The following is a 57,874-nucleotide window of genomic DNA, read 5'->3' as shown; positions in this document are numbered from 1 at the left end:
GGACCGGTGGGGGATGGTGAGTGGAGTCCACTGTGGACCAGGCTCGGGTGGACTTGGCTCAGGGGTGTGAACCAGAGGGTGGGCTCGGGTGGACGGTCCACCATGGATAGCGTTCGGTGGACCGAAGGGCGATGGGACCCACCTGGTAGAGAGAGAGGGAGGAGATAAGCCAAGGGGATATGGTCGGATGGCTGCTTGGATGTGTGAGCCTCTCGGAGAGAGGGAGTTCGGTGGGAGGGAGGAGCTAGAGGGGAGGAGAGGCGACCGAGAGAGCAGAGGGGTCCAGCCGGAGAGAGGAGACCGGCCGAGGTGAGAGGGCGCGTGTGGCGGTCGGCGACGTGACATGCACTACGGTGGCGGCATAGGCCAGCTGCGCGGCAATCAAAGGCCAGCAACGCGCGTGCCAGCGGCAATGTGGCACGCACAGTTGCGAAGGGCACGGCTACACGTGCACAGTGGCGACGCAGAGGGCGGCGCGTGCTACGGCGGCTTGAGCCAACGGCGCAGCAAAAAGACGTGGTGCAGCGCGTCGCGGTGTCGTTGCCGAGCGGCAGCGCGAACCAACAGCGCAAGGGGCGGTGTGGGCCAGCTGCGGCACACGAAGAAGAAGAGAGGGAAAAGGGGTGCTCACCGTGGATGGCCGGAGGTGGCGATGTGGTGGTTCACAGCGACAGCAAAATGGCTTGGGTGAGCAGTGGCCATGTGTGCGCGATGGTGTGGCACACGCGGTCTGGCCAGCAGCAGTGCACACGCGAGCGACGGCGCGGTGGCGGCTGCACGGGTCAAGCAGCGACTTGACATCGTGGCGGCTCTCGGGACAGCGTGCACACGCGGGAGACAGAGCGGCGACGCAGTGCTGCTGCCTGTGCTGAAGAGAGGAGCAGAGAGGGGAGCTGCCGCTGCTGTGCTGTGCTTTGTGTGCTCGTGTGTATGTATGCATGTATGTGTGTGGAGGCTTGCAGGTGAGGCATGAGAAAGGAGGAGGAGAAGTTGGTGTTGCCAACCAGTGAAAAGATCAGTGAGGCATGGGGAGGAGGAAGGAGAGTAGGGCATGGGCTGCTGCTCTGGTCGGTGATCATAGTGAGAGAGAGAGAGCAGGGAGAGAGCAGGGAGAGAGATTAGAGAGATGAGAGAACAGAGAGAGATCTTTTAGAGAAGATCTGAGATAGGGTATAAATGAGAGTTCAAATAAATGGAGTGAATTTGAACTGGATTTGTAAATGCATTTGTAAAGATTTAATTTGAATAAATTTAATTTAATTGGATTGGTGTAATTCAAAATGAGTTTGAATTAGAAAAGGATTCATGATAATTCGAATAATGGTATTCGAATTTGAAATTGGATTGCATGATGATTCAAATGAATAACTTGAGATTGAATCGATCGGTAGGCAATTCAATTTGGATTTGAATTGAAAGTTATCTTGACATTTGGAATGAGGATTCGAATATGAAATTCAAACTTGAACTTGATTCGAATCGAATGAATTTGCGAAGTGGTTGAACTGGAGATCATTCGAGTATGGAATCGACGAAGATTTGATTGAAACTGGATTTCAATTATTTGGGATTAAATTCAATTAAGAGTGTTTGAATTTGGATCTGAATTAGAGATTGAATTTGACATTAATTCAAATAAGGGTGTTTGAATTAGGAAAAAGGTTTCAACTAGAAACCTCAGTAGTTAAGAGAGGTTTGAATTCAAATTGAATTTCAGTTGAAAAGAATCTAAGAAATAGATTTGAATTCGAGAGACATTCAAATTCGTGTCGATCAAAATTAATTAGGGATTATTCAATTGAGTTATTGAATTATAGATTTGAGTTGGATTGGAAGATCGATTTTCATGGATTGATTTGGATTAGGAAATTACCGAATGGAATCGAAACGAATTCGAATTTGAGAGATGTTCAAATTTGAATCGCCACACAAAGAACCATAAGAACAACTAAACCAACAATGCATATGACTCAATTTAATGCATCGATTAAGTTAGAAATTACTTTAGTGCTCTTTGGAATACTTAGCCAAAATAATATATTTGAATATATACATATGAGTATATACATATTCAAATACATATTTCCTCAATTTTATACTGGTTTAATAATTAGAAAAAAGTTTTAATTTGTAGTGAATTTTGCCATATTTTTATATGCTAAAACTCAGGGTGTTACACCCTTCTTCCTGGTTTTCGGTGTTGAGACAATGCTCCCCTCTGAAATCGCCCTCCAATCTCCTTGACCGACCAACTACTCAGACGACGACCAGGTGGGGCAATGGGTGTATGACATAGACCTGATCAAAGAGTTTTGTGATCGTGCTCTAATTCTGCCGGACCCGACCAAATTACACCTGGCTTAATCAATAATTAAGTTGATTAAAATGGAAGTAATTCCAGTTGTCCCAATATATGCTCAACAAAGTTCAAGATCACAGCATATAACGTTTAGAACATAGTTTTATCACAAGATATGAATAGAGTACAAAAGTTTTAACTTTTACTACATACCTTGTTCCAAGTTCTATTTTCTTCTTATATCGGAGTTTTCAAACGCAGTAGAAAGATATTTAGTAAAACAAAAGACCAGTGGAACCATTGCCCATAAGGCACTACCAGGACTAGCTCAGACATTCGATCTCTACTCTTGGCCATCTCTGGCATCGGCAAGATAAAAGTACCTGTAAACTAGCTCATCACTACCTGCATCAACTTAAGGGCAACACCCTGAGTACGAAGATACTCACAAGACTTATACAATATGGGTATATACTATCTCGACTCCAAAGATAATGCATTGAGTGAATAGCAAAAAATAGCCACAAAGTTAAATTGACTTAGTGGAAAGACACTTTAACCAATGTAATGACATAAACTGACAAGACACATAATCTTCAATAAAGTAAAACTTGCCTAACTCAATTTAGTACCAGCACACGCTTCTCCCAAAAGCCCACGTGCTTTCCAATTCCCAAACTGAACGAAACTCTACGATGTTGCCCAATGGACATAAGCATGCTCATAACTGAGGCACAGCAATTCGAATTATTTTTACACCCTGCAGGGGTACATCTTTACCCACATGACTCGGGTTCATCCTCTTGGCCCCCGAGGCAATGTTTCTCATACCCGAACTACCCGCTTGCACATGCCCCTATGGCTCCAGGGTTACCGCGAGCGTGTCCCGAACACCTTCGGCTCCCCGCCACCTTGTATCTCCTCATACTTTTTCTTCACATCATAGGGTCGCAAGTTAAGGGTCAACACGGCATACAATAATCGGGTTATCTTACCATTAGACCGACATGTGGAAGGCGGAAAGGGTTTAAGCCAAATGACACCACGGACTGTGCTTAAATGATTCAAGCAATCTATGACACCCGGGTCTCCTCTCTCGAACTGCCCCTAGCACCCGCTCACATCTCGTCTCAATTTTTCCAACTCAACCTCCACACACACTTCAATAAAGTAAAACTTGCCTAAATCAATTTAGTACCAGCACACGCTTCTCCCAGAAGCCCACATATTTTCCAACTCTCAAACTGAATGAAACTTTATGATGTTGCCCAATGGACATAAGCATGCTCATAACCGAGAGAACTGTAATTCAAATTGTTCCTACACCCTGCGGGAGAAACATCTTTATCCACATGACTCAGGTCCATCCTCTTGACCCCCGAGACAACCTTTTTCATACTCGAAACTACCCGCTTGCACATACCCCTGTCAGGACCCATCCAAATTAAATCCGAATTAATCACCAGGATGATCATTTAACAAGATGAGAGCTAGCCCACGTATGTCTTTCGATGTGCCGCGTGCTAACCCTCATCTCACCATTACAATCATAGCCACCGATGATTAAAGCGAATCTAATTCTGGCAGTCCCGGTATGTGTGCATTGGTAACTCCCAGAAAAGCTATTACCCACATATACCTCAATAACATGAATAACACAACACGATCAAGAAATAGGATTACAAGAAAAACAAGTTGATATAAAAGACAAATGACAAGGCTCAACTAGCGTTAACTTACAACAAACATCACAGCAGAAAAACAAAACTAAAGAAATAAAACCAGTGACGCCATGTGCCCACAAGGCAACCAACATGGGGCTAGAGTAGCCAGCACCTAACTTCACCTGAAAAGAAAATCAGCAGTGTGAGTATGAAGGTACTCACAAGACTTAATCCATAGTGGGTACATATAAATAACCTGACTCTAAGGATTATGCAATTGGTTGTTAGCAAGGAAACAGCCACAATGTTAGGTAAATTCATTATACAAAAGCATAACTTGACACAACTGTGTGAGCATCTACACTAGAACACCTATACCAATCTATCCTGTAGACATCCACTTAAAACATAAACGTAACTGGAACCAAAATAAATATAACTGTAAAAGGAACCATCGTATCTCACCATAACCAACATACATTCCTAACATACCATCCATCCTAAACATCCCACAATTGTGACTCTACGACCGATGCAAATGGATAGAAGCATGCTCGATAACTAAGAGCGAGGCAATTCGAATTGATTTTACACCCTGCAGTGGGGTACTCCTGTACACACATGACTCAAGAAAAATTCGGCTTGCGTGACCCGCTAAAGTCCATGCAATGGGGTACTCGTGTCAACCTTTCCCAATAAGCGTCAACCGTTTGATCATGCACCGATAGGTGCGGGGGTCATCCAGAACTACTCAAGGAGCAAAATGGTTACCCCAACCGGCCTCTCATGCCTGACACCATTGACTCACACACCAAAAAGCCACATCTAAAAAGATATTTGGCTCACCCGTCCCATATCTGGGTATGTGGCAAGTTCGAAAAAATGCTAAAGCCAACTGCACTGATGGACGATGCTTAAACGATGCAAGTGGTCTATGGCATTGAGTTCCTCTCCTAACCTACCCCGGGGAACTCCACATCGGGGCAAAAGACATCCCTAACACCGTCCACATCTCGCCTCAACGTCACCACTCATCCAACCAACATCATCAACTCAATATTGTGATCATTGTGAAAGTAATTAACGCCTATGCTCACAAACAACAAAACACTTCACCGCTCGACTTCTACCGGTAACATGTGCATTGCTAAGCATCACGAGCAACTTTTAAGTTAGACAACGTCATATTAAACCCAGGGTATAATAATACAGATAATCAACAATTCAAGGGGGGTAATGCATCAATATAGGCTCTACCCATGGACCCTACATCGACTCACTAACATGCAAATATACGTAAAGAATAATTTATCAATTGAGATGACACATGATCTAAAATAATAGGTGCATTATGCTAGATGCTTGCCTTGCTGCTTTTCTTCAATTCGGGATCAAACATGAAACTCCTTTTTTGAAAACCTGCCACACTCTGGATCGACAACCACTAAAAGAAAAGGCATCACAATAAGCATGATGATATGCTACAAAAGAATTTATATGATGCATGCTTATGAAAACACTAGTAAAAGAATGCTCGGACGATTAGCTAGAAAAGGTTCCAAATATCGGCCAAGACGACCTAAGGTGTCAAGGTTCTGTGAAGCTGGCAGTCAGACCGGGGAATAAGTGGCGGTCAGACCGGTAGATTTTCTACACGGTCGGGCGGTTAGACCGCCGGGTTGTAGAGAGGTTTGGCGCCTGGCGATCAAACAGAACCCTGGGGCGGTCAGACCGCGGGGCATGGCGGTCGGACTGTTGGGGAGACACCTTTGACTACGAAGGGTACCAAAACATCCTATGAGACTAGTAGGGTACTTCTAGGGTAGTTTGGACAACATCCAGTAGATTGCTTTGGAAAATTCCACGGATAGGATCCAAGCTAGGGTTAATTTTGGGCCTAAATGAGATGACAGCTGATTTGAGCCCGGAAATGATGGGAAAAGGGTAGGGAATGTCTCACTCGGCATAAGGGAAGTTCCTAGCAGAACAGTCCACTCCAAAAAATCTCCAACATGGAGATTGGGCTCCAGGGTGGCATATGGACTCGAGGGCAATGAACGCTCCTACGGTGAAAGGATGAAGGGTATGAGCTTTGGGAAGTCCTAGGGAATCTTGTGAAACTCATCTCCATTGATCTCTAGACGTTGTGGTGGTCGAGGTGGAGCTCTCCTCTCTCCCCTGGCTTGGGGCTTGCTCCAACGACGAAGAAGCTTGAGGACGACGTAGGGAACTTGTGGATGACCTCCTCCTTTGATCTCCGGCCTCCGGTGAGCTCAAGGTGGGGGGATCTCCTCTCTTCTCCTCCTATCTCTATTCTCTCTCTCTTTCGCAGTGGGGAAGAACGGATGGAGGGTGGTTGAGTGTATAAGATTTTGGCGATGGCTTTAAGTGGCGGTTCTAAGCAGTAGCGATCAGACTGCGAGCTCGGGCAGTCAGACTGCCCCAGGATAGAGGCTCTGAGAGTTATGCACACCTGTCAAACCGTAGGCTACCTTGGTCATACCACAAGGGCAGTCTTTTTGCTGAATTTTTTTTCTAAGTTCCCATCTTTACTTTCTTCTTTTCCACAAAGGCATTTGGGTTTTCCTAAGGAGTTTCAAAGATGATTAGGAAACCTCGAACACATACATGATGGAAAACACACATAAACTAAAGACATCCATTTTCGAAACATTTTAAAATACTCAAAACATGATTTAAAAGATGCCCTAATGCTAATGCATGCCTAATGCCTAATTTTGGATCTTTGGGCCGTGACAGCCCCTATGGCACCGGGGTTACTGCGAGCGTGTCCCGGACACTCCGGCTCCCCGCCACCTTGCATCTCCTCGTACTTTTTCTTCGCATCATAGGGTCGCAAGTCAAGCATCAACACAACATACGATAATCGGTTTATCTTACCATTAGATCGACATGTGGAAGTACGGAAAGTGTTTAAGCCAAATGACACCACGAATGGTGCTTAAATGATGCAAGCAGTCTATGGCACTAGTCACACTTTGTCTCAATTTTTCCAACTCATCATCCTCACATATCATTTCTTTATAACTCCAGTTGAAATTTCTGCAGCTTGCGAATGACGATGACATCTATCGCTTGACTTTTATCGATGACCTATGCAAGGATAAGCAATTACTACATCACTTTTAAGTTGAACCATGTCATGAAAATACCCAGGTTACAAGAATCCGGATTAACAACTTCATCAAGGTAGGTGCTATGCAACAAATAGGATCTGCCTGATTCCTGACATCGACTCATCATCACATGCATATAGGACATATAGCAAAATCTAACAAACTGACTAGTAATTCACCAAAATATAGGAGAAATATGATATATGCTTTCCTGGTGCTTCCCTGATGCTTCCTACGCAACACTCACAGAACTTCGCTTGTTCGTTTGTGGTTTCAACCACACGACACTCCGAAGCGTCGGTTTCTAAATAAAGATGACAGTGCATTGCTATGAGTATGATAACATGCAATGAAAGAGACTCAATATTGTATGACAACAGTGAAGATGCAATGCTTCCCGACGTGAGTTTAAATCATTAAGGATTTCCTTAATTTTAATTATTATTAAACATTTAATAATTTATGGATTACTTAAGCGTAAACCAATCTCAATTCAATTTAGAAAGTTAACAACATTTAACATGAGGGCAGGTATTTTTAACGAATAGGGAAAATTAAAACAAGTTTAACAAAATTGGCTTTACCAATTTTAGACTTACCAACAATTAATATGAATTATTAAAGCTTAAATACTTTTTATTAACCAATGAAATTGAAATACATATTTCATAGCTCCTAGTATTTTTAACAGGTAGATCATGAATAAACAAAACTAACAAAATTGGTTTCACAATTTTCAGAGTAATATTCAATTTTCTATGCATTGTACAAGTTTCAGCCGATTTACTAGTGTAACAATAATTCTATTTTGCATTTTCTGATTTAACCAAATATTTTAAACCGAAATTCTTTTTACACCCAGGTCGAGCTAGGCTCAGCAGCTGACTGCGGGCCTGGGCATTTGACCCTGGGTCAAAATCGACCCACGGCTGGGCGGCACAGTGACATGGCTAGCTGACGGCACTAGTCTAGCTCACCAGCGGCGAATGAGGGTGAATATCAGCCAATGGAGGGAAGAAACGGCATCAACGCACACACACAAACTTGGTGGGGGCACATGTGGATGATGACGATGACCAGAGGGTGGCCAGCGACGACGTATGGCAGCGGCCTCACGTCGGCAGCTCGGTCTAACAAGTCAGCGCAATCGACCAGACTGAAAGTTCCTACAGAACCTACGCAAGCATGCAATCTCAATGGCATGCCTATTTGCCAATGGGCCCAACTGTGGCTCAGTCGGTGACATGCACAGGCGGATGGCGGTGCAGGGGCACATGAGGGAAGGCGCACCGGCGACGTGCCAAATGAAAACAAACGTGCGCGTAAGGAACAAGTGAGCAAGGTGAAGGTCACCGCGCAGTTGGCTAGGCCAAAGGAGCTTCAGACCAGAGTCGCACGATGAGGGGCGGAGTGGCGGCATCGGAGATGAGGAAGACGATGGTGCGAGCTCTAATCCGGTGGGGGAACTCGCCAAATCAGCCAGGGAAGATGCACACAACACTTCACTTCGCTCCCCTTAGCTAGGGTCTGGTCGAATCACGCTTGGTCTCACCGGATTTTGTGTCGGCACGGTGGCAGTAGGCTATGCTTGGCTGCTCTATGCGCTTGGTCGAGTGAGAGAAGTGAGCAGAGAGAGAGAAAGAGAATGGCCGAGGGATAAGGACATGGGTGTTCTCTCAGGAAGGGGCTCGGTGGCCGAAGACGTGGCTCGTAGGTGTGGTGCATTGGCCGACTTTGCCAGTCAATGAAAACGGCAGTCGACCAGAGAGCAAAGTGGCTGAGAGGCAGTGTGAGCAAAAAGGGTGACGAGTGGGAACTCGGTGAACAGTAGACAATCAGTGAAAAAACTCCCCTCCTCTGATTTGATCCAAACCAGTCTTCCCAAGGTCAAAATTTTATGGGATAATTTTTTTGTGAAACTATAATTCATGTGCAACCCATTTTATCTTGTTTGACCCAAAAATCCTGAGCCAAATTTGAATTAAAAATCTCCAAAAATACAACCTTTTCTAACTTGCACAGATTTTTAAGGCTTCAAAATAATTCCAAAAAAAGTTGGGAAAATTCACTAATATTCTCCACTTGCCATGGACTAATTTCTAAAATTATTTTTAACATTATGTTTCATACTAATTTGATGATTTTCTTCACAAGGCATCAATTATTACTAAACTCAACCATTTTTGTTTAATATTTGATTGCATTAATTACCTGCTCAAAACTTTTATTATGATGCTCATGAATGCTTAATGACATGTTTAAGCATTTAGTACTGTCTCAAATTCGAGCAGCCCAATACCAACAGAGTCTCAGGCGCTGCCACAACCGCAAGGTGCGGGAGCGAACACTGGTTGTAGACGACCTCGTCCTTAGATAGATTTAGAATAAGGTAGGCCAAAACAAGCTCTCCCCAAGTGGGAGGTGCCCTACAAGGTGGTCAAAGTTACCTGACCTAATATGGTCAAATTAGCCATGGAGGATGGCTGTGAATTGCATAACTCCTTGAAGATAGCCCAGTTGCGCAAGTTCTATGTCTAAGGCTATTCGAAAATGAGTTGTTTCTTCTGTTTTGCAGGATCTTTGGACGAGCGTGGAGTATGTCTTATAAGTTTTTCTAATTCGAAGACAAAATTCTTTGTTTTGTAGGATCTCCCAGACAAGAACGGTCTTCTGTGGCGTGTAAGTTTTTCAATTCAAGGGTCAGACCACCTGGTCGGTAGCCTTCCTGCCGATCAAACAGTCGAGGGAGAGAGTGGTTTAGGTTTTCCTTGTTAAGGGTTCCAATTACCTGAGGGACTAAATTTGGAAGTCACCGTAGAGAGTTTCCTTTTATCAGAGGATTCTCTTCACGAGTAAGATTCTCATGTTAGATCATATCCGAAAACCCAAGTGGTATTCTAGCTCAAATTAGACCGGAATCCCAGGGTTTTTGCCTCCAAGGTAGAAACCTACGCTGCCTATCCAGAACTTGAGGCATAGGTCGTACTAGAAGGCTAACTTCTCTACAAGAAATTACATGAGAATGCATGTTTGCACCCAACTATTTAAAATGACAAGGAAGGTCAAGGTCTGGCAATATTGAAATGAAATGAGGCATTTAGCAAGGTTCAAACGGCCAGAGTTGACCTTTTTTAATCATTTATTAAAAAACCAATACCCAAAGCTGGTAAATCAAACAATGTAGGCACACGTTGGCACAGCTCTGTAAATAAGAGATGTCTCATCTGGTTGAGCTGTCGCAATCAGTCTTTCTCTTCCTTTCTTAGTAGCAGATCCAACATGACATGACTGTATTAAACCTTAAGCAATTAGGGTTAAGCTAGCTCATTGCCTGAAAGTGGAGCTCGTATTATACACCTTGACCCCTAGCTTCTTTTAATCCTTCCTCCATATATATTTTATGTTATATAAGATAAGTCCCATAACAGCCTCATTCAAATTGATTCCAATTGCTACTACAGTCACATCAACCCATTATGGCTCGGACCCTCTTAGCAGCTGGATCCTTCAGGAAGCCATAGTAGGGTTTACGCATTTAAAACATTTGGAATTTTCTCTTTGCTTAGTGACCAACTAGTCGCCTTCTAATCAGGACAAGTAGTACGCTCTGCTTGTTACAACCTTTGGATGGATTGAGAAGTGTACTGGCCCCAGAAGCAGTGCGTTCAGGATCGACTGTTTCTTTTTCTATTTTTTGATCTCCCAAATTTCTCTTTTTTATGATGATCGAGAAAGCCCGCCCGCCATCCTTAGAGTAAATACTGGTGAACTAGCACAATCTAAGTAAGCAGTTGTCGGAGGGTTAACTCCTGTCGCAGGGATCCTGATGGACCCCTTTTTAGAGATTCGGCCGGGGGGATGATCCTGAATATGTTCACCGGAGAAATAAATGGGTATGAACGCGATGGCCGGTGGGGTGGAATGATCTAATGCGGAAAGGAGTAAATGCGCTGGTGTTTAGACAGGTTCGGGCCGCACGGAGGCGTAACACCCTACTCCTGTATGGATACTATAAATGCCTTGAGAATGTCCCTCAAGTATGTTGCTGGTTACAAGAATGTCTATCTATCTTAGAGCCTGGGGCTCCTTGTTCTTTGGTCTGCGTGTATCTGCTGGCTTTTCGATGCTCTCGATCTTCCCTTCTCTTCTTTACCTCGGAGAGCTTTCTCAAGGATTTCCAAACCTCCGGAAAAAAAAACTCTCTCTTTGCTACCTCAAAAACTTCTTCAGAAAAAAAAACTTCTCCTCTTGTCTGTGCTGCCGGCGACTTTAAATACCCGCCGGCAGTAGCGTGCCCCGAACGGGAAGGGGCACGAGTTCCGAGACACCATAAATGGAAAGGGCGTCATCATAGCCTCTGTGCGAAGTGACCGGGGGTGAAAAATGCGTCCCACGCCCGGTCATCCGTCACCATAAATGCACTGGCAACGGACGTCGTGGAGAGGGCCCACCGGGCAGCCGCGGAGCGGCCCGGCGTGCCCGCCCTGTCTTGTTCTCCTGCCACAGCAGCGCGGTAGACGGAACTCCTCGGCCCTTACGACGTTATCCCGAGACGGGCCGGATGGCACGGGATGGGACCCGTGCATTCAATGACCCCACACCCTTCTGCCAGAATGTGGCAGGAACTGACACCGAGTGTGGCGGGAGCAGTTGGGGATGACAGGCCACGCGCGCTCTTTCAATGCGGCCTTGGGCCTTTGACTGGCTGACACCTCATCAGTGGGCCCCTCTGGGGCCACTGTCGGGGGGCTCTCTGAGTCGTCGGGGAACCGAGTGCTCGGGGGTCACTGCTCACCTCCCCGAGCACTCTCTCCCGAGAATGCCCTTTCTTGATCCTCGGGGAACCAAGTGCTCGGGGGTACTGTTCACCTCCCCGAGCACTCTCTCCCGGGCACGCTTGTATGGATCCTCGGGGGACCGAGCGCTCGGGGGCCGCTGCACGCATCCCCGAGCACTCTCTCCCGGAGCTTCCTTCTGTGGGTCCTCGGGATACTTGGGTGCCCTGGGGGCCACCGCTCGCGGCCCTAGGCACATTTCTCCCGGTACTTAGCTTTCCTGATCGTCGGGGGACTCGGGTGCTCGGGGGCCACCGTATACCTTCCCGAGCACTTTCTTCCCGGCACTTAGACTTCGTAGATCATCGGGGAACTTGGGTACTCAGGGACCACCGACTGTGGCCCCGAGCACCCTCTCCCGGGACTTAATCTTTTTTTACCTCGCGGAGGAGACTCCGCGGGATGGTGCCATGTGGCGGATTGCTGGCCTGGCCTCGGGATTCGGGGACCCCCGATTCCTGATTCACCGACAGCAGTAGTCTATAAGCTTTCTCTGCCCGATGAGGGTATTCCTTCTGGTGATCACCATAGTGGTAGATTAAGCTTTTGAATAAGGATTTACTCTATAACCCGAGAAAGGAAGCTTCTATGTGAAGTTTGCGAGAAGGGTGGTGCCATTTATAGAAAAGATTGGCTTCAATAGCACTTTATGCACTTAACTTTTGGCTATTCTACATGGGCAACTTTAATGCTATCTCGTCATTTTTTTGTTTTGGCTTATCGCTCACGCATGAGCGCCAAATAAGGAATGAAAATGGTCACTCGCTTAGTGTCAAGGGTACGGGCGTCTGATGGATACCGACCACGAGGCCATAAGTTCAAACTCAGGTCGAAAGGCTTGTAGAGCTAAGGGATGTCCGAGGCCTCACGAACCTTGCTAGTGAGAGGCACGAAAATCCAAGATCCCCATGGAAGTAAAAACCACCGCGTGATCATAAAAAAATATTTGAAAGCAAGTCCTCGAGTACAAAAGGACTGCTCAGATAGTGCACGGGGGCTGGTTCTAATGATTTTATTCGGTGTCCATAGGATCTGAAGATGCCCCTCAGCGGGTGGAACCGGTGGTACAAAGAAGAGAGCGAGCTTCAAATAGAAATGAGTCTGCGTGGCTGTCGAGCTCCACCGTGGTCCATTGAACATTGTCAAAACCTGCAGAGATTGTCAGAGCGAGGTTGATGTCGGGAAAGTGATCGTTGATGTAGGCAAGGGCAAGGTAGGTGCTGGAGACTTTGACCTCAAAGACGTGGTCGCCGATGATGTCGCAAAGCCCAGCTCGAGGTCACCTGCCTCCTTGGAGGCTGCCATAAACTAGTCGATATGACCGGTTACGGTATCCCTGGCGTTCGGGCGCACATGAATGTCGGCGGCCTGGAGCAGCGAGTAAAAGGGGGTGAACGTCCGACTAAGGCAATCGAAGAAGTACGTCCACTGTTGGTCGCTCTCCCTTGTTGTCCACTCTAAATCCCTTTGCACCGCAAGTAGTTCTTCCTGGCAAACTGGTCAAAAATAGGTCACAGATCACACAAGGGTCAGCTGGTCGGGTATTACTCGGCTAGTCTAAGGCTACGCGCAGCTTAGCCTGTGTCAAGACTGGCGCACCTCGAAGATCACTCTGAAGGATATCTTGCTCAACCGCAAACCCAAATTTGCACTCGTCCATCACTTCCCGACTGCGCTGGTCATTGATGTCTTCTATGGTGGTGGTCGGTATCTCAAAGCGAGTAGGTGATTTAGTTATGTCGAGGAATATACAACCACAACAATGACACAAGCCCATCAAAAAATGCAGAAGGTCGATCAGGTATCATACAAACTTAAGATACAAGCTAGTCAGAGGCCGGAGTAGGCACCAGAGGAGGCACGAGAGTCATGGCAAGCACTTCAGGCGATGTTAGGGTTGCAGTTGGCTCAGGGGCTAGAATGCCTGACTGAGGCGTTAGAGAAGGAGTTTCTATCAGAGTCATTGATGGGGTGGAGGATCTGCAGCGACAACAAGTTGAGGGGTCAAGAAAAGAACTTGAAATATCTATGCCTAGCCAGGAGACTTACCATGTGGTCGGAGGGATGAGCACAACTCTTGACCTCGCAAAACCACTAAGTTGACCCGACGGGGAGGCCACATCCGCCATCGTGCCATGGATAGATAGTGTCCCACGAGCGCAATGGGAGGCTTCCACGAAAGTCAAATCCTTCACCTACCTTTTCCCCTTGAACAGGGACTCGACGAATAGAAGGGTAGACCCAGCTAGCTCCGAGAGTGACTGATCACTCCCATGGTGTCCGGCACCGCTCGTCATATCTCTACTTATGGTCGACTATTGGTTGCAAGCAGTCTGGTCCCCGGCTGGCTTAGGGTGAGGCTGATCGCTCTTCTGCTGACAAGCGTTGCATGCAAGATCTCCACATGTGGTCGATGTTCGACCCAAAGCGGTCTAGCTGCCTCCGCAACCAAGTGTGTCAGAGGCACATCCAGATTGATCAGGAGGAGGTGGAGTCGCGCCCTATTAGGCACCCAGGTGGAGATCACGATGTACTCCACTCCCTAGAGCGGCTTGGCTAGAGGCCTCCAAGACCTCATCGATCATCAGGCACAGTACGTCGACCTCAGGAAGACCCTGCAAATGGTGTCAACTATGAAAATCTAGGGCATAAGAAGGCTTGGGGGCGGGAATTATGGAAATGTTGAACTTACCCTCCTACATTGTGCTTTCTCTAGAGGAGTGAGATCACATAGCAGAAGGGCGACGGACGGAGGATCAACCTTCCTCAGGGAGCTCGGCATTAGGATTTAAACATGTGAGTCGATAGTGTCATCGGTAAGATCTGAATAATAAAAGGGGCATTAGAGGTTGCACACTTTTTGGAAGAAAGGACGGTACCGGCGATTTGATGGTAGGGTAACCTGTGAAGCTCGACCGGGTCTTGTCATTCAGCCTAGAGTACATGAACGATAGGTGTTCTCACCTCCACAGGGAACACAACTAGCGCTTGATGTAGTTGTGGGATATGTCCAACCCCGTCATCCCAACTTTTCAAAGCCAGCCAACTCGTTCTACTAGGGTTAATAGCTCGGGTGTGGTCATGGGCAAATTTTCCTAGCTCTCTGTGACCTGCACAGGTGCGCTTGACATGTGAAGGTTGTCGAAGGAATCATTGGTCACGAGGTAGAACCAATCCTCTGTCCAGCCCGACTACGATGACCTGAGGCCCACCTCGATGTAGGAGTCTATGGCGCCATCGTGGAGGTGAAACCCACAGCTCCCGGTGGCCAGTCCGGTCACTGACCATGCTATGTAGAAGAACCAAAAGAGGTCGAGGCACGGCTTGACCCTGACAAAGTTTCACACACGTGAACAAAAATGCTCAGCATGAGAATGGAGTTGGGGTTGAGATGGAGGCAACAAATGTTGTAGAAAGAGACGACGATGGTGAAGAACCCGGAGAAGGGCAGTACCGGGCCCGCCAAGAAGAACGAGATGAACAACACGATCTCCCCTTGGAGGGGTGCGGGCACGCTCTCCCTAGTGCGGTACCTTGTGGAAAGGCGACGGGTGAGAAGGCTAGCCTTGTCATGTCGCACTTGGATCTGGGAAAGGCAGAATCACTATCGGTGCACGCCATCAGATTGCTGTGAAAGATGCTGCGAGGGCAAGGATAGAGACAGAGATGGAGGAGGAGACAAAGAGCTTTAAGCGCAGAGAGGCCTGGGGGAGATGGAAGAAGGTGAAAGGATTCATGGGGAGCTTTGGGTACGCCAGTTTAAAGGGAAGTTGCAGTGTCTCAACCATCATGGGGTCAGGTTTGCACAAAATTTGAAAGGACAAGTATGTGGAACCGAAATTCCCTCGGGCCTAGCACCAACTAAAATATTTCTCTCTCCCACATCTTCTCTCTCTCATGTTTTTTCTCTCTCTCTCTGCCACATTTTTCTCCCTCTCCAGACGTTTAACCTCCATTGAGATACAATTTCCTAAGTCAATCATTAATGTGGGCTATGTCGAAGACCACTCTTCGAGCAAATTTACGTTCACCTGGGGCTCAGGTGGTGCGACCAGACTCACCCACAACCACGTGGCATACGAGGACCATTCCCTGGGTAAACTTATGGTCACCTAGGGCCCAGAAGGTGGGACCGGACCTATCTAGGACCACGTGGCATGCAGCAACCATGGACCCCCCCCCCTAGCGAACCACTCGGTCCACCGTATCCGCGAGGGAGCTTGGTGGCTACTATCAGTGTAATAGGTAAGAGGGTGCCTCACGTGGTGGGTCCCATGTTGCCAAGTGTCAGCATACAGTAGGTATTATCAAGGCCACGACCATACTATGCGACCAGGGAAAAGCTCGCACGACGAGCCTCCAGGTCATGCAGCGAAGTCCTACGACCAGCCCTCACTGGTCATAGAGTAGGTACTCACCTACCCAGTTAGGTCTCATTTAATTCTACCTACTCAAGTGTTTTCCCTTTTCCCAGGCACTTGCTTTCAGCGTGGAATGATCGTGGGGCGGCGTGGAGTTACAGTGACCCGTCCCATAGTATTTAATGATGCGGGATGGTCTGACGAGTAAGCATGATGGTGTTCTGTGATGGTACAGGATGCGTGGGACAACCAGAGCAGGGCAGGCATGCCTATCCGACATCATAATGGGCTAGGGGTAGTTGGCTCTGTCATGGGTAGGTCTGCCACAAGGTTTAACATGGTTCATTTGTTTGTGCATCTCTGCCCCTGGTATACAAAGGGGTCAAGATCTTGTTTGTAGAGGCAAAGAAGACATTTTGTAACAAGTTCACCAAATTCATAAGACAATACACATGACGTAGGGGTATTATCCCACGGGAGACCTAAACCTGAATAAATCTTAGTGTTCTTGAGTCTAGGTGGATACACGCATATAGGAAACACGGATCAACGTGCCTGTTGTCTGGTATACCAAGGATTATTGTCATGGATCATCTCCCGACACATCCCAATTTGAGCATAATCAACAATCATCTTTATACCAGCCTAAAAGATATTAGTTATTTGTTCTTCACTATCTAATCGCAAAGCATATTGAAATGAAGGATTCTCTACAACCTTACTCTAAAAGTAGTTTAATAGGCTCCCAGCTTCACCATATTTCAACTTCTTTTGGTGCTTAGTCTGCAAATAATTCTTGTGATCATGACATGCATACCCAAGGTTAGATGAGCAACCAACATACCAACCTACCAATTCATGTCGAATTCCAGAATTATCTACCAATTCAATTTCAAAAGCCTGCAATTCAGATATCTTTTGTTGTGATGGCATAAGACAACTAGTTTCAAGTGTTTGTAGGACGTCGTTGTGTTGGACAACCAAATCTGATATCTCATGCCTTCCCATTTCTCTCTTCAGTGTAAGCCCCATGCATACCTCACATCCAATCCTAGTTTCAAGCCAACGATGCTTAGTCAAGTAATCTCTCTTGTCCTTCCCCTGAAACCCTTGCTTGGAACAAACAAATATAACATAAGTTGGCTTTTTATCGAGCTTACTCGTGTTCTCGTACTTCTTCCTAACATCAAAACCCATCCGACCTCCATATATGAGCCAAAAATTCCGTGTTTCCTTTGGACTATTAAATGACATGACATAATAAGGAACCCAACTTGGTGTTGTACTATCTCTAAAAAAGTATTTGACATTTGCAGAAAAAATTAAAAAAGTGCACATAAAAAGAAACATATTGAATTGATTTACTTACTCATTTGCAAGCTTTGTTTCAAGCAGTGACTCTTGTTGATGCGTCTCTTCTCGAATCTCTTCTACCATGGACATCGATCAGGAGAGACCAATTGTGGGGGAGGAGAGACCGATCGCGACGTAGCAAAGCACTATCGCGGTATAGGAGAGCCCGTTTGCGGCATAGTGGCCTATTTTTTCCTACGGCAAGGCATTTTCTTCCGAGCTTTTTTTATTTTTATATTTTTTAACACAAAAATTTATTTAAATATACTCTGAATAAAAAGATTCACAAAAATAGACGCCTACCGCCCTCTCATAGGGCGGTTAGGCACTTACTGCCCCCTGAAAGGACGATAAGTAGTCGGTCTGCAGCTTACCGCCCTCTCAGAGGGCGGGTAGGCCTTACAGTCCTCTGAAGGGCCGGTAAGCCCCCCCCGCATGAACAGTACCGCGGTGAAACGAATTTCAATTTCTATTTTATTTTATCTGTTCAAAATAGTGATGTTCTATTGCTACAAAAAATTTAAAACTTTTTGTACATGTTAAATAATTTATATGCAACCCATTTTAATTGAATTTACCTAAAAATCATGTGTAGAATTTAAACTAAAATTCTCCAAAAAAGGCTACTTTTATAACTTCTAACAATTGTTAGTGCCTCAAATAAATTTCTAAAAATCTAGTAAAATTCACTAATATTCTTATTATATGATGTGATAATTTCTAAAATTATTTTCAGTCCTATATTATGTGGTAAAAAGGTGAGTTCCTTTGTAATTCACCATTTATATGTATTTTTATAATTTCATATGATATTCTTCTTTTAACTTAATTTGAATTCAAACATATATAAACCTAGTGCTGAAAATATTTTAGAAATTATAACATTACATAAGAAGAATATTAATGAATTTTACTAGATTTTTAGAAATTTATTTGAGGCACTAACAATTGTTAGAAGTTATAAAAGTAGTCTTTTTTGGAGAATTTTAGTTTAAACTCTACATATGATTTTTGGGTAAATTCAATTAAAACGGGTTTCATATGGATTATGTAACATGTACAAAAAGTTTTAGAATTTTTGTAGCAACAGAACATCACTATTTTGAACAGATAAAATATAAAGAAATTGAAATTCGTATTACTGTTCACCGCGGTACTGTTCTACCACTTCTTCTCAGGGGGCGGTAAGATGTAGGCCAACTGCTTATCGCCCTCTCAAGGGATGGTAAAGGTCTAACCGCCCTATAAAAGAGCGGTAGGTGCCTATTTTTGTGAATATTTTTATCCGGAGTATATTTAAATAAATTTTTGTGTTAAAAAATATAAAAATAAAAAAACTCTTTTCTTCCCGCCGCTAGGATGGGCCTTGTACTGTTTTCCCGCTTGGTCCTACGTGGGGGGAACACAGAGGTTGCTACTGCCATTGGCTTCCTGATGGACAGTATGAATTTGATAGGGCAAACTTTTTCTTAACCCTGCGAAAGGTATACGGCTCCAAATGGATTCTCTATGTGCATACAAGTTTTAAAAGAGACATTAAGGGTAAACTTGTCTTTCTATAGGGTTATTTGCTCGTAATTTGCAAAAGAAATCATGTAGATATATCATCAAACTAGGCCACCAAATTAGAACATATAATCAGAGGCTAATCAATTTAGAATATATTATCAAAGGTTGATTAACTTTGAAATATATAATCAATTTTCAAAAAAAAAAAGAAACCAGGTACACTGCTGAATCTTTTTTTTTGGTGCACCGTTGAATCATTTGTTTTAGGTGCACCGTTTGTATCTCAGTGGCATCCGTCAGTTTTATACCTCTTCATTCGTCGAACTCATTTGCACGGTACTGACTGAACTCTCCACTTCCAGTGGGCCCCATCCGTGTTAACTAGAAAATTTAGGTTGTACTTTTTTTTCTTTTTAGAAAGATTTTTAATGAGATAGCCAAAATATCAATAAAGTTGATTTCTATTTTTAATTATATGTCCATATTATTTTAATTTTTAATTTTTGTGTTTTAATTAATTTTTCCGAAAATGACCCATCACCTATTTAGCCTATATATAGCCCACCAGCCTACCATGGTATCACCACAAAACCACTCACGATTACAACTATACATCTCTAATTTTCTATCATGCTATCTCTCTTTTGCTACTTAGTAGTCACTTCAACAAATCAATTACGTTAATAGATTAAGACGTTGAAGACTCATGAGTATGGTCATCAATATAACAATATTTTGAAAATATCAAAAAAATAGACAAAAAAAGATATAAGATTTACTAAGTATAGTATATATAGCAATTAAATATGTGTAAGATCTATAAGTGAAACATGACACTTTAGAAAACCTATTACATGTTACGAGAAAAAAAACTAAAATTCCTAATAAAACCATATAATTTTTAAGCAAGTTATACTCTTTTTTCCTTCGAGTAGAAAGATTTTTAACGAGTAACCCATCAATAAACACATCTATATCTATTTTTTTATAATTTTCTTGATTTTTTTAATTTTTAAACTGTTATTTTTAATTTTTCTATTTTGAGAATTTTTCGAAAATAGCCACGCCAAGCTTACAGTACCTCACGGGCCATGCCATGATCAAGACTCCAGCGCGTGGGCTGGTACGACACTATTCAACCATGCCTAGGTGTACCTGTGCCGACTCTTTGATCGTTCCCCAGCTACAGAAGCAAAGGCGACTGCTCGCCGATTCATTGTTTTTGGTGTCGATCCGCCCATTTCCCCCCTCCGTCAATGGCCTTTTGACACCGGAGTTGAAGGGGAATTGATGGATCGACGCCTGGACTATCTAGATGAGTAGTTTAGTAGCTGTTTAGGTTGTAGATTAGGTTAGTTTTGAAATAAGTTTGTTCGGGTGGTGCCCGTGATGGTGCCTCACCAGATTTTGGTCCTTCCCGACGTATGCGTCCGTCATGACGCGTGTTCCGTTGAGGTTGCGGGGAGGGGTTTCTCTGGCCGAGGTATCGAATTTTGGTTTGATGCTGCCGGAGTACGTCCCTGGGCCTCCATTTTCGGTAAGCCTGCGGTCGGTGATGCCAGGTTGAAGTTCGATCTCATCTTCGACAATGAGGCGGCCTCAGGCAGTCAAGTAGGACCCGTGCGTTCATCGTTTCATCAGTACGTCGACATATTCGGTGTGCTACTTGTAGGAGAGAAAAAAACTACGAAGTTTCTGTATCAAAGAGGACATCGGTTCAAGCTGCATGCTCGACGTAGTCTCTGGCCATGGGCGGCGGTCCATCGAGCAGCTCTTCCGACGAAGGAGACCGAGGGAATCTTGTAACGACCCTTATGTAACTTTGTTGATCCTCACAGGTGTCTTTGTAATGATCGTTCTAGTTATGCAGATATGAAATACACCCCGGTTTTTCTCTCTAAAAAAAAGTGTACCTGTGCCAAGCCAGCTGTTAGGCCCACTTGGCCAGCTCTGTCACCCACCATAGCCCTTCGACTTCCGGCCGGTGGGCCCTCGTCGAGTCTTGGAAAGTTCGAAGTTTTGGAAAGCGGCACGGGGACACCGATTCGAACGCTCGAGAAAGCAAGATGTGGGGGAAGGGGAAGAAGCGCTTCGGCGGCGGCGGCGAGCCGGCGGCCAAGCGCCAGGCCACCGGGGATGATGGACCCTCCGAATCCGCCGGTGACAACATCGTCGTCGCCGAGGTACGTACTCCGCACCGCGCTACTAGCCTACCGCGCCCAATCGCTTGTCAGAAGACAAAACCCTAGAACCCTAACCCGGTGGGTTTTTCTTTTGTGGGTTCTTGCAGATATCGAAGAACAAGAGGGTGGCGGTGAGGAGCTGGAAGGGCAAGGTCTTCGTTGACATCCGCGAGTTCTACGTTAAGGACGGCAAGACCCTCCCCACCCGCAAAGGTACCACGCCTGCTCCCTCCTCATCGCTGTTCAGTACACAAAACCCAGCGGATTGTGTTGTCTAGCAGCGTCTGGCATCCAAAGAGATCGGGCCAGGTCCTTGCATCTTGCATTCTTGCACACTTGTCAGCTAAGATGGATTCTTTTAGTGTTCTCGAAAAAAAAAAAGGTGGATTCTTTTACGGCTGGACGAAGGGCGCTGGTGATTCTGTTCTCTAATTAGTGGAGGATAAGATGGATTGTTTGCTTTTAGCTTAGTTGCGTCTAGCGCGACCACTGACCCATTTGGTTTTTATTTTACAGATTGATAATACATGACTTTAAATCACTATGTAAATCTTTAAACGTATGGATTGTGTTATGTTTGTCTATCTGGCGGCTACAATGTTGATCTTCTGGACGCAAGCAGCATCAGGCATTCGAATAGATTGTACCAGTTTCATGCATCTTATACAATAGTTTACTAAGATATAATTTCTTTTTAGAACTAAGTGAAGGATGCAGATGAGATGAACAGATTGCTCCGAGTTGCTGCTGCCTCCAAGTCCACTGGCTTTTTCATAGAGTGATGGCCATATGTTGAAACTATTATATTAATCTGAACATGTATGCCTCTTGCTAAAGCTAGTGTCACCCATGTTTGAGTTTGGTGGTATGAGGATGTCAATATACCTTCTGTAATATCAATGTGTTGTGTTGTAAGCTCGAGCAAGTTATCATATAGCCAAGTATATAATGAACATGACATCTGGAAAATAACCCCTAGTGGTAGACAATAAAGTTGGCCAACTGGGCCGGCATGAGGCCCGCTACTGTAGGCATGGCACGCCTCGCCAGGCTGTGGCTAGGCCAATGCCATGGCACGCCGTGCTAGCACGGCTACGTCGCCACACCCCGCCCAACCGTTGCCCCAACCAGCCACCCGCCCCATCTTGTCGTTGCCTTGTCGTCGTTTCCTCTCCCGGCCTTATCGCCCCCCGCCCCCCGCGGTGCCCCGCCGTTGCTGTCCCCAGGCCAGGTCGGCCTAGTACCGTGCTTCACGGGCCATGCTGTGGGCTGAGCCTCCGGCACGCGAGCCAGCACAGCATGGCTTGGTTTTGTAGCCAAGCCTGACAGGCCGTGCCTACGCATGCTGAGCCGACCCATTAGGCCCACTTGGCCAGGTTTGGTAGACAACTTATTGAGCAAGAATGTACCCCATCTGATCCACACATAACATTTGCTGCTGCTGTGATGTTAGTAAGTCATTTCCCTTCATTACTTGAAATTTGAGAAATATACCTTTTTAGTCAAGTGATGAAGTAGGGATTCTTATCGCATTTGCTGTATTACCCTGTTTGGCAGTTACAAAAAAGTTATGTTATCGAGTACTCTCTTTTTGGAGAGTGTTTATTCCCAAATTATTATTTTTGCTGCCATTTACTATTTTAAGCCCAGGTCATAGCTTCAAAGTCTCTGAAGAGAGTAGAGAAATAGTTTAAAACTCCAGTATGATTGCCTATTGGTATTCTTTGCTTGAGATGATGACATAGCTTCTCTGCCTAGTAATGTTATTTCCTTGTTCTTCTTTTCAGGTATATCACTCCAGATGGATCAGGTGAGTTGCATTTTTCAACCTTCTACATCTTCTTGGACTTTTCTAGAATATGCGCCTACAGTAAGCTTGGTTAATGGATATATAGATTGTGGTATGTTTGAAATTTGCATGCCACGATCAGAATATCAAGTAGCTGTCATGAAAATTACATGACAAGCTTTGCCATCCTTTTGTGAGCATGGGATATCCTCAGAATATGTGGAAATAGTGCTACGCAATTCTATAGTCAAACAACTTATTACTTTTAATAAATAGTTTTAATGTCAATATCTGTTTGTGAAGTATCTATTCCATTAGCATAATCACAAGTAGTTTAGTCCGTTATCTTTGCAGTCAAAAGTTAATCTCTCACCAGTTACCACACAAATATGCCATGGTTATGTACTTATGTTACTAAAAAAATGCATGGTTATCATTGTTAGCTGCTATTGTTTGTCATGGCAAGTACAATCAGTGCTATGATAACAAGCGCTATGATCTCTTCTCCCTCTCTCTTTGGTTCCTTCTAATAAACAGGTAATTCTATTTGACATCTGCAGTGGAAGATATTAAGGGACAATATCAAAGCCATAGATGAGGCCGTCAAGGAGAATGCATGATAGTTGATAGGAGGTCTGGAGAGGATCACGTAGGGGCAAGCTTTTGCTTATTTAGTTGTGATGCCTGATGTAGGCTAGTAGTTGAAGGCTGGTTTCTGCTGCCCCTATTCTGCAATTTGCACTTGTGCACTTGGTTACCGGTTGTTGAATAGGTGGCAGAATGGTTTGATTTTCTTCCGCATGTGTAGTCTTGACTTTGTACATTGAGACGATATGAGTTGTCTTGTAGCCCTAAGTGTATGATTTGGTTTCTAAATCAGTTTGCTGGTAGTCCAGAACCAAAAATGGGTGTAAATGATGTGGTTTCTATGCTTTGTGATTGTGCCTGCTAAGGAAGCAGGCCTTGAGTGGTAATGCTATGTTCATCTCTGCATGAAGCCCCGTTCTGATTTTTGACATACATTCAGGCATGAGCATTTGCCGAGGGCTGACTGGAGAACGCTGGAATGGAAAAAGAGAAAAACACTGACGGCCCGCTGGTTGGATGGTCACGACTCACAGCAAAAAAGCTTATTGGGTTTGATAGGCCAGAGCGTCATGGCCCAGTTTCTTTTTCGATGGGCAACCATGGCTTGGTTTGGTCCATTCTTTTTCCATGAGCAACTTCAGCCCGTAGGGATATTTTCCATTAGGCTGAAATTTCTGAGGCCATGAACTATGGGCTATGCTAGGCTGGGTTCAACATTCAACAAATCGGCCCGATCCAGTGCAGCTCATCGTCGGTGGAAGCCTCTGCCATTTGAGCAGCAACTCGCTCGTTTATTGCAAGCGAGCAGGCAGACGCTCGGTTGCGCGCCTTCGCAGTTATTGAGCTGTCCTCCCTGGAAGAAGCGTGCGTGGTTCCGGTTGGTGGGTGCCGTCAGTCAACTGGGGAAGTCTTGTTTGTTTTCTTGGTCAGTCATTTTGACCAACCACTCTCTTGATGTTACAGCGGAAAGACCAAGCCGCTTCTCCTTTTCGTTGTCAGGAAAATTCTTTTCCGGAGAGTTTTTGTTTTCCATGGTTATTCCATTTCTTTTTTTTTTCGAGTAGGATAGAATTATGTTAAACCCGGCGAAAAAGTACATCCCCTTAACATAAAAATCCTTGGAAAAAGGAAGAAGTTATAACCAAGTTATCTTCTTCTTTTCCAGTGCTCTCTGCTATGTTTCATCATGCTGCACAGGTGCACCCCTGAGTTTGGAAGCAAGCCTCCAACCGATGCCAACGAGGGACCCCAACATTGGTATGCCGCATAAGCCAACACCTCGGAATCACGCCAAGATGCACCTAAATACTCTGAAAGCCTATCGACGATCTGGTAAACAAACCCATCACAGAGGAATGAAGATGTAGATCTCCAACTCAAACACATGGAACTATAGAAGAACTAACCTCCAAAACGAAGCCCTCGAATGGGTCACCACCGTTGCCAAAGAAGGGACACACTTTTTTGTCCATCAAGCCACTGCCGACATAGGAAAACTTAACCACGGAGGAATGAGAAATTATTTGGAAAAATTCATAAAGCTACCAGATCTAGAAGAGGGCTTGGTCCCCGCACCTTCTCACCGCCGGCGTCATAACTTAGTTTATGAATTGTTCTGTTATCGTTTCATGGTTATTTCATTGACACAACCAAGCGGTGGGTATAAGGTCTGAGCAGTGGATACCAATGGACTATCCGATCTTCTAACCTAGTACCCCCTTCATCCATCGATGTAAGGTGCATTGTGATTCGAAAAACTCAAACGTTGCAAGTTTTGACCAACAATTAGTCAAAATATATGCATATTTAGTATACAAAAATTGCACTAATAGATTCGTATTCAAAGGGATTATAAGATGATATTGATTTTGTAGCAATTGACAATATATTGCAAGAGAAATTAAATGTCAAAATCTACTTTCGAAGACTTTATCATATCAGAATATGCCTTACAAATTAAATCTTTGTCCATCATCACCTCATACTCATAAGTAAATGTCTAATATAATTATGAGGGATTGTGTCAACATTGAAACCATGGAATGGCTTGGTATACCTTGCTATATTTAGAGATATTTGAAACCAAACACCCCATTAAGCCAACTGGTCCGCCCATCTATTTTTCTTCTTTGGACTAGACTAGCACAAGTTGTATAAGTGTATGACAATAGGAATTTTGGAGCTCATCGATATCTTGTAGAATTTCATAATTGCTGCCATATACATTTCCTAATAATTGATATTTTTATAGGAACACATGTTCACAGATACATACATGGCATTTTTACAATTCTCCGTAAATATTTCAAGAAATGTCATTCTTCCAAATAAGCTATCTCCTCCATTTTTCTTTCTATACTTATGTTGTTATGTGTGCTTAAGATATTATCGAAGTGTCTTGTCAAACATGATTGCATGATCATGCGTCCTACGGTTGGTGAGGTTGGGGTGACGAACCAAGTCCTAGTGAGGCCGAAGGCTAGTTTGAGAAAGGATGTATATGATTGCTGCTAAGCATTTGGTTCTGATCTGGAATTGTAGGTGCAACGCAGGATTGAGTCATGTCATTCCTTGCCATTGGTCGATGTCTCGAGGAGACAAGAGGATGACTGTGAGCATTGGTAGAGGAGTCAGCTAAGCGGCAACGCATGATCCAATTGGCAAGAGGAGAGAGGGGGGGGGGGGTATGGAGGACGATGGAGAAAAGAATTTCAGGGTCAAGAAATAGTTTCGACGGGTGTGGGCCACATGCAAATAAATTAATAAGGACGGTGACATATTATGGAGCTAGTAATAAGAAATTGTGCGTTTGTAGTAACTTTCTCCGGTTAATTCTGTCTCTTGATCACATGAAAACAATTTGTACTAAACAAAACCTAATAGAAATTTGCATGGAGGAGAACAGGCTCAGTAACTACAGCCATGAGGCTGACAATGTAAGAGGTGAATCGAAGGGAAGACGAGGGCAAAATAGCCGAGGTAACAATGAGTAGAGCTGGACGTGGGTGACAAATTCTACAGAGGTACATTTTGGTTGTCAAGGGCAAATTTGGGAATTTAGACAATATACACGGCAGTATTTGCGAAATTAGACAATATGTTGGCATATTTGTAAATCTAGCACTCGTATTCGGTATCTCAAAATCCGAAATTTGGATTTCGGTAACTCAAATTCCGAAAACACCCCGGACCCACTGAATTCGGCAACTAAGGTGCCGAATACGGCAAGTGCCGTATTCGGCACCTTAGTTGCCGAATTCAGTGCATCATGTCACTTTCACGTCGTGTTGATGCTTTCGGTGCGTGCCAACGGGGGTTGATGCTGCTTTTGCGCTTAATAAAATGCCCTGCCTCACAGAAGAGAGAAGGGAGAAGGGAGAAGGGAGAAGAGAGCAGCAAAGGAGAGAAGGGAGAAGAGAAGAGAGCAGCAGTGGAGAGAAGAGAGCAGCAGCGGAGCAACGCTAGGAGAAGCAGCTCGAGCAGATGGGGCAGCCGGAGAGGATCAACATGAGCAGCAGCCGCGCTCAATTTTCTTAAGGTAAGTTCTTAGATTACGTAGTTAATTAGTAATTGTAATTAGATTTTTCTTAGTTCGTTCAGAAGTATATTAGTCCTTTCGTCAGTATATTGTTAAATTCATTCAAGTACATTTGATTAATTATATTATTTTGATAAATTAGAGTATTTAAATTATTGATTTAGTTGGGTTATATAATTTTTATTAGTAAGTGTGATTAGATTCTTTACTTAATATAGTAACATGAATTTACGTGATTTAATCTAGGTAATTAGTTTTATTAAAGTAATATAATTAATTAATTAACTTGATTAATTAGTTTAATCACTTAGGTTTGGTAGAACTGTAGAAGATAGTGTCCAGTAGCAAAAAAGATGTATATTAGTTGTATATTGCACTATTTAATTAGTATTATTTTTGTACTTATTATTTATTACATGTACATTTATTTAGGAGATACGGTATGATTTTCCATATTTATTATGGAGAACGTCCCACAGTTTTGCACGGGAGACTTGTAACAATTCAGAACTGCCAGCACATAGAGAGTTCGGTTGAGGTACCTATTGATCTAGATGGCCTGAAATCACATGTTATGCGCCTTTTGCGTGTGAACCAGCAGTCCCATACTGTTGTCCTAGAGGGTGTACGGCCGCGGCTTGTTCCAAATAGCTCGGTCGTTGTCCATACGTTGTTCGAGATGAGTAGGAACAACGCATGGGCTTTGTACTCACGCAAGGCATTGGAGGAGAACTTTGATATGGCGGTGTATGTAAACATAGTGTCACGACTGGTGCAAGGTGATGCAGTGACCACTGTGGAAGGCTCAGGCCAGCAGGTGATGCATGAAGAGGATGGAGGGCATGTCGGGGAGGGCAGTTCCAGTAGAGAGGGAGGTAGAGTGGACCCTTGTGAGGTCGATGCAGGATGCATGGATAATGAAGACGGTGGTAGCGGGGATGAAGAAGCTGCTGACAATGATGACCTGGTCCCAGCGATCCAGTACTTTCGTGGTACTGGGGTCCTGGAGTGTGTCATCGTTGAGTATAACACCTTATCTAACTGGGGATATCAGAATAGTGACATTCAGGTCGGGCAACAGTTTCGTAACAGAGGGGAGGTCATCCACTTTATTAGCAACTATGCTGTAATAACAAGAAGGGACAACAAGTACGCCCGGTTTAACCCTACGGAGTATGAGGACAGGTGTACCAAGCACCCGAATTGCCCTTACTTCGTACGAGCACATCAACCGAAATATGAGAACTATTTTGTGATCAGTAGACACACCCCACATACATGCAGCGAAGAGGCTATTAGGAATGTGAGCCACATCGTTGATGCGAGGTTCGTAGCCCAACTCCTCATCACGCTTATTGGCACGAAAATTTGTTTGTCGCCAAAATCGATTATGGGGGAGGTGCACACTAAGACTGGCATGCTTATCAATTACCACACCGCGTGGCGAGCGAAGCAAAAGGCGTTGAAGATGCTGTTTGAAAGCTTCGAAGAGTCATACAACAATGCTCCGAGGCTGCTGCAGAAGATTGCCATGACGAATCCAGGGACTCAGTGGGCCATGGCGGATGAGCCGATCAGGCTAGATGATGGGTCATATAGCACCACTGACCGATACCTCATTAGGTTTTTCTGGTCCTTTGGACAATGCATCGAAGCATTCAGGCATTGCAGGCCGGTTGTATGCGTGGATGCCACATTTCTGAGCGGCAAGTTCCATGGTACCCTTATAACAGCAATGGCGGCGGATGCAAATAATCAGATCATTCCTCTCGCCTTTGCAATGGTTGAGAATGAAAACAATGATAGTTGGCTGTGGTTCCTCACCTTGGTGAGGACACGTGTCGTGGGAAATAGGAAACGAGTTTGTGTCATCTCAGACAGCAACAAGGGCCTTCTGCATGCGTTGGACGTGCTGCATGATAGCACAAACTGCTCCATTGCATGGCCTGATGTGGAGAGAAGATGGTGCATGCGACACTTGGGCGCGAACCTGTACACAAGGTACCACAGCAAGTCGCTTGTAAAGAGATTCAAAGGGCTATGTCTTCAGAACCAGCAGGCGAAGTTCAACGAGATATGGAGAGAGTTAAATGAGACCACTCGCAAGATGATAGCAGACCAGCAAGCAGGGGAGGATCAACTGCGGGCGCAAATGGTTGGGGGCCAAACTATCGTTAGTCGTTCACGTGGTACATTTAGCCAGTGGATAGCGGGGAAGCCTGCGGAGCGTTGGGCCCTTATCCATGACACTCATGGTGCCAGGTTAGCGCATAGAATTGTAATGATCATATTGTACCGATTCTTATGCAAATAGCCATTCTAAAATTATTGTATCCTATGTTAGGTACACCATCATGACAACGAACATAGCGGAGGCGTTCAACAATGTCCTAAAGGGAGTACGGGGCCTCCCGTTGTGTGCCATTATTGAGCTCACATTCTACAGAACGGCGGACTACTTTCGAGACCGTGGTAATGCTGCTATGAAGTGCAGCACACGGTTTGCAACTAAGGTGGAGCAAATCATATCAAGAAGGAGGAGCAAGGCACACTTTCATCGGTCGAGGATCTACGACCTGGCCAACAATGACTTTGAGGTCATGTGCCACCGTAGGTATGCTTCAGGGTATAGCGCCGGGGACACCGTGCAGCAATGTCAACTTGGGCCTAATGAGGTGAAGTGCACATGCAATAAGCCAAAACTGCATCATATCCCATGCTCGCATGTCTTAGCCGCTTGCAGGGACATATGTGGCAATGACGGATCACGGTACGTATCACCGTACTTCACGATCGATGCATTGAGGAGCACATGGCTTCCAAAGATGCGGTCCTTTAACATCGGAACCAACTACAAATCGATCGAGGGGCCTAAGTGGGTACCTTATCCACGAGCATGACGCACAGATCCTGGAAGGCCTAGATCTACGAGGCTGTAAGGTGACATGGATGAAGTAGATGCTGTTGATGGCCTACGCAGGTGCAAACTTTGCAAACAACCTGGCCATGAAAGGAGGACTTGCCCGACCCGTCAGTAAACTATCAGCCCACTATCAAATTGAACTGTCTTAGAGACTTTGCATTTTATTTTGTTCTTATAAGCTATCCGCAGAAATGGTTTGTATTGTAAAATGTTATTCACCTGTTAGTTGTACTACTTATTTTGCATTATGTGGTTTGCACTGTACCCCTTTAGACAAGAAGTGACCACACGGCTCTGCTTGAACTATGAAATGACAACACCTCTAGCAACAACCATTGTATTGTAAATGTAATTTTATTTATTTATTTCGTGTTTCTTAAATATTCATGGATCCGTGTTTTGATGCAGAGACAGAGCGTTATAGTCAGTGAGCAATAAATCTATGGCAGGATCCTCTAGTACAAGCTTTCCATGGACACCTTCAACTATCGCTATAGCACTTAATGCCTCCTTACAGGTTGTGCGTGAAGGAAACGATGATCCCTTAAAGGAGAACAACATAATCTAAGCCGTGGCAAAATTGCATGCAAGACCCATATGTTCCAGGTTAACCGCGCCGCTCCAATGTGTAACCACCGAGGACCTCAGGGCCCTCTTGTATCACCGGCGTCAAATGTATCTGAGGGTCCGTGAACTGGCCGACCATCCTTCTGTGATAGGTTTCTCTAGGAGGCACATAACGATAGTAATGTCGTCGGACCAGTATGCATCCCATATTCAGGTATGTCATATAAACATTTGGTCACCCTACTTATCTTATTTCCATTGATTCGAATGGTCCTCTTCCGCGTCAGGTTTTCCCGGAAGATGAACAGTTGATCAACCAAGAAATCTCACACTTCTTGGCGATGTATATGCTCTTCGGCGGGGGTGTGATGCTTGGTTTGCGTAGAAGACGACGACAGTCAGCGAACCAAAGGGGTACAGAGGCGACCTCTACGAATCATCCAGATAATGACGAGGATGAAGACGATGACGATTTCATGCCCCCCATGCCTAGACGTTCCAACAGAAATACAAGAGAAGGTTCTAGGAACACTGCAAGAGGACGTTCACGCACAACATCGAGATGCCATACTTCGGAGAAACCTCAAGATGATGACGACGACGACGATTTCATGCCACAACGACCCCGCCCTCCGAGGCTTCCATCTCCGGAGGACACCGATGACCCTGAAAATGATGATGGATTTGCTCGTACTCATTTTTACAACTTCCCAGAACCACATCGGAGACGACAACCATCTTACCCGGATAGCTTTGACCATCACACCTGGCATTCTTACACTAATTTGCGTCGCCACTTTCCTTCGCCCTAAGCATCTATTGTAACCCTGCATATTTTATTCCCTTAAGGCATGTACCGGGTTCCATGCTACTTATGCTTTACAACTACTATTATTTCCTCTGTACTGAGAATTTCTTACATTAATAATACAGTGAATAGGTCATAATAGGGATGACCTCGACATTAAAATCAATATTACATGTGTCATGACAAATTGCACTGGCTACTCAACGGCAACGATGCCTCACACAATCCCCAGGAGTGTAAGCGTCTGGCAGGTGTGTGGCTCTCATCCCAGCAGCCTGCGCAAGCCCCTGCCTTGCGTGCCCTTGGTTGTCTTCATCATCATCTGCCTGCCCTGTGGGAACCCCACCGAACGTGTATTCCGCCCCGCTAACTCGGCCATGCATGTACCATGCCGAAGGATCCTCGTGCGGAAGTGTGGACGGCCCTAGAACGTGCTCAGATGGAGTCCAATGTGCCGAAGGCTCGCCATGCTGGTACCAATGTGACCTTTCAGGTTCATCGAGATCTTGGGAGGACTGTCCGCAGAGTAGATCAGTGAAGGTGGCGGAGCTTGCATTGCACTAGCCCAGTCAAAATCTCAGTACTCTAATTAAATAAACTAAGTACTCTAATTAAATAATCTAAGTAATATAATAACGTAATTAAATAATCTAATTTGTATAATCTAAGTACTCTAATTAAATAAACTAAGTACCTAATTAAATAATCTAAGTAATATAATAACGTAATTAAATAATCTAATTTGTATAATCTAAGTACTCTAATTAAATAAACTAAGTACTCTAATTAAATAATCTAAGTAATCTAATAACGTAATTAAATAATCTAATTTGTATAATCTAAGTACTCTAATTAAATAAACTAAGTACTCTAATTAAATAATCTAAGTAATATAATAACGTAATTAAATAATCTAATTTGTATAATCTAAGTACTCTAATTAAATAAACTAAGTACTCTAATTTAATAATCTAAGTAATATAATAACGTAATTAAATAATCTAATTTGTATAATCTAAGTACTCTAATTAAATAAACTAATATAATTAAATAAATGTAATTGAACGGATTAAACAATCTACTTCCGAAAGAACTAATCTACTTCGAAACGGACTAACCAAATAAGCTAATTACTCTAAATATTATTACTAACCTAAGTATTAAATAGGTAATCTAATAACTAACCGGTACGAAAGTGAGTGCTCTCGAAGTATTAAACTGCCGTTGCTGCTGCTCACGTTGCTCCTCTTTTGCTGCTTTCTATACTCGAGCTGCTGCTCCTCTGCCGCTCCTCGCATTCCTCCTCTGCTGCTCCCTTCTCTGCTCTGCTGCTGCTTTCTTCTCCTCTAGCGACCTCAATTTATTCACCTCTCCACAGGCCGTGCCAAAACATGCATGCATCAATAATTCACCGGCCGCCCGAACGTATCACGGGGTGGAAAAAATGAATGACGTGACGTGAAAATGATTGATGTGACGCGGCAAAAAGAAGGATGGGATGCTGGCCGGTACAGTGCCGTATTCGGCACCTCAGTTGCCAAATTCAGTGGGCCCAGGGTGTTTTCGAAATTTGAGTTACCGAAATCCAAATTTTGGATTTTGAGATACCGAATACGAGTGCTAGATTTACAAATACGCTAACATGTTATCTAATTTCGTAAATACAGTCGCATATATTGTTTAAATTTCCAAATTTGCCGGTTGTCAAGTGTACCAACGAGTTTAAGCCGTACGTGACCAAAAATGCTGCCTCGAACTAATTTGTCCTCTCCACACCTGAACCAAGAACTCCACACGTACGGGGAACAGTACACGTCAAAAGGGCAGAAAAAAAATGGAGCATGAATCCACAGCTGTGGAAAAGCGTTAAGTCACCAGCAAGGCAGCAAGGTCCACGCGCCACCGCCCGCAATCTCCTCTCCCGGTCTTCCAGAGAAGGCGGGGCCCACCCACCTATGCCGACGTTGACCTGCGCCATACCAAGCAGGTGGGTTATACGGAACGAAATTTTATAAGATCTGAATTTTTGAAAGATTCATTTTTTTTATACGACATATATCTTCTGCTCTCTCTCCTATATATACATCAGTTATTGAATTAAAGAAGGAACAATATGAATCAATATCTCGCGAGAATATTTTACGTTCGAATCTTATAAAATTTCCTTCCGTGTTAGATGGCTCGCGCGTCTGTCCGCGCCATCGCCAGCGTCGTCCCGCGGAGCCAGCCTGTTCTGTAACTGACTCCCCGATCCCACACGACCGCTGTCCCCACACGTCAACCAGACCACGTGCCTTACGTCGTGCGGACGTAGCGCCGAAGATATTTTGATGCATGCGCCCTTTTGTAGTCTGGCCCCTCCACCTGCCTGACATACCGACCAACTCCACCGCGTGTGTATGTGTAGCTGGGATTGGATATTCGCGCACGAATTTTGATGCAACATGAGTGGGCACGTCCCTGCGATGTGGCAGTTCAGTTTGGGTTGTTGCTGTGATGGTGCGGACATCCCCTGAACATGGCTGAACCGCTCAAGTCAAGAACCAGCAAGGATAACCCACCACCACAAGGTTCACAAATGTGTTTGGTACTCGAAAACCTGCCACTTGGAGTTACCAAAAAATCGGAGTTATCGTGAAAATCGGATAAAATTTGGTGAGAATTTGGATAAATTCATTTGGTTAAATTTGAATTTGGCGAGAGTTCGGACCGAATCGATGAATTAGTAACCGGTCGGTTTACACCAGTTACTGACCGTATTGACGAATCGACGAATCAGTAACTGGTCAGTGACACGCTGCGAGGAGTAATGTTGATGGGAATCCAACATGGCACATGTTCTGCGCCAAGAACTCTGGCGCGGACCTTTCATGTCCCACGCTAGAAATTCTGGCGCGGACCCCCTACACTTAAAGCATCACGCGGGTCTGTTCTACTTCTATTCTCCACGCTCTTCTTCTCTGTTCGAACCAATGAACAGGGGCGACTTCCCCTCTCCCTCTCTCTTCAGCACCCCTCTCAAATCCGGTTTTTTTTAACCGTGATTTGTCATCAGAATAGTCTTGTTTAGGTAAACCTGTCCATCTTCTATTATTTTCTCCTTCGATTTTGCTATATTTATGTGGGTTTGAGTGGAAACCCTATATGTAATTTGTGGTACGAAATTGCCCATTCTAGTTGATGAATTATGGTTTTGAATGGTTATAAATGCAATGTAGGTTGCATATGATTGAACATTTGTTCTGGAACAAAATTTGATACTATATTTAAATGCCCGTGTAATATGATGTTGTGATGGGTTACAATGTTGGCATAGAACAAATTGATGAAGTTGTGCAATGAATTTGCTCGTTGAAGTAGTAGATAGTGAATTTGTGGGTTGAAGTTGTGTATAATGATTTTTTAGAAGATGGTAACTAAATTTATCACGTAAGATTTGGTAGAGTTGAATGTAAAATGTTTGGTGCATGTCAAATTCGTAATGGATTGGTGTTTATGCAGTTGTATGATATGATGAACCATTTGTGACGTAAGCAAAAATAGGCACACATCGGTAAGGAGTATCCCGATGTTAGTTGTAAGGATGCCCCCGTTCCTCCCGCTCTTCCCGTCCTGACTTGTGACTGTGGTAAGCCTGTCGTGGTCCTTCAGTCCTTACATAAAGATACTGCTAGGCACGCATACTACCTGTGCAAGGATTATCGTGTGAGTGTATATTTGTTACAGGTTAGGGTAGAAACATATGACATTACTTTTGCTGACATGATGTTTTAATAATTTACAGGAGTGAAAGATGTGCTACTTCTTCTAATGAATTGATTGGCCTAAGATGTATGACCCGAGGATTCTGAAGGTGGAATGATTTACTCAGTATTCGAAGCCATATGATAAGTTTATTCGTTGAGTTCCTCCACTAAATCCACCAAAACTGACGGATAAAAAGAAATGAGAATTGAGGGGAAAACATGTAGCGGATCCTTTGTTGTGCAATTATGGGAAGCAAAGCGTGCTTTGTGAACCTTCTAGGGTTCTCCTTACTTCTGTTGTGAAGGAATAACAAATGTAAAACTGGGTATGGTTGCTTGTTTACAATTTGAATGAGATAGAATTATATGTCATGTATCTTGTATCATGAATTTGAATGTAGTACTATGGTGCTACTTGTAACTTTCGGGATTTGTTGTATGGTCCCGATGGTGAATGGATAGAGGAGGAAGAGGATAAAGTGAAGGGCAAAAAGGGTGATAGAACCACATCATCCAAGGAGAGCTATGGAGGGTCAAGAGGCAGCAACTAAGGTGGTGCAGATGGAGACAATGAAGACACTTGTTGCTAATTTGTCCGTGCTTCTCCCGGACGATGATGATGATGAGTTGATCTATGATGGGTCGGATGATTAGTATTATGGGTTAGTTGGCTGAGTATGTGGTTTTGTTGGACATATTATTTGTTAGACGTAATGTTGTGAACTATTTATGAGCTTAATGTGTAATCATCGACGATTGTACTATGAACCATATCATCAACGATTTGTAAGCTTAATGTGTTATCGCCAGTTTGCATGACGAGCTTGATTGGTCAACGTGGCTAATTTGGTTGATTCTTGTGCACTTCCTACTAAACGCCTTGGCCACTACACCCTTCTGCTCCCTTCTCTCATTCACCAGCCTATCCCACGCAGTGTTGGTTCCACGCCAAGGAGATCGGTGCGGAAGAATGGAAGTTCTACACCAAAGAATTTGGTATCAACACATGTGTGGGGATCCACAACACTAGTGACTCTCCATGTGCCGCGATTTGTCTTGCAGGCCCGGACCATCCACACACATCCAATTCTCTCACATTGCATAGTGTATCGCACATTACAATTAGAGTGAGCTACTTTATGTAGCCGGTTGTGCTTCACGAAATACTCTTGGAGTCACATCTTCAATAATGGCATTGTGGAGAATTTAATACCTTTCTGCACAAGTGGTCTTTGAGAAATGTCAGGTACCAAGGCTGTAGTATGACCTCCATCTACTACAACACCTTCGATCCCACTAAGGTCCCTAAATTCAGAGACATAAGGATGGTGGCCAATCATCGACTTGAAAGTATGGCAATCCTCCTCCCTCATGTCGTCAACTGTACCATCATCATTGGAGTCCTCCTCGTATTCAACCTCATAAGGGACATCGTCTGCTATCATGTCACCAAATACAAGATGGTCCAATTCATCGGATACCCTTGCTAGATCAAAGTCATTCCGTACCAACTTCCTCTTGGCTGCACAACTTGCTACCTCTAAATCAGCATCGTCCCTACAACCAACTGTTGATGCATTGAACGTACCAACCTCTTGTGCCAAACGCACTAAATCACTCTTCAATACCTCCTCTTCACAAGCATCTGCAATTGCAAGTTAGGACCACCATCCTAGCGCAAAGGCTAGCTTGCACCTACTTCAACCTCAGTATCTAATCGCTCGTCAGCCCAACACATTGCATTGATGGCTTCAGGACATGGAGACTGGTTTAAATCCAGTCCAACCTCAGCATGCATCTGAACCACCTTCCTTACCGCAACCACCTCAAGAGTTATCCACTAAGATTTCTTCACCGTGTCCACATATGCTTCCCACTCTACGTCACCCTCTAAATCAAGCATTAATTTGTGACTATGGCCATGACCCACATCACATCTTCCTTGCAATTCAATAACTATATCCGGTTCATTCCACCCCACCGTCTCCTTCGCTCATTCTACCAACTCAACAAACTTAGAACGGTTCTTAAAAACTACAACCTTCAATCTCATACTGCTGCTAAACTTAGCACTTCCATCATCACTTTGCAAAATTTCACCATCATAGTGCACACGAACTATTCTTTCCATCTATAGCAAGACATCAAAACACAACATATAAGTTGTTTGGAAAAAATAAAACACAATATTTATGATGCGTCAAACAACATGTACACACTATATATGATCATATGAATACACAATATCACAAATTATCAATGCATAACAATAAACCCTCACTTTTCAAATGAACCAATACAATCACAAAACAAATCTACATTTATCATGCACATACATATAAATTTCATCAAAAATTAAATAAAATTGCAATGATATACAACCCTAAATTACCAATAACCAATTTTTTTTTAATGAAATTAAACCAAATTACATATACAAACCATATGCTACCTACATTGCCCCACACATGAATCCAAACTACAAATAAAACCCCAAAAATGAGCGCTTTTTCATGGATTCCTACCTCTAGGGTTTACACCAAAATCACCCTAAATCGCCACAAATCAAGACAACCAACAAGGGGGAACATATGAGATTACCTTGAAGACCTAATCCCCACGCAAGTCCACGATCAAATCGCGCCCAAAATTCTTGGATTTTAGGAGGGGTGGAGAAGGGAAGAGAGAGCGCTGGTTCGAACAAAGAAGAAGACTGTGGAGAATAGAAGGAGAATGGGTTCGCACGGTGCTTTAAGTGTAGGGGGTCCACGCCAAAGCTCCTAGCGTAGGACATGAAAGGTCCGCGCTATAGTTCTTGGTGCAAAACATGTGCCACGTTGGATCCCTATCATCATCGCTCCTCGCAGCATGCCACGCTGGTCGCAACATCCACGCGCAGACATGGCTAACATCCGCGCCAGGGCCTCTGGCGCGGAGCTAGGGGGTCAAAATTGAAAATTGTTTAGCCGCCGATCCATTTTCAAAAAATAGTTAGCAAAAAGGGTCAAAATAGGAAAAAATACCCACATTACTCAAATTTTGACGAAGTTGAAGGAAAATCATAAAATATTATAAAAAATCACAAAAAAATAGAAAAAAATATGGTATGAGATTTGCTATTTTTTATTTAATTAGGAAATTTTTTGGCATGACCTTTGCTATATTTTGGATATTTTCAAGGAAACAAATTGATACTAATAGCAATATGAGCATGACTATATAATTGTTTCATCGAATATATGCATACATTATATAAGTAGCACCTCAAATTAATAAATATGTCGAATTGTCCATACAAAAGCTAGAAACACAGTCACATATCATCCATCAATACTTACCAAAGTGATGATCAATACTTAAGGTGCAGTTTGAATAGTATCCACGTCACTTGCAACCTACGAGATAGAAAAAAATCAGTACATTACCATGATATGCAAATAAAGTAGTTACAGAAAGTAAATTATCATCACCTGCAGTACCACCAGCTTCTAGGGGGTGATTAAATTCGGCTGCATTGTACTCCTCAGTGGATATGAGCATTATCCATCGTGTAGATAGCAACTCTGTCTTAAACTCTGCCCAAGTTTGTCCGTCCATACAGAAGTGGTTGGACCATTGTCCTTGTAATATGGCATAAAACTCAGGGTCTTGCCACTCATAGACCCACTGAATAGGAGGCTCTGACTGAGCATCGGGGACATGATAGTGGTACGGATATGATCCAGAACTACTCTTCATGTCATAGTTATTGGAATAGCCTCGTGTATGACATGCCTTTGTGAGGATGCGACATCGCAGTCTTGGTCTCGTGTGGCATGCAAAAACTAACTCTCACCAGTGAATTGCACAAGAGCAACGATAGAGGACGGGCGTGGAGGAGCACCGTCTGCCTGATCGTCATCGTCATCACTATCTGTCTTTGAGCTGCTGTCATTAGACTTTTGGTAAGTTGGACCCTTTAAGGCACTATCCGTGCTCTCATCATTTTGCACTTGTCTTTTACCTTTACCCTTAATTTTCTTACTTTTCTTTGGATGCATAATTTGCTTCTTTCTCTTTCTCATGTGGGTGTCACCTACAACTTTAGTAGCCCATTGTGACAATGTATGTTCTCCAATTTATCGTTGCAAATCTTGTGGGTTAATTGTGTTTATCACCAGGTATGTGTCCTCCTCATCAAGCTCTGAGGCTGCATTTTATCTACCGGTCTCCATCCAATTCTGAAGCGGATTATTCTCCTCGTTCAATGTGAGCTCCATAAGCTGCTGAAATGGATCATCATCAACAGTAGACCTGATGACTACATCCAAATTATTCTGTATTCGCAAGTTGTAGTTTACAAATACTAACTTATGGAGCTTCTTGTAGCTTAACTGGTTGTGAACTTTCGTGTGGATAAATGCAAATGTACTCCAATTCCTCTCACACCCACTAGATGAAGTGCACTAAGACACTATGTGCCTAGCAAGTATCGTTAGTGTAGGTGTAGACGAACCTAACATAGACCACCATTGCGTTACAAGTAGGTAAAGTGATATAACATTTAGAAAAGTAACAATTAGATATGTCAACGCAATTCGTACCTGGTGGAATCCTATCGTCACAAGCCATCCGTGAAGTGAGTGGACCAGTGAATGATCGAGACTTTGTCCGATATATTTCAACCTCATTAAGTGCTTTTGCGGTAGTACTAACATCGTCCATCCTCTCGAATGCCTCCAAGAGATCTTTGAACAAGTTTGGACCCATATCATACGCTGCAAGTTGATGATCAAAGCTTTAGTATCATAAGAATGCAAGTGATAAGATTGTATCACTGGCATTCACGTAGGTCCCATTCGTTAGATCATACATTCTGTGATCGACAACTGTCATGTACTTTTCTAAGTTATCCCTATTATTGTGATACAACAAATCATACTCATACTTGACAACAGTGTATCTCATGAGAACCTCACTCAATGTTGGCATTTTGTCTTGATTAGCAAATCGGAGGAAGGCATATAGCGATTGAACATAATCAACAACCATTTTAAGATTGTCCCACCATGATAAGTTGGATAGGCAACCATGTACATATCTTTTAATGTCAGAAACAATGTAGTGAGACTGTTGCAGCTCACTAGATGTCATCCATTGCATGAATCAATCCTTTCGACGTAGAAAGCTTTCAAAAATAGATAGTTTATACCGAACCTCGTGGCATTCTACTTCACCAATTCTCCACCAATCGCGGTCTTCATCATTTTATGGAGCTCGAAATGATTGTAAAGCCATCACGATATGGACCTTACATTTTGAATGATAATGTCGTGGTCTTTAAATTCACTAATTGATTTCAACATTAAATTTATCGTATACGCCACATAAGGCTGCCACACGATAGCAAGATACTCTCTTTTAATAATCCGACATGCCTTTTTATAGTTGGACTCGTTATTAGTCACGATCTACACAATATTTTGTGGCCCCACATCATTGACCATTGATCTTATCTTCTGCATAAACGAATCAACCAAATAAATATGCAAGAATTGCAATACTAAGTTGCCAACTCAGCAAAATAATGTACATTGTTCAAATACTTGGCATCTTGGCTGTAGCCACTCGCATCTACAGACTTGTGAAAAAACATACGACCATAGCAATATAAAAGAAAATTAATAATACTCATATGCGTCGGTCCAGCCCACGAATCACACATGACGATCACACTATACTCTAACCATTCTAACTTCCACTTGTCAAATATCTTCTTCAATACACTCTCGTTCTCGTCCAGGTACTTACTATCTATATCCCAATCAGTTAGAGATAAGGCACCCTCTCCTGTTATAGAACAGATAGTCATAAGTCAAAAAGAATATAATAACAATAAAATTCATTACAAACTTTATCACTCACCTCATTTCTGCGTCTTTCACTATAGCAATAAAGAATGTGTCGTCCACCCTTCTACCAGGAATACTTGAAGTGTGAAAAAATTTAGACCATGCCAAACCAATAGTTGTCTTTGCATTCTTTCCCTTCGCACTTCATGACCCGGTGTCAATCCTCTGCTGCACATGAGCTTTTACTACAACAGTATTGTAATCCCTGACATTTGGTGGTGGCTCCCTAATTGAAGATGTCCTCCTAAGCATGCTCTTTAACACATTGCTTGCTCTGGCTCTTCCACTACCACATCCATGCTCATAGGACCCACCTGCCCTCCTCCCGAACTCTTTCTCTTCCCTAAATTGAGCCATGGCACACCGCACCTGTTTCTCTTCCATCTCCTCATTATCTCTTATCAAATCTAACTGAACTCTTGCTGACTCTTACCTCCAAAGCATGTCCTCAGACCTTCCCTTCCTTTGATCTCTTACCCTATCCAGCTCATGCCTGCAGTAATCACACACATCTGGAGGCACCCTATCACAATGTATAATATTCGATATGCGTCCTACCAAATGTTCTTTCAACCTTATGGCACCATCGCCTTTCTTTTCCTTATTGCAGTAATTGCACCTAAACCCTGGGGCCAAATTATCCCTATGCTACCACACCACATCTCTATCCGCCATCGATTACTGCAAAACAACATATATCATCCTATTAGCATTCCACAAATTTCAATAGTGAGTAAACATTAAGTCAAACTAACTACTAGGCGCTAACCAACGCTATCAAACACTAACCAACCCTAACAACCAAAAAACGAACCCTAATCGACACTAATTAGTTTGTATATATTGCTAATCATGCATACATGTCTCAAGAAACAATTAACTTCATCAAAATTAACTACCCTTGCCACTATAACGTATTAACCGAAGTGACGGCCTTCTAAGCACACATTTCGACCTAATCAAGCGAAAAATCGCTACAGTTTTAACGGTTATCGATTGAATCAAGCGAAAAATCGCTCGACCGTCAGCGTTGCCTCTGTGGTCGGTAACAGCTTCTTCTCAGTCTGTAATCAACCCTTATCACTTGGTAACTGCTCCTTCTCACCCGAGATTGCACTGTCTCCACTGGATTTGCACGGTGGCGTAGTGGATCTAGATGGTCGGGGCGAGGAGGGTGGAGGTTTTTGCTTTGGAACGAAGCAGGAGAACTGAGCGTGGAGGAGGAGACCTCCTGTGCCCTTATCCCATGAAGGTGGGCCATTCGACCTGTTTCAACCTTTTTTATTTTTTAGTATTTTTGCAAACTCTTAACGTTTGAGCACATATTTCATGATGAAACGATATTTTTTATTTTTATTTTTGTCATAGTTAGTCTTAGGATTGCCTCTAGTTTTGATGGAAAAAATTGATTTTTTTATTGTTTTCAAATCTGATTGATTTTTTTTAAAATTCAAATTCAGTAACTGTTTATATTATAAAATCGAAGTGAAACAGTAAGAACGGTTATCGCGATTTTCGAATGATAACCGTCACATTTTTTAACCCTAACCACCACCCCTCTAGTCTTTCTCTTTGGTCTACACAAGACTCGCAACTACCTCACGATGACAGATGCTTCCTTCCAAATTCAATATTACGCCCATCTTGGCTTTCCAAAATGTAAATTCTATACAAACAAATGGGAAAGGTATTTAAATTCACGGCTCGTGTCGTCCCACCTTCTACATGCTGTTCACGCGCCACGCCGCATGCACTTTCCTGCGGTTTTCTTCGGATGACTTTATTTCTAAAAATACATTGTTACACAGGTACAAAACCACCCTATTTATTAAATCGCACAGATATATTTTTCTTCTATTTTTTTTTCAGACACACGCTCCTGCCTTTCTGTTACACAAAAATCCATGGATCCACACGGATTTCCACACTATCGGCATCTCTTCCTCCCTACCTTGCAAACAGAGTTGCGCCCGTCAGGAACTCGAGAACCGAACAAACACAGACGAGACCTTTTCTATTCCTTTTATTTATTTTTCCCTCCCTCTCTCTCTCTCTCTCTTCAATATCATACGCCTCCTTCCCCTTTCCCACCCCTCTATCCGCCTCCGCCGCCCCCGTCCCAACGCGGCGACGACCGCCGGCTACCGCGCCTCTGACCGCGGCGCGTCCTCCCGCGTCCCACCGCTCGCCGGAGGTCGACGGGAGCAGGCGGCGCGGGCACCGACGGGCGCCGGCACGCAGGCATTCGCCGCCCCGCGCGTCCCCGAGGTTCGTGTCCCTATGGTTCCGTGTTGGGACGGGTGGGGCGGCGCTGTTTGAGCATGGAATTCTGATTGGTTTTGTGTTGGTGTTCTTGCCTCCGGGAGGCTGGGAATTTAGGGTTTGGCGGGCCGCGGCGTGATCAGCAGCGGCGGAGTTGGTCGGAAGGGGGGCCGTGCATTGGATGGTCTCGATCCGTACGGCTCCCTGCTGACCGCCCGCCGCAATGGAGGACCCTGGCGCGGGCGCGCGCGGATGGGAGGATCATCATGTCGCCGTCCCGCGTCTGTTGGTGCGCGGTGCTCAGGGGAGAGGATTGTCCACAAAGGAAGAGGAAGACAAAGGGGGCGACCTTGTTGTTGGATTGGTGGATCCTGTTGCGTCTGCTTCTGCCTCGCTTGAAGGAAGAAGGTGTCAGATGGGCGAGGAGAAGGGTTGTAGTTCAGAGGAGAGGCCCATGGACGTGGAGGAAGAGGAGGGAAGTAGTTTGGCGTTCGCGCCACAGGAACCCGCTGAACCTGGCAGTTTGCGGTTGTGTCATGTCGCCAATGGCAGATTGTTGGATAAGACGATATGTGTTCCTTGTGGCAGAGCAGTCTGTTCTGAGGATGTCGGATACGTGTATGACATGCTGGACAAAGTGACAGAGGGGAGGCAATGTAAGCGGGAGGGTGCGGGTAACGGAGGTGATTGCAGTGGCTTGGCGGAGGTAAAGACAAGTATTGAAGATTTACAATTGGCTTGTGATAATGGGGGCTTGTCAGATTCGATGAAGCATGGCAGCGAGCAACAGCCATGTGGAGTTGATGGCATGAGATCTGTGACGGATGCTAATAATGAGCTGCAACAGGATTATTTGCATGAAGATTCAGTTCCTTACGTTTCTGGGAGAATTGATGTTTTTTTAGATGGAAAGACAGTTGGGTGTGATCAAATACCCGGTGATTCAGTGCCGTGTCATGTGGACGATGGCGGGGTGTGGACTAAAGGTTTATGTGCCCCTGTTGGTGAAGGATCTCAGTCCATTGATGCTGGACACATGTATGACATGGAGGACATAGCGACAGAGGGGAGTCCATGTCAGCAGAATAGTTTAATGGGTGACAGAGGTGTTTTGAGTGGTGGTGCGGATGTAAAGACAAGCCTAGATTTGGTAAAACTTGATATCGAGTGGTTCACATCTGGCATGGATGTCACATGTTTGAAGAAAGATGCTAACCATGTTCCCCAAAAAGATGGTTTGTTACCGAAAATTGGAGCAGAGGACTCTCGGACCTTGCATGAAGATTCAGTTCCTTCAAACTCTGGGAGTAACATTTCTGTTTCTTTAGATGGCATGGCTGGTTGGACTGGTGAAATTTCTGAACATAAAGCAAGCATGGAGAATGTGACTTTTGGCTCACAAGGAGATACACTTTCTTGTGAGAATGGATGTTGGAAACAAGCTCCTGGAAGCAACTCCAGAAATGAGGTGGACACAAGTGAAGAGGACTTACAGACAGGTTGGATGGAAGCAACTTATGACAATGGGGGGTTGTCAAATTCGGGGAACCGTCACACAGAGAAACTGCGATGTGGTGCCGAGGGCCTGACGTTGACAACGGGTGCTAATCATGAGCTGGAAAAGGATGGTTTTTTGCCAAATATTTATGCAGCAGTCTCCCGGCCACTGAATGAGGCTTCTGTTCCTTCTATTTATGGAAACTCCATTGTTGTTCCTTTAGATGGGAAGGCTGGTCGGGTTGGTGAGATATCTGAAAATAGTACATGTGTGGAGAAATTGGCTTGTGATTCACTGGGAGGAGATATGGTCTTGTGTGAGAATGACCTTCGGATGGAGGCTTATGGAGATGAGAATCAGTATTCCAGCATGGACGTGTCCAATAGGTTGAACTTATCTGTTTGTGAAGAAGCAAACATGGGAAGTTTAAAATCTTGTGGCCCTTGTGCTCAAAAAGAGGTGCAACAGATCTCTCAAAAATATCTGACCTCTGAATTATCTGCAGAGAGAGACACGCGTTGTTCTTTGTATACCCAATCCTGCGGCGATGAACCTTGTTGCAGCGGCAGGGAATCAACTGCACTATGCCTTGATTATCAAGATTCTGCTCTTGGCAGATCTGGCCCTTTGGACCATTTGGCACAAGAGTTCAATGCTTGTAATTCTGCTGAAGACAAACCCTGTTCAGTTGATTTTGTCAGCAATGCTAATGATGGAGAATCACAAAGCCAAAAGCTGGCACCATTGATTGTATTCAAGCGTAGAAATCCAAAAAGAGCTGCCTCATCCAGAAATCTTAATTCTGAGAAGCCTGATCAAATAAACAAAGCAAGCAGTGGCACACGCAAACCTAAAAAGGTTAATATTGCGAGCTCATTACATCAAAGCACCATAAATATGTTCCCAAACAAAATCACTAAGGGAAGAAGTGGCATGAACAGGCCACAGAAATCTTCTGCTTGGGGCAGTCTGCAAAAGCTACTGGATGGTTTCTGTCAGAGTTATGGGCCTTTGACCTCTAATTCTCATCCAACTTACCTGGAAGAAGGAAGATCAAATAAAAGATCTGATCAGAAAAATCAGCGAAGCATTAGGAAGAGTCTAAGTTCAAGATCTTCAAAAAGTAAATGCTTTATCTTCTCTGATATAGGGCATTTAACTGATGAATTGAATGGGCAGCCTGCCTTTTCAGCTATTGCTGATACTGATGCTTCCTCGGAAGGTTGCGGAGAAGACATTCCAAAATTGGCTTCTCATACATTGGAGTGTACTGACGGTGCTAATGCACAGCAGTTGAAAAGGGACTTGATGAGTTCTACTCAGGAAACATGCCCTAAATACATCGGTGAAGAGTATGCTAAGCTTTCAACTTCTGAACCTTCTTTGAACAATGCCAATGGTACTGTCATGATACATGTTGGATTTTCGCCGGATTCTGTTTTGGAGGTAGCTTCTGTTACTTGTGAAAGTAATGCTTCTGCGAGCCATGATGTTATACTACGCGAAAACTCATCTGATGCTGGTGCATTGAACGGAGGTGGTCATCATCCATCTGTTTTATCTACTTCCGACTCTGGAAAAGATCAAGCTCCATCGTTGATGCACTTGGAGCATCAGGCTAAAACTGCTGGGGGGAGTGAGAACACAAGAAGGGAAGAGACTGGTCCATCCCATACCATGATAGACAATGATGTTAGTCAAGGAAAAGTGCAAACTTTACAGAAGTCCAATGCAGTGAGGAAAAATAGTATTGTCGGAAAGCCGGGTTGCAAAAAGAAAGATGGAACTAAAGGAAAAAACTTGAAGACCGAAAGTTCTACCCAAATTTCTTCATGTGAAGCTTCAAAACTCAGGGCCTTCTCTAATGATGATTCAGTTTCACTTGATCCATCTGACTTACTGCTTCGTACTGGGCATCCAGAGCTAGGTTCTTGTTTTGAGGTCCAAACTCCAGCCTCACAGGATCTTGGTTTGCTTGAACATAGTAATATGCAGAGTCATTCTGTAACTGATAGTGACAAAGGGAGTGCCTTTCACACTATGAAATCGCCATGGCACAAGAAAAAGGATGCTAATGCAGGAAAGAAGGGTAAGGTGCGGGATCCACATACAAACGGAAAAGGTAAGAAGAAAAATATAGCAGATGGCACCCCCTTTTATTGTGGATTGTTTAATTTGCCTTCTACTGAACCGGTGCCGTCTCATATGAATGAACAAAGTATGTATGCTTTTCTTTGAATTTTATCATTTGTGCATTTTTCGTTATCATATATCAAGTAGGTTCAGTAGGTATTAACACTCTCGTTTCCATAGGTAATCTCAGTCCTGCCACTGAACTTGCATTCAAGAACTCTGGCACCATATCTACTGATTTATCTGGAAATGTTACTTGCAAATTGGATGAGGCATCTGTACCCCCACCACCACGTGCTGCATGGGTGTGTTGCGATGATTGCCAAAAATGGCGCTGCATACCTGCTGAACTGGCAGATGTCATTGGAGAAACAAATTGCAGATGGTATAGTTTTCTTTCCTGTTATCTCAGTTATCATTTTGCACGGTTGCACCAGCCTGCTAGTCTAATTGACGTACACTGCACTGCTCTACTTTGCAGTATGTCTGTACGATCTATTGTGGAAATTCCTTTTCTCATTTATACCTTTTTTGTTTGTGGGATGCCAAACTAGAATTATTTACTCAAAATAGATAGAACTGAATAAGGAGAATTACTCATCACATAGATCACTACATTTTTTCTTATCGATTTTATTGTGGACATGCTGATACCATCCGAATGCGATTTCTAGAGGAATGCCTAAGTTAGTTACCCACAGGAAGAATATACTTCTTACATGTTAAATATGCCTATGTTCATATTATTGTTCCATGTGAGTTTTACACTCCTTATTTTCGAATATTTAATTTAAATATCCCATGTGGATTCTACACTTTGTACCTGTTTTATGCATGCCACATAATTTTGTGTGCCATAAAGAGGGGAGCACAGGTTAGGGTGCACAGTGGGTGCAATTAAACTAGGTTGCTTCATGCATTGGATACATACCCATGCCGATGCAATTGTGTTGGCAGTTATTCTCCATTGCCAATGATTCATCAATGCAATGTCATCTTAGAAATAAATGCTCCCCTCTTTGATCCCACTGTCTGAGGCACCTCTCAAGCCCTAGAACAGCCTCGTGCAAGGAAGAGCACTTGACCATCCAAGCCATTAAGCTCCACCTGTGATGATTCTTTAATTTGCCATTGGAACACCCTTAAGAGCAAGGTTTGGCACAGGACGTCACTTCCAGATTAAGTGTAGCAACTGCACACCATTAGCAACCTCCTTCACGACCAGCTTGTGTAGACGGAGCACGGAAGGGTAGGGAGCTCGTCGTCTGCTTGCCCGTGCACCGTGTGGACCAAGTGCACGATCTGGACATGACCGATGAGTGCCACCGAGAGGACTTCCTTGTTGGTGGTGAAGTAGAAGCTCTGCACCATGCCTCCCTCAAAATACATTACATCTTCAGTGCCATGGACCTTTCTCAGTTAGCTCCTTATACTCCACATCTTTAATATTCAGACTTTCATTTGAGATATCAGGCCACAGCTTGCTTAATTCCACTCTAGATTTGCACTCAGCTCTTACAGCAAGAAGAACTACCACTAAATATATAGCTACAAATATCTTTGGGTTCTATTCCTCTATATTATTTGTATTTCTATATAATTTGTATTTCGAGGGATTGGAGACCTCACAACCTAATATGTGGCACCACCACTCTTCAAATCTATATTTTAGATCTTCGACAACTTTCTTTTATTTTGAATCATTTATTCCATTCAGTTGTCATTTTATTGTAATGTGTTTGTACACTTAACTTTAATTCGTGTTCATCTGTTGAATGCTTTATACTACTGATTCATCCTTTCTTGTTTTAACTATGAAGGACTTGCAAGGACAACGGAGACAAGGCGTTTGCTGACTGTTCTATTCGACAAGAGAAGACAAACGCCGAGATCAATGCAGAACTTGAACTTTCAGATGCTTCAGCTGATGAAGCAGACAATGATGGATCTAACTCGAAAGGTTTTGAACCTCTGCGTGCCTTTTCTTTTCTACAGTACACTTTCTGGTCATTGTGATGTAAAAAAAGATCTCCCTCTTATGTTGTATCTTATCATATCTGATTTTATTTCACCCTTTTGCATCTTGCTGTTGTGTAGCTTTCAGAGCACCATCATGGACGCATGTTAGGTCGAACTTGTTTCTGCATCGCAACCGCAGAACTCAATCCATTGATGAGGTTGGTGTTGTTCACCCCTTTTCTTCCCTCCCCGAATTGACATCTCTTTCTGCTATCTGTACGTAATACGTTTAGTTCTCTTTAATCATAGAACTTGTTTATTTGTGTCGATAGTTAGTTCATGAAGTCCCTATAGATTCTCGTACATATTTCTATTTGCTGGATAAATAGGAATAAGTTGCCCACAAAGTGCATAAAACACCAACATTTGTACTGTAGTCACTCTGAAGCAGGGATGTGTCGCACAAACTTTTTAGTTGCAAGAATACCTTCAATCGTCCTCCATGACTACATATTTCTATTTCTCAATTCCACTTGTAATATGAATAGTGGAAGGTGAAAACTGTTGGTGACGTGCATAAAAAGTACATCTTTTTTGTTACCATAGCCACTATCCTAATCGTTTATAGTTTTATTTTCCCTATTCATTTGGGTGAGTCATTTTTTATTTCTGCTTCATTCCCACTCTGAATCGATACTGTTTATCTCATACTATTATTATTCTTGTAGCTCATTTTACATTAAACTATCTTGAACCATTTTTACAAAATATATTGGTTCTTTGTTGTACTCGCGACGTGAATATAGCTGAAATTTCGAAGAATACCCTAAATTTGTTATGTTTTTTATTAAATACAACCAGAGCATGGTGTGCAACTGCAAGCCTCCTCAAGATGGCCGAATGGGTTGCAGAGATGGCTGCTTGAACAGGATGCTCAACATTGAATGCGTGAAGCGTACATGTCCATGCGGAGAGCAATGTTCCAATCAGCAGGTTGGCTTTCTTGGTTATCCTTGTGTTAGTGAATGTTTTCCATGGTACATTGGTTTTGACTGTCTAAAATATGTGAAACAGTTTCAGCGGCGCAACTATGCAAAACTGAGATGGTTTCAATCTGGCAAGAAAGGCTATGGACTGCAGTTGAAGGAAGACGTATCTGAAGGAAGGTTCCTTATTGAATATGTTGGAGAGGTACCAGTTTGGATTAGTCCCCCCTCCCTCTTTCCATTTCCTTGTTGGTTCCATTTTCTGCCTTTATTTTTTCCTTGTTTTTGTGCCATGTGTAAATAACCTGCCTCTAAAATCTGTTTATGTTAGTTTTATGCTTATTTATTTATGTCTAATGAGTTTTTTGACTTTGTACTGCAATGTTCTCTCAGGTCCTTGACATAACGTCTTACGAATCCCGCCAAAGATACTACGCTTCTAAAGGCCAGAAACATTTCTACTTCATGGCACTAAATGGTGGCGAGGTATAGCTTTTGGTTTCCTGTAGTTATGCTTTGTCCATATTTTGTCAGATTTACTATTTTATTTCCTGCCGCATTAGAATTTTCGCCCTTTATTTTGTACTGTAAGTCCTTCTGTTCTGTGGTCTAAAATATGTCTTTGATGAGGAACTATCAGATTACCTCCCTTTATTCCCTTCTCTCTACCTCTAATAAATGATATTGAAGTTGTGTGCCACCCACTTAAGTCATTCATCGTGGTGTTGACACTTGAATGAATTCCATTGATCTTTCTTTTGATTTCTTGAATTGAATTCTTTCAGGTAATAGATGCTTACACTAAGGGAAACTTGGGCCGATTCATCAATCATAGCTGCAGCCCTAACTGTCGTACAGAGAAAGTACTTCTGTCTCATTGATATATGTTTATTATTGCCTATGTTTCTTGCCCTTATTAGCTGAAACTTCCTGATCAAAATCAGAATATATATGGTGCTTGATATAGTGATCTAGAATTGCATTTCCACTTTGAGTTTGTTAAATTGTGTTCCTGTTTTTTGGAAATAGTGGATGGTCAACGGAGAAGTCTGCATTGGAATATTCGCCATGAGGAACATCAAGAAGGTAAGGCTAAAAAAGATCATTACATCGCAAACTGGACCTTGTGTCCCCATATGACCTAGTGCTTCTTGTAGAAGATGCAGAGTGAGTGAGAGTTCACTTTATTTATAATTTAAGTTGCGTCAGTTAGTGGTCTCAGTGTATTATATTATTCATGCAATATGATGCTTGGTCATTGTCATCATGTAATGGATTTGTATTTTCTAATAGGGTGAAGAATTGACATTTGATTACAACTATGTTCGTGTATCTGGTGCTGCTCCTCAAAAATGCTTCTGTGGTACTGCCAAATGCCGGGGTTACATTGGTGGAGACATATCAGTTGTTGATACCATCACCCAAGATGATGCAGAAGCAGGGCATTTTGAACAAATGGTTGTTGACAAAGATTCCGAGGGATTGATGGGTGCAGATGTGTTTGGTTCTCATGGCAGCCATCCAGATATTGCGGAACCTGTCTTTACTATTCAAGGGAAAGATGTCCATGATTGTCCAGCTGCAAATGCAGAGTTACAATCACTTCTGCAAACTGGAGGAACTTTATTTGACACTAGTGAGTCCGGAAATTCCTTGGAAGCATGGAGCCCACAGGAAGATGAAGATGCCATCCGCACGCCTGTGCATGTCTCACAATCAATTGAAAGTTCTTTGCAGCATTTTCGAGTACATGGCACTCAGTCATCAGATTGTTTGCAAAAGACTCCAAACACATTGGAAGGATCAAAGGCTCCAAATGTAATAAATGGATCGGCACCTAGTTCTGATTTCGGGAGCAACCTGGTACCTGATTTCAATGCTAATAAGAGAAACAACCTAAAACAACATAGAAATGTAAAGCTATCATCATCATCTCCAATTGACAATGAGCACATTTTGGGAGGTAATACTGTTCTGGCCAATGGTTTCCTCTTGCCACCTAAGCTAATTCTGATAGTATTAATGATCTCTCTTTGATATGTGTAGTTGAAGGGAGACTGAACAACCTTCTGGATGGAGACGGAGGTATCAGCAAGCGAAAAGTATGAAACCATCACTATCCCCTTAATTGTACATAATCTAGAATTCTAGGTTTGCACACAACATATTTCTGTGAAATTTTTATGGGGTGCTTCTATTTATGATACAATTGCCTTATGCCAGAAAAAAAACAACACAATTAGATATGGGAATATGCTATGAAAGTTTGGAAGGCACATGGCTATAGGAAATGTGGAGAACTTTGATTAGTGGTGTGTGGTGCTCACATTGCTCAAGAACATAATGCATGAATAACTTATATTAGTGCTGCTCACATTGCTAGAGTACATAAGGTCAGTAACATAGTTTATGAAAGAACTTATGGACGATTGAAATTCTAGCAAAATTAGGCCTCTTAAGGTTTGAAATGCTTTTTGATTGCTTCAATGGCATGAAAGTTGCCTATACATGCATACCTTGAACTTGGGTCTCTGCTATTTGCGCATGTTGCACGCCTTGCACTAATATGAATTTTGCTTGTTGCATCTTGATGACCTAGTATTGCAAACATTTGTTATCATTCTATACTTGCTTATATGTTCTAACTAAAAGCATTTTTTCGAACAGGATGCGACGAATGGATACTTGAAGCTTCTCCTCGTAACTGCCGCGGAAGGTGACAATGCTGGGGGCACATCCAAAAGGTTTGATTACCAGATGACATGTGAAGCAAATTTTCCTCTATCCATTCTAAATGTGCTATTATTTCATCTCTTTCAGTGTGAGGGATCTTTCGTTAATTCTTGACGCACTTTTAAAAACAAAATCACGTGCCGTTCTGTTGGATATCATCAACAAGAATGGTATATTTCCTCGCATTCCTCCAACTTCCTGTGTTAAAGTTCAATAGTTACTGATTAAGAAACTAATTATTCTTTTTATGGCAGGATTGCAAATGCTTCATAATATATTGAAGCAGAATAGAAGCAACTTCTTTCGGACACCGATTATACGGAAGCTTCTGAAGGTCCGCACTTCATTCACTACACAATCCTCATACTGTTGTATGGTATCCAATTATTATATTCATGTCATCAGTTGCTATATTCACATGTTTGTATGGTGTCCAGTTGACATATTTATTATATTCACATTAAACTGTAATCAGTGTTATGTCACCAGAACCTGGTGCTACTTTCTGTATGAAAATAATGAGAATCTGATTTCTATCATAATATTGGCATCTTCCTTCAGGTATTGGAGTTTCTTGCTCTGAAACAAATTTTGACATCTGAACATATAAACGGAGGTCCTCGATGTGCTGGAGTTGAAAGGTAGATTATTCAAACTTGTTATTTATTCCAGTTTTATTCGATACTGCTTGAAGAAATTTCATATTCAGTCTCTTCCCTAGGCCCCATCATACCCTTTTTTGTGTTCCATCTGTGTAATGCCGTTTTGACCCAAGCCAAGATAGGGTTTTCCCAAAGAAATGAAATATAATTATTTTCTTTTTTAGAGGATAAATTAACTTCTTGTTTGTTATTTTTGTTGTTTCTTAAAATCTTTTTGTATGGTCTATGCTTATGTAATAGGGAGACAATTTACACTGTTATTTATAGCCTTGTGATTGCTTGTATCTAAGTCATGTTTTAAGACCTGTTCTATAAGAGTATAAGACTGTCATCAGGAACAACATGCAAGTGAAGCCGCTTTGGTGTGCTAACCTTGAGTTAACAACTAAGACATATCTGTTAGTTTGTAACTATATACTGCTTACTAAATTAAGCCTTGGCCAATTTGCTTAGGGAAATTTTTACAGTGCTCTAGTAAATAGCTCATACTGTTGCTCTTTTTGAAGCTTTAGCTACACAAAATTTAATCTACTGCAACTTTATCTGGATCTTGTATTGCAGCTTCAGAGACTCAATGTTGAGCTTGACAAGACATAGTGACAGTCAGGTAACGGACATACCAATGTTAAGGCATTCTTTGGGCTTTTGTTGTGGATATATGTTTGTATGTTGCATCTTTGTTGTATTTCAAATGCAAATCTGATCCATTAGCTAATGCATGAAAAGAATATAAACTTATGATGTAAGCTCACAAATGGAAGACAGATGTGCCTGGCACACTTTTGCCTACCGAAATGGCTGCCATACTTGTGGTATAGCTAGTAAAAAACTGAGTCTATGATGTGTGGGTCACACATGTAAGAAAGTGTGGCTACCAAATATTGTTGCAAGGAACCAAATGCTACCTAAGGAAGTGTGGAGCAAGCACAACTAAGGTTAGTCAACAAAGTTAGATTGCACCTGGAAACTAAACACCCACTTAATCAGGAAATGCCATTGAAGAATAATGGCATAGTTGAGGCAACATGAGTGCATGCTGTTGATTGTCTGAACTTCCATCGTGAATACATAGTGTGATGTTGCTTCTTTGTTAAGTTGTAAATTGCATAGTTTTTGTCTTCACTTTCATTTTGGATACATGGAGAAATATATTGCTTTTTTTGGTAAGTTTGAAATGCATGGTTAATTTTTAGACTAATGCATGGAAAGACAGGCAAAGTTTGGATAGATTTTCGAAATAAAATTAACAAATTAATTATTTTTAGGACTGACTATAAATGAAAAATGTACAACTAATAATTGCAGCATGGGCAGTCATATTTAAACCTAACTTACTTTAGTGTTTGTAAATCCGTTCCAGGTCCAGAAATAATATTATCATCCACTGCCTCTCCATGAAATTTCTTGTGTCTCTACGATTTAGCAGTTTCGACCCCTCAGGAATAATGGGAACTGCTTGTTACTTCTCAGCTGGCTAAATTCGTCGTTTTCTCTTGGCCTGTCCCCATTGACTTTTTTTTTATTATAGGTTTTCCAATAAAAATTTTACTTGTGATTCACTCCATGCATGGAATCCATAATTCATGAATGGGCATGACTCACTATATGAAGTCTAAATAGTTTCTTTCCTCCACGTGACAGGTTCATCAGATTGCTCGGAACTTCCGTGATCAATGGTTCCCCCGTAATATAGCAAGGAGTGAGCTAACTGAATATCCACGTGCATCCACATCTGCACAGGATATACGGGGAACTACTATGGTCTGGAATTCGGCTAGAAGGAAACGCAAGAGCCGCTGGGACTATCAACCAGATGAGCATTATAAGATGGTGGAACTAAAAATGCAAAATGCTTTTTCTGAACATGGCGAACTTAATCTTCAGATTGGCTTGATGAGAAACAAGTTGCCGGAGAATCAGGGAACAAACAGCTATCATAATAATGTTCCTGGTATGGGATGTTCAAGAGAGAGTGCAGATGACGAAGCGCCTCCTGGGTTTGAGTCTCAACCAGAACGTCGGCCTGTACAAGCTTCCTTCGGCTGCGAGGTTGCTCCAGGACTTTGCATGGAGAGGTACCAACCTAGCTTGACTATTTCATATGGGATTCCGGTTGCCCTTGTTCAACACTTTGGAACCCCTGAAGCTGATGGAGGTCAGTGCCACCAAAAATGGAAAGTTGCACCTGGTGTACCTTTTAGTCCTTTTCCACCATTGCCACCCTATCCACGAGGGAGTCCTTGTCCCTCATCTCAGATGTCCCAGCATGACGGAACACCCACAGTGGAACATAACAGTTCAGGACATTGTGGAAGGACAGCAGACAGAGACGGGAGAGTGCATAGGGCTTGGCGGAATGGCCCAAGAACAAGATGGCCATACAATAACCAAGGAAGGAGATTTCCAAGCAATCATCATAGATTTGAAAGATTCCACCATTCAAAACCTCAATAGAATGGTCATTTAGGATTCAGGGGCCCTGATTGACCAAATCCTAAATTTTTAACCTCAAGTAGTGGTGGTATACATGGTTGTTCCTGCTCATCAGAAGTGTAAAAGAAATTGTGTCAGCCTATAACTTTGTTTCAGAGAAACTGTTACCATCAGTTTAGTAGGTGTAGAACATATGCTGCAAATAGGTCATTGCTCTTGCAGTCTTGTTACTAATTAATTGCTCATTGGTTTTCTCCGCCTAATGTGTATTCTCAACAGGAATAATTGATTTGATTCAAATCTTTTTACAGGCAAAAGGCTAACAGATTCAATTGACACTTCTTTCTGTGCTATGCATTCCATTTTCTTGTTTTGCTGTCTGTTGCAGTTTTTGTTTTCAGGATAGCAATTGCAGCTATGGTCTTATTCTGAGCCATGAGATGCTGTATGCACACGACGAGAAGGTTCTAGCTTGGCTGTATTATGGTCCATATTATTTTTTGTTTCCCTTATTGTTAAACTATATCCGCTTTAGTAGAAAGTATGTTATTTGTTGGACCTTGTACATGAAAGATCAATTAGCTACTTATTTGGTCTATTTTTTGAATTGCCCAATTTCTTGGAGGACTCTTAATTTTTAGGCCTCCTGCTGCTTCGATAGTATGTCTCTTGTGCCATTTCTGATGTAGCTGAAAGTGATCCTGGATCCTGCTCATGTGCCGTACGGACGCGCACATGGACATGCATAAATTGTTGCACGGCATGTCAGGTAAAAATCCTGAATCAAATTCACATTACATGGTATCTGAATGTTTGTCACATTGTACTTCTAAGCTGCGGTTGTGTTATGTACGTCACTGGCAGGACTTGCTGGGTATGGTGCAGCGATGCTCTACTCAAATTTGCTATTGTGTATTATTCTTGATCTTTTGTCGCAAAATACACTTATTAGGGAGGAACTTCATTCTGTATAATCTAACATGAGTGCAATGAAAGAAATATGAGATTTACTCTCTATTTCCTATTGTCTACTGTCATTTACAATCCTACCACAAGAGGTTATCGCAGGAACATCATTACATTGCTGCTGCATGATGCATGACATCGTCGGCGGCCTTTAGGCTTCCTGCGACGGTGACCGGACGTGGACCACGGTGCAACCCATTGAGGGAGCCTTCGTCGTCAACCACAGCCATTTCTTGAGCAACGGGAGGTTCAAGAACACCGACAACCAGGCGGTGGTGAACTCGGAGTGCGCCCAACTGATGATCGCGACGTTTCCACAACCCGGTGCCCGACACGACGGTGTACCTGAAGGGCATGCGGGAGGGCGAGGCGTCCATACTTGACAAGCCCATCATGTTCGCTGAGATGTACGTACATGCGGCAACTTCCCATGTGCGACGCAGTCCTATCATATATTCTTCGGTGGCGGCCGGCTTGATCCGACGGTCACGTTCCCTTCGGCGGCTGGCACAGCCCGAGCCGACGGCTAGCAGCGCCCAAGCGGTGGCCGACCGCAATAGATATGGCCATCGCTAGACGCGATGTATTAATTATTAGTTTAGGATGAGCCACAATTATTCTACTTATGGGTATTTAAATTGTAATTGAGGATGCACTCATATATCATGATTCTATACTTACCCTATTAAGTTAAAATGGTTTTCATTGGAAACCCATAATGGCATCAATGGTGAATATCTCTTCATCATCAAGAATAACGGATATAATAAACAAGTGCTTGACAAAATTCCTTTCTTTCATTTGAATTGTATCATATATACATCAATCTCGTATCACATGTTACGTTCAAGATAATTTTTCAGAATTTTGATAAATTCAAGATTTGACATGATCGCATTGGTCATGTTGGTTTACGGATGATATGAAAAAATGTCAGCAATTATATTAGTCACAACATCAATGATAAATAATTCCCAAAATCCTCAGATTTTATGTGCATTGCATGTACTATAGAAAAATTAATTTTAAGACACTCTTACCTTAAAATTAA

At 43.1% G+C, this 57,874-nt stretch overlaps 2 protein-coding genes across 4 annotated transcripts; both read left to right on the top strand.

Annotated features, from left to right (window-relative positions):
• The first annotated feature begins 21,166 nt into the window (after window positions 1-21,166).
• Window positions 21,167-24,035, top strand: LOC133921984 (RNA polymerase II transcriptional coactivator KIWI-like). The gene is made up of 4 exons (XM_062367121.1): window positions 21,167-21,341; window positions 21,449-21,554; window positions 23,129-23,151; window positions 23,691-24,035. Exons 1-4 carry the CDS (start codon window positions 21,225-21,227, stop codon window positions 23,748-23,750), a joined length of 306 nt encoding a protein of 101 aa, XP_062223105.1. The 5' UTR covers window positions 21,167-21,224; the 3' UTR covers window positions 23,751-24,035.
• Window positions 24,036-43,167: 19,132 nt separating this feature from the next.
• On the top strand, window positions 43,168-56,195 carry LOC133921983 (uncharacterized). Of its 3 annotated transcripts, XM_062367117.1 has the most exons (18): window positions 43,171-43,459; window positions 43,558-47,169; window positions 47,265-47,469; window positions 48,905-49,044; window positions 49,182-49,261; window positions 49,905-50,036; window positions 50,118-50,234; window positions 50,423-50,515; window positions 50,815-50,892; window positions 51,059-51,115; window positions 51,323-51,992; window positions 52,076-52,131; window positions 52,697-52,773; window positions 52,850-52,932; window positions 53,017-53,096; window positions 53,324-53,403; window positions 53,986-54,031; window positions 55,066-56,195. In XM_062367117.1, the coding sequence occupies exons 2-18, from the start codon at window positions 43,677-43,679 to the stop codon at window positions 55,876-55,878; spliced, it is 6,300 nt and encodes a 2,099-aa protein (XP_062223101.1). In that variant the 5' UTR covers window positions 43,171-43,459; window positions 43,558-43,676; the 3' UTR covers window positions 55,879-56,195. The 3 variants fall into 3 exon arrangements, with proteins under 3 accessions (XP_062223103.1, XP_062223101.1, XP_062223102.1); XM_062367118.1 differs by having other exon boundaries at window positions 43,171-47,073; XM_062367119.1 differs by lacking the exon at window positions 53,986-54,031 and having other exon boundaries at window positions 43,168-47,169; window positions 55,066-55,262.
• The last annotated feature ends 1,679 nt before the right edge of the window (window positions 56,196-57,874 follow it).

The sequence above is a fragment of the Phragmites australis genome, chromosome 6 (assembly GCF_958298935.1).
Source record: "Phragmites australis chromosome 6, lpPhrAust1.1, whole genome shotgun sequence".
In the NCBI taxonomy this organism is placed as follows: domain Eukaryota; kingdom Viridiplantae; phylum Streptophyta; class Magnoliopsida; order Poales; family Poaceae; genus Phragmites; species Phragmites australis.
This window is presented reverse-complemented; position numbering and strand designations above follow the sequence as displayed.

What these genes read in the sequence shown, in the direction of transcription:
- LOC133921984 (XM_062367121.1), top strand. Translation starts at nt 21,225, where the DNA reads ATGTGGGGGAAGGGGAAGAAGCGCTTCGGCGGCGGCGGCGAGCCGGCG. An exon ending in ACAACATCGTCGTCGCCGAG is followed by an intron (nt 21,342 to 21,448) that starts GTACGTACTCCG and finishes GGGTTCTTGCAG; the next exon opens with ATATCGAAGAACAAGAGGGT. An exon ending in GACCCTCCCCACCCGCAAAG is followed by an intron (nt 21,555 to 23,128) that starts GTACCACGCCTG and finishes TCTTCTTTTCAG; the next exon opens with GTATATCACTCCAGATGGAT.
- LOC133921983 (XM_062367117.1), top strand. Translation starts at nt 43,677, where the DNA reads ATGGAGGACCCTGGCGCGGGCGCGCGCGGATGGGAGGATCATCATGTC. An exon ending in TTATTGAATATGTTGGAGAG is followed by an intron (nt 50,235 to 50,422) that starts GTACCAGTTTGG and finishes ATGTTCTCTCAG; the next exon opens with GTCCTTGACATAACGTCTTA. An exon ending in CGATGTGCTGGAGTTGAAAG is followed by an intron (nt 53,404 to 53,985) that starts GTAGATTATTCA and finishes CTTGTATTGCAG; the next exon opens with CTTCAGAGACTCAATGTTGA.